This window comes from Silurus aristotelis, assembly GCF_946808225.1.
Source record: "Silurus aristotelis genome assembly, chromosome: 14".
Classification (NCBI taxonomy): Eukaryota; Metazoa; Chordata; class Actinopteri; order Siluriformes; family Siluridae; genus Silurus; species Silurus aristotelis.
Window position 1 is genome coordinate 5,617,789 of NC_139587.1, and position 72,089 is coordinate 5,689,877.

The 72,089-nt window shown below is 35.7% G+C and overlaps 1 protein-coding gene across 1 annotated transcript; it reads right to left on the reverse strand.

Annotated features, from left to right (window-relative positions):
- Nucleotides 1–14,146: 14,146 nt before the first annotated feature.
- fmr1 (fragile X messenger ribonucleoprotein 1) lies at nt 14,147–28,858 on the reverse strand. Its single transcript, XM_083561495.1, has 15 exons — nt 28,478–28,858; nt 27,238–27,290; nt 26,918–27,011; nt 26,746–26,817; nt 26,505–26,653; nt 26,053–26,146; nt 25,848–25,964; nt 23,509–23,679; nt 23,342–23,420; nt 22,689–22,801; nt 22,380–22,466; nt 21,432–21,627; nt 20,535–20,723; nt 18,803–18,882; nt 14,147–17,695 (listed from the first exon to the last, which is right to left on the reverse strand). The coding sequence occupies exons 1-15, from the start codon at nt 28,526–28,528 to the stop codon at nt 17,528–17,530; spliced, it is 1,713 nt and encodes a 570-aa protein (XP_083417621.1). The 5' UTR covers nt 28,529–28,858; the 3' UTR covers nt 14,147–17,527.
- Between the last annotated feature and the right edge of the window lie 43,231 nt (nt 28,859–72,089).

The window sequence follows — 72,089 nt, forward strand, 5'->3', positions numbered from 1 at the left end:
TTATCTCACCTACACCAGTACCTGTCTTTACTAAGATCCTTGTGGCTGAATGAATCACCACACTTACATTACAAAATCTAATGGAGCATCTTACCAGAAGAATGGAGATTATTATAACAGTAAATGAGGACTAAACGTAGAATAGGATGTTCAAAAAACACATATGATTCTTATGGTCTGGTGTACACACACTTTTGTCCATATAATGTATATGGATTTTTAACTCACCCAATTATCGACTACACACCGATACGAAATAAACACCAATTTCCACACTTCCATTTATCTGTAAATAAATAAATAATGCATACATTAGCTTAATCAAGTAAAAAGTAAATAAAATAGAAACCATTCTTCACACTTCCCCAAGCTATTACAAAAAAAGCTATTTTATTCGCTGGCTGTCTAACAAATATAATTCTTCATTCATTTCAAAGGCGTCATGTATACAATTATAAAGTGGAAAAAATGCTCTTGTGTGAAATTTATTTCCTTTTTTCTTCTTAAGCTGCCGAATTATTTATTACATTTATTAAAAAAAAACTGTTAAAAAAATGCATGAAAACTAGTTTTCAGTATTCTATACTTTAAACACAACATGAGTCAAATAGAAATTATTTAATTTTATTATGTTATTGCATAATACCAATTTTGGTATCAATTAAATCAATATCTAAAAATAAATTAGAAAAAATTGGTATGTTTAAGCACTTGTGTGTATTCGTTAATGAAGAAAGCAATGATTATTATTATTATTATTATTATTATTATTATTATTATTATTATTATTATTATTATTATTATTATTATTATTAGTGGTGGTGGTGATGGTGATGGTGGAGGTGTTATCACCATTATTAGTATATACATATAATATATAAGTAAATATGTGTCTATATTTAAATTAATTATCATTAATCTACACTCAGTAAGCCATAACGACAAAATGAAAACTAAATACTTATGTACATATGATATTTCATTATTCTTTTTTTTTTATACTTTACAGACATTTCTAGAATTCTGCTTTGTCATCAGGTTGTTGTAGGTTTTTTTTGTATTTTAAATACTCCCAATAATTCAATATTTCTTTTTTTTTTCTCAGGATTTCTGTTTGTAGGCAGATCACATTAAAGATGTGATGTTGTTATTTTTGTCTTTAAAAACCTTTAAAATCAGCAATTTTATAAATTGCGAATTTGTAAATGGTAAATATATGTACCGTATTAACCGGACTATAAGCCGCTACTTTTTCCCTACGCTTTGAACCTCGCGGCTTAAACAACGAAGCGGCTAATTTATGGATTTTTCCTGGGTTTAAAAAAAAAATCTTTGTCAAATTTAGTGGGTGCGGCTTATATTTGGGTGCGCTTAATAGTCCGCAAAAGTACGGTACTTAATTTGATATATTTTCAGTATAAAGCTTTCGGTTCGGTGCACATGTGTAAATGCAATCCTGCTATTCTGAGCACGTCCGTTACCACGTCTGTGATTTTGTCAGCAAGTTAGAACAAAGAAAAAACGTGAGGTTCTGTATGAAACTGGGCAAATCTCCCACAGAGATGTTTGACATTTCATACGTTTGACATACGGCGACGCTGTAGCGAGTCGTTGCGAGGTGTTTTGAGCGGCACGCGCGCTTTGAGAGCGGAAGAACATCGATGGAAAACGACGAGAGATCAGGAAGACCTTTAACGAGCTCAACCCCTGAAAAGGTCGAAACCATTCAGCAACTTGTGCATGATGATCATCGAAGAACAATCCACATGATCTCACTTCCGCACCACCCTACTCACCGGATTTTGCGGACTTCGCCCTCTTCCCGAAGATGAACGTCACTGTTTTGACACCATTGCGGAGATCCAGTGCGTATAGCAGAAGGTGCTTGAAACGCTTTGAAAAGAAGACTTCCAGGACACATTCCAGAAGTGGCAGGAACGCTGGGAGCGCTGTATTCCTGTGCAGGGGGACTATTTTTAAGGTGAACATAGATAAATAAAGTACTTTCTTTTAAACAGAGCTCATCTTTTTTTTTAAATAACATATACAGTATATAGTATGTGTGTGTGTGTGTGTGTGTGTGTGTGTGTGTGTGTGTGTGTGTGTGTGTGTATATATACAGTATGTATCGCTTTTTACAGTAGGAAGGTCATATGTAAGACATATACTGTAGTTTTCATGTCCGTAAATAAGGTCAACACATCTGTCAAAAGATCGAACCAGACAGTAGACGATGTTCTCCCACTTTTATTGTATTATAGAATTGTAACTCTAAGATCCTGCACAATGAAAGTTGATATCAATGCTAAAATGTTTACATTTCTCTCTCCTCTGTGTTCGTAACGTACATCGCTGTAATCCGTCTCCAGAAAGACTTGTGGATGCTCTGCGCTCTCGGAAATGTCGGCCAGTGTGACCTTTAGCCGAGCAGGGGATAAAACTCACTGCTGTCAGTAGTAATGAGCCATCTGGAGCTCTCATGCAGCCTCCGTCCTACCCGAACGCCTCATCAATCTGACCCGCCGCTGTCACAAGATGAACGTCGGTGCACACACGTCTACAGCGTACGCTTTCGCACAAGCCCGGGTGGCTGCGGCGTGCCGTGACAGGGTGATGTGTTCGAGTCATTTCCAAGCACGGTGGGCGTCAAACACCTGAGAGTTTCACGGCCAGGTTTCACACCGGATTGAAAGTGCCTGGGTATTTTAATAGCAGGCTGAAACCACTCAACTTTCGATGACTGATTCCCAGAAGAAATTTCACTGGCAAAACAAACAACACACTGAACACCAGTTCTAAGATTTTCTTTTATAATTTATTGCATTCTTGATGGGTATAAGATGAAATATATCCTATGACTACCTCATACCATCTCATAAGCTGAGATCTTTACTTGACACAAGTTAAAACATCAAAGCTGGTACGTTTGCAAAAAAAAAAAAAAAAAAGACCTTTACATGTAGCTGAGCCACTAGCATCCTGTAAAAAATACATCGATCTCTTAGAGTTTGTCTAGAAACCAAAGCATCACATGGTATCAATAAGGTTCTTCTTTAGTCTGGAGATGCAGTGCTCTCTACTGGTAAGAGCAGGGACTTCAGATTTTCCCTTTTTGCTTTCTCTCAAATCTCAAACCATGATTTTATTTTTTTAATTGAAGTGTAACATTTAAATATAATTATCATTATACTAATATATTTATTAGATAATAATATAATATTCTTATCTGTCACATGCATAACCAAATACACTATGACGCATTTAAATGCTTATTCCAACTCGCTCATGACATAAAGAAATGAAAGAATAAACATAGAATAGGAAAATAGAATAAAATGTACAATATAATACAATAAAATATAATAAGGCTTTGGTGTTTGCCAGGCTGGTATATTTTCTTTTCAAATAATATATGTATGATACAAAAACAAAAAAAAACAAAATAAAAAATACAAAAATACAAAATATGCATGATACAACTTTTCGAACGTGTAGCCTACGACGTAGATTTCTTAAAATATAAATAAAAATATCAACACAGTCTGGTCAAACGTTTGTGGACACCTGACCATTAGATTTGTATGTACACATTCCTCATTTAGTCCTCATTTGCTGTTATAATCACCTTTACTCTTTCAGGAGAATGTTCCCAAAAGCACTTTTCTAAATCGCTCTGGATTAGGGCGTCTACTGAATGCTGTAAATGTAAATATTCCACTAGATTTTAGTGTATGCTTGTGGATATTTGTGCTCATTCAGCCACAAGGGTGTTAGTACAATCAGCTACTGATGTAAGCGAAGTGAGGGGGCCTGGGGGGGGGGGGGGAAATTGTGATGCTACTGCATTCAGAGGCATCCTTTAGAGCAGTTTGGGGAAAGAACAACATACGGCTGCAAAGGTCCGGTGTCCCAATGCTTTTGTCCATGTAGTCAATACTAGTTATTATTAAGGATATTGGCAATAAAAGTTTGCAATTAATAGTCAGTTTTGGTTGCTAAGCAACATTTTAAGCAAAGATTTGGTTATTGTATGGACAAACCCCCCTGGCTTGGATGTAACTTATTTTTTTATTTATTTTTTGTTTAAACCCCCTGCATTCATTCAGAATTTAATGACACACATGCAGTCTCCAAAATATCCGAGAGCCCCAGCGTTTCTATTTTGCACTCTTTTTGAATTTAATACAACAATTTTCAGGCTACATTCTAATACTGACAACTCGAGTGAAAAGTATTTTCAACTATTTTAGAATTTCCATCCCCCCCCCCCCCCCCCCACACACACACACACTTTTTTTGAGGTGACAAGAACGTGCACTCGAGCTGTAAGTGACGGGACACTTTTTGTATGAAAACCTTTAAACCAAATGCTTCGGAGTGCTGGCTGAATATGAGGAAAATTTGACCTTGATACATTCAAAATCACAAAATTGCTTATATTGAATAGGGGCCTACAAATAGTAAAGAAGCTTAAATAGCAAATATTTAAAATATGAAACATAAGGTTTCTGTGTCATAAATATACATTTTTTTATTTAAATTCTATATTTAATAAAAAATAAAAAATAAAAAACAATCCCAGATTTTGAATTTGCCATGAATGCAGTCCTTGTATTGAGTATTTTTAAATGGCTTCCTTCAGCCAATCAGATTTTATACCTAAATCTTTCCCTTTTTTAACAATGTGGATTTAAGTCTTTGTACATCAAAAGTCAAGGTGCCATTATTTCTGTTTTGATTTTTTTTAAGTTATTACAATTTCCACCCATTCAATTTAAACTGACCAGTCCATTGGGCTTATAATTACAATTTCTACATAACAACATTCCACCACTGGATCATCAGTGAAAAATAAGACTAATAAAACCTCCGACCTCCTGCTTATACCACAGGAATCCCTGGGGGTCACTGAACCACATTTCGAGAACCACGGCTCTAATTAAAGCACTTTTTCAAATTTAAACCATGTTAATGGTTGGCAAAAAATTGCACCTAAAGCGAGCAGATAGTCTTGTTAAGAGCTGGTTCTGTGACTGACAGCTCTAATTTACCAATGACAGTAGAATTTTGAAGCTTGGTTTAAAACTGGATATGCTGGATATCACGTGGAACCGATCCGAAGTCTCACTGTAGTTGTGTTTTCTAAATTGGATGCCAGTGCAGATGGAGCTGTGTCAGTGCAAAAAACGCAGTCTGATGAACTGGTGGCGACCAGCAAATTAGCGAATGAGTCACTCTGGATAAACAGGGAGCGGAGAGAATCATTTGGCTGTGTGTGTGTGTGTGTGTGTGTGTGTGTGTGTGTGTGTGTGTGTGTGTGTGTGTTTGGGTAAATGAGCCGAATATCACATTATTTGTTCAAATTGCCTGACAGGATTTTTCAATTGCTGTCAGGTAATATGGCTATGGGTTGGATTCAGAGTAAAAAAAAAATTATTTATCTACTCTGAGTTGAGTGGAGTTGAGCTGAGTTGAGTTGAGTTGAGTTGAGAAATTGGACTTAAGCATGGGTCTAACCTGACTCTGAATATTACTCACATTCCCTGCATTCAAAAATATATATAATGTTGCAATAAATTGTTTTAGACTCTGAATCCAACCCATAGCCATATTACCTGAGAGCAATTGAAAAATCCTGTCAGGCAATTGGAACAAAAAATTACAATAAGACTTGAGTTAAGTTGAGTTGAGTTGAGTTGAGTTACTCTTTTCTAGCCTTTTTAGCACCCTAGGCAAGATTCCCATTGTCACCCCCCTAATGGCCCTCCACCACTCTATACAAACTTTCATAAAAAAGATTAAACACATTTAATAATCATTGCAAAATTGCAACACATACTGTACATTTGCCTTCAGCAGAAAAAACAGGTAAATAATTTTAATGAGTGAAGGAGGTGGCAAGGCAGGGGGCGCTCACTGAACAGCCGCAACGCAAAATCAATTCCAGGGTTCCTTTGCGGTAGCAAAGAAGAATAACGAAGTGAAACATTATCGCCAGTATGCTTTTTTGAGACAGCTAAAAGATGTTTTCAAAGAATTACGGAAAGAAAAAAATAAGTTTTTTTATTGCGTTTATGCGCAAATCCATTTTCTATTATAATTTCAATTATGCAAATGACACACAAGTTGTACACATCTTCACATACTGACATAATACGAAAAACAACTCCGAAATTCCCAGCAAAAGCAATAGAGCATAACAAACAGGGGAAATCTTGCAAAAAATGGGCCCAAAAGCTAAAGTAAAGAGAAAGTTTATTAGATTTTATTTCAGACAGCTAAAATTTTTTACACGTGAGTTACGAATATCAAAGCTATCGTGCTGTTTTAAAAATTTGAACTATGCAAATGCTGAAGTCAATTTTCACGTCTTTACCTAGTTTGTTGCATGAGGAATATTTGTGTCTCAAAATCCATTAAACACAAGGAATTTCCATACTTTTAACAGACAATATAAAGTCTGAGGACTAAACACCAGTGTGTATGATTTTGTTCCGAGAGCTCAGAGAATACTGGTTCTTTCCTTAGAATCTACTTTTATAGTGTTAACATACTTTAATAACTGCGTTCTGTGAGTAATTGAACTGTATAAAGCATCTGAATAATAGTTAACATCAGCATGACATTTTGGTTCATGTTTCCCATTAAATCGGGTTGAAAAAAGAACATCATCTGCTGTCACGCTCTGATCTTGTTTTCCTGTTTCCAAAGAGACAGACAGTGTTGAGTAAGTTGCCTGAGCGACAGGTCATTCAGTTCCTAAAACGATCCAGCCGGCTTTAATCCAGCAGCTCTGAACGATCCTGGAGCAGATCGAGAAAGCTGTTATTAAGAGGTGTAGATGACCTGGTCAGAGAGAACTCATCAGTGAGCCGTCGTGTCCAGACTGCAGGAAACGTTTCAGGATGTGACAGAGAGTGACAAGAAAGGGCTATCAATCACAGCGGCGAGGGCAGTAGGAGTTTAACAGCCAATCAACAGCTGCCCTGCCACTCATACCAACAGCCACGAGGGTCAAGAGAGCTGCTGGGAAGCGTGACATACAAACCTCACGCCACTCTGACCAAGTCATTTACCATACACAGGAAAAGACACGTATCCTAAATATTTATACATACAATAGAGACTAACTTTTATCTCTTAGGGTATTTCAGCCCAGAGGGCATTTTATCTCTGAAGGTATTTCAACCTGGAGGGCATTTTATCTCTGAAGGTATTTTAATTCTGAGGGTATTTTAGCCTTGAGAGCATTTTATCCCTGAAGGTATTTCAGCCTGGAGGGCATTTAAACTCTGAAGGTATTTCAGCCCAGAGGATATTTTATCTCTGAGGGTATTTCAACCCAGAGGGTATTTTATCTATGAGGGTATTTCAGCCTGGAGAGTATTTTATCTCTGAAGGTATTTCATTTCTGAGGATATTTATCCTTGAGGGTATTTTATCTCTGAGGGTATTTTATCTCTGAAGGTATTTTCTTTTTATCTCTGAGGGTTTTTCAGCCTATAGAGTATATTATCTTTGAGGGTATTTTATCTCTGAGGATATTTCATATCAGAGGGTATTTCATCACTGGTGGTATTTTATCTCTGAGTGTATTTAATCTCTGAGGGTATTTTATCTCTAAGGGTACTTCATAAAAGATGAAGTATGCCTAAGATTATTTGATTTTGTTTTTAAACAGCTTTTTTTATTTGTTTGTTTTGTTTTGGATTATGCTGAAAATATGCTGAATCAATTTTCAAGACTAATTTAAATTTATGCAAATGATCCGCAAGTGGATCACATCTTCATATACAGACACAACATTTCCAAAATTCCTCAAAATTTCTCAAAAACGCAAGAAAGGACTAAATAAAGGCCTGGGACACCTGAGTGTAAATCTGTAAAACATATCTTTGGATGCTGTAGCATTAAAATGAATCAGCACATTAAACACTGCTGCATGTTTCAACACAGTTCAAACGCAGGGATCGGCAGTATTTATGATACATGTGTTTCAAATATAAAAGAGGATTTTGTCATTTGTATTTGATAGGGTTGGGTAAAATGGGTTCATATTATATATCGAAGAACTTTAGTGTTTTGTATTTTTGTAGTTTTAAAATACCGTCAAATACTTTGTAAGACGATCTACATGATGACATCATAAAAAGGCGGCCTCTGATTGGTGCCTGCTCAGTAGTTTGTACAGACTTCGTTGGAACCAGAACAGAAAATTGCTCCATATGAAAGAAAGTGCTAAAGGTGAGAAACCTGCAGTCTGTCAGCTTTCACCAGGTGTCCAATGATTAATAAATAAATATTTGATTGCTGAATATTGTACCCTAATTGAAGTAGCTGTTTAGTAAGATCATGATTTTGAGTCCCAGTGCATGAATAACTGCCTGACACATCATATATTATTATATTTATGATTAACAATCAAATGATTCATTAGCTAGAAACTAGTTGCTATGAATTCAGGTGCTATCAGTCGTCTTCTTTTGAAGGACTTGTTTGTCATTGATTCAGTGTTGCTGATGTAAAGTAGCCCTTCATTACAAAACTTCAATTAACTACATTAGAATACAATTATTATAATTGGCAAACTGTTAAACAATAAAGTGTAGGTTACTTTAAAACTAACCTTCATCTGGGAGATCACAGGAAAATGTGAATATTTGATCTGTTAACTGGTTGCATGTGTCAGATTTATTGCACGACTCGGCCTGAGAAAAGCTGCTGCTATCAAACATTGTTTATTTACTCAACTGAGTCGGTGTATTGGTGAAGGAACAGATCCAATACCCCAATTGGTGGAAGGTTTGCAAAGATATTTTATGCTCCCTTGTAACTTCTTAGTATTTTTAAAATACAAAAATACAGAAATGTATCTTTATACATGGTATGGCTGCTGTATTTTGTAGTTTATTGTGATTGATTTAAACTTTAAGTTAAGGGATTTGGTATTTTATTTTAAAATGCATTTTGATGCATCTTTGCCCAACCCTTCACAGGGACTTCAAATGTGGAAAATGTGGAATTTGAACATTTGAATAAATTAAAACCAAATGCATTCTACAAAATGCAGTGTTCCCATAAAATCCATGTCCCTTCAAAACATGTGCACCACTGTAATAAAACAAAAAAAATCACAGACTCAGCGTTTATTACAATGAAAAACATATAGTGCTGTGAATTTATTTACTGTAATTTCCGGACTATTAAACGCACCCAAATAAAAGCCACTGAATTTTACAAAGATTTTAATTTTTATTTTTTAGCCGCAGTCTACACTGAAACTAATGAACTTTACACAGGCTTTAAAGAAAGACAGTGTCTGTTACACGGTGTAACGGGTGAAATATGTTGTGGCTCCTTTAAGAGCAGAGCGGCATTTTGGGAATAGCCTGGCGCCGCATTTTTCCGCTATTACTGCATGTGTGCAAGACCGAGGAATATGTCCTTATTATTTTCTGATGCTCATTTCTAAGTTTCTTTGACTAACCCGTAACGCTGTTGCCAAGAAAATTAAAAAGCACGAGTTTTGGAAACCTGTCTGTGCTTATATGATTTCTGTTGCAACTGGAGTTTGTGAGCTCTCCCTTAACCCAGACTCAACGCGTTACAACGGCTTGTATGTAAATGTATCTAATGTTTTGGTGCTCAGTTTTTTGGCTTGAAGTTTGTGAAACCGGGAAAAACCAAGGAAAAACCATAAATAAGCCACTTCGTTGTTTAAGCCGCGGGGTTCAAAACGTGGGAAAAATAAAAAATGTATATATATATACATTTTTACAGCACTGTAAATACAAGGATGTTAAGCATAGCCCTTTATAGTTTTTATCTGCACATTGAATGCCATTCTGATCTGCAATTCAAGTCTCTGATCAGATATATTGCGTAATATAATATTTTGCAAGCTCCAATTCGCTGCATTCTTCCTCATTCTAAGAGACTTTTGTACTTTTTCTAGCCGAGCGACTGATACCTCGCTTGTCATGCTGAGCAGGGGGAAGACAAAGATCCACAGATGTAATTCACTCATTCTGTGTCACATCTCCATGCAGATAAAAAGGCATTGTTCCACCTTCAAAGCTTTAAAGCGATCGGCTCGTCTCATTAAAAGGAGGAGACTTCGTTCTCATCTAAATGCATTAGGAGACTTTACACAGAATTGAATCGGGACAACACCGTCATGTACTCGAGAGCTTTCTTTTTCTCTGGCTTTTTTTTTAAGCCCTAATGTCTCCAATTGTTCTCCATTTGTATGGGATAGCACACAAAGAAATCAATAATTTAATTTCACATTAGAATTAAGTGAACTAACTGAGGTCGGCCTCGCCAGTCTTCATGCACACAAATTCTTTCTGTCCATCTGAATGAAAAAAACACAACATCCAGCTACATGCTAGGTATTATATTTAAATGTGAGACACCCAGGAATGTAACATGGGATGAGGAATGCTAATTAGTACCAGGCCACACATATAACAAACCTTTCCCCACGTTTATTTATTACAATTAGTTAGTTAAAGGAAAATTTTCTGACCATAAGATTCTCAAGGTTTCCCATCCCGAGGCATCATGAGGTTGCGCCAGCTCCGGTCGTGTCCCACCTCATTAAGATTGTGGACCCTTAAAGAAGTAGATGCCGACCCCGCAAACATCCCGAACTATCTAGTAGACGTTTCAGCGCTATTCGGGTTCATGTAGAGTTTGGACATTGGACCTCCTTTGAGTGTTTAAAGGCTCTGGCATGGAGAAGCTGTTGTTGGATCTATGATGATCGCAAATGTTGAGCTATTTTATGAGTTGCTCAGTAGCTCCTGGTTCCATAACCTTAAATGACTGTATAAGACTGTAGAAAGAACATCACTCATAATTGCACACTCCAGTGCTCATGTTAGTTCTCACTCTCCAGTGTTCTGTATTGTTTAAAGACAATAATCACACTCTTGATATCACCCAATTGAGGATGGGTTCCCTGTTTGAGTCTGGTTCCTCTCAAGGTTTCTTCCTCATAACATCTAAGGGAGTTTTTCCTTGCCACAGTCGCCATGGCTGCTCATCAGGGATAAATACACACCATTCACCTTAACTGTTAAATTCTGTAGAGCTGCTTTGAGACAATATCCATTGTGAAAAGCGTTATGGAAATAAACTTGACTTGACTTGACTAGTGCTTTTTGAGCATCCAATTTCATATTTAATTCTCATTTGCTGTTATAATAACCTTCATTCTTCTGAGGAGATTGTATTAGAACACTGATTTTTCCCCATGGAAGATCTTAAACGGAAGATTTGAGTAGCCTGCTATAGGGTTCCTCAACCTCAACCCTGTGGAACACCTTTGGGGTTATAAATAGGTACAGTGGAGGACAGTAATGAAGTAAATGTAATTCGTAACTGTACCTAAGTAGGGTTTTTCTTGTATCTGTACTTTGTTGAAGTATTTCCATTTGGGGAGATTTTTACTTTTACTTCACTACATTTCAAAGTCAAATATTTGTACATTTTACTCAAATTCATTTTGTGAAATCAGTCGTTTCTTTTTATTTATGAGGATAAAAACGTAACCGGTCAAACACGTAGAAAGCCAACGATCAGGGTCGAGCGCACGCTTTGTTTTAAAGATGTTTTGGTTGCACTTTGGTGGTATCTACTTACCACAAACATAAAGTTCAGCGTCGGTTCAACAGCAAGCAGAACATTGAGAGAAGATGGAAGAAACTCCTGACTCGAACTCGCCACAACACACGTGACCTTACTCATGCGTTTTGTTGTTGTTTTTTTAGTAGATGAAAAAGTAGGTTTTGGACTCCTGATCACTTGAATAGATATCAATCAGTTTTTTACTTATTCATATCATTCTATTAATAGATCAGTGTGCCATTCGAGTTGAGAGTCACATTCGAGTCTTTTCATGTAAACTGAGTTGATTGGGCAAAGAGTGACAAAAATGATAACATTATAGCCATAATAAATCATAGTACTTTGGATTCTTAAATATATTTAAAGGCAAATACTTTTGTACTTTTACTCAAGTGAAAGTTTGAAGGGACACTTTTACTGTAATCATATTTAAAGTAGTACCTCTGCTTTTTTTTTTTACTTCCTATCGGCAGTTATTATTACGCACTGTGATTTTATTCATATACTTTGGACACGACTAGGGTTAGACTTTTTCCAGCCAGATGCTCTTCTTCTCACAATTGTATTGTGTGTCTTTGGATGCAGGTCTCCTGCTAAAGATCTCTGACCTCAGCCCTATTAAACACCTTTGGAATGAATTGGAATGCTGACTGCACCCCAGACCTTGTCACCTCACCTACATCAGTGCCTGCCTTTATTAACACCCTTGAGTCTGAATGAACCCAAATGTCCACAAGCACACTCCAAAATGTTGTGGAAAATCTTCCCAAAAGAGTGGAAGGAATTATAAGAGCAAATTGGGACTGAATGTGGAATACGATGCTGAAAAAGCACATGGCCAGGTGTCTTCAGCCTGGATTGAATATTTAATTAATATAAAACGAACACTTCAACAAGGAGACACAAAACAGCATGTGAACTTTATGGAGAAATAATTTACATTGGTTGCATTGCATCTTGAGTGGCCTGCTAAAGAGCTCTAACACCCTTGTGGTTGGTTAATCACCATATCCATGAGCACATGCTGAAAACTTTAGGAACATCTTCCCAGAAGAGTGGAAATTGCCATAACAGCACAGCAAATTAGGACTAAAGGTGGAATAAAATGTCCAAAAAAATGGTCAGGTGTCACAAACTTCTGTCCATTCAGTGTACTTATTTTTGAAACATTGCTGTTTGTACACGTCTTTTTTTACCTTCAGGGTGGGGACGTGCCTCTATTTGATCACAAACAACACATACACAGAGTGCTTTTACAGGCCAAAGTGGAGAAAAATGAAGCTTGGTTTCGTCTTTTAAATGCTCCTCAGGGGATCTTGGGCTCTTACCTTCCAGCAGAGGGTCTACTCAGAAGCTCATCAGTTGTAGGGTTTCCTCAGAGGGGAGATATTTTCTTTATAAATTAACTTGCGAGACTGTCAGCCTGTTTGTGTGTGTGTGACTAGTGGAACCACCTCACCAGAACGAATGAGTGAGCAAGCCATTGACTCCCACACACTTTATACAGTAGGGATGAATCAATTGAGAAGGAGGCTGTGAGGAAATCATCCGATTATAATTCACCATATGATCCGAAGAGGTAAAACTAAATACTCGTGCATCTAAGCTTAAACATTAAAGCCCCAAACCACTCGTCCTGCACGCTGCACCGTAAATTAAACTCAGCCAAACAGTCAGTCGAGCAGAACCGAGCTCCTAAAAACATAGCTCATGTGCCACTGTATGCTAATTAAATAGTACTCCAGGCAGTTTTAAGTGTTGCCATTAATTTTACACGCGTTCATTAATGACCACACAGGAGGAGTGAAAAAAAAAAAGGGGGCAATAAGTATTGCTTTAAATGAGCCACGTCTGTCCATTTCATGATGAAATAATGGTCAAGAAATATTTGCTTGGGAATGGGGGGAATAAAATCTAGGTTATCGTATCTGCCGTGGAAATTTCAATTCGGCGGAGATTTTAGTTTGCTTCGGATTAGCCCTATTCCACCTGAAAAAAGTCCAGGAGGGAGGAGCTGATGATTATCCGATGACTGCAGCTCCAAAACTGCAGCTCTTGTGAGATGTTCCTGGTCTGCAGTGGTCAGTTTCTATCAAAAGAACTTTGAGAATGGAGATGCTTATTCTACCACAAGGGTGTTGGTGAAGTGAGGTAATGATGTAGGTGAGCTGAGGAGGCCTGGGGTGCAGTCAGCATTCACATTTATCAGGCCAATCAAGATCTTCCACTCCAGACCATGTAAACTATATCTTCATGGTCTACTAGTTCAAAGGGAAAATGTAATGCTACTGCATTACACATGGCTGGAAAAGTCAGGTGTCCCAATACTTTTCTGCATATAGTGTATGAAATGGAGCCATGTTATTGCAAGAACTGCAAGAGCACCATCAAGTGAAAAAGAAAGAGCACAGCACGGTATATTCACAGCCATATTACGCACCTCGTAACAAGCATGCGGCACTGTTAAAGTCATAAAGCTCCGTTTCCGAGAAAGATAAACACGCACTTCGGCTTGCAGAGGAAGATCAACCTTTATTTATTGAAACTGCTTGCATACAAAATATATTGCACTATAACCAAACAATGTCAACATAAAACCCAATCTGTCTTGCTATTTATGTACAAAGAAATTCTTACCCAAAGTGCAGTAACATACAAGGTCAGTCTACTTGGTTCAGTATCTACAGCTTTTCTTGTTTATTAATGTTTTTTTTTCCTGTCTGATGAATTTTTTTTTCCTATTGTAACATTGATTATTTATTATTATTACAGCCTACAATATGAGCGAGAGAGAAATGTGTATTTTTTTTGGAAATTTCGCTGTTTCTGTAAACTCATACAGTCTAAAAAATAAATAATTAGAAAACAGTCTGTTTGGCAACATTTTCTGAACAGTGTTTTTTTTTTTATTTTTTATGTTTTATTAAATACACTTTGCATTAACAGACTGTTACAGATTGAGCCTTGTACGAGTTTTGCGTCAAAGAGACTGAAAAGGAGCTCTTCACCGCTGATAACTCACTTTCTCTGGATGGAGTCCTGCGGAAGTGAGCGAGTTCCCTGTTTTAACACACCTACTGCTTGGGTCATTCACTCTTAACCCCACCACCACCATCATCACCACCATATTAACGCTTTCATATTAATAGGACACATTTGTATTAATAATAAGAATAATGGTGACACTATTACTAATTACACCATCACCAAAATTAATCGTAAAATCTGAGATCAAGGAGTCATCAAACAAACAGAAATAAAGTATTTGAGCTTAGAGGCTTCTAATTTTTTTTATTTTTTGTAATATCACCATTATTACTACTACTACTATAATTATAATAGTAAGAGTTATAATTCTGGAAATGAGTTAGTACTAATCATATTCTAGACTTCACTAGCTAATGTTTAAAACTGTTCTATAAATGCATTAGTCCTGAAAGGCCATGCATTATAATTTTCTTTTTTTTTCCCGTTACCACGACCAAATTTTTCCACGATCTCGACTTATTGTTTCTGCGTATTGTTTCTCGTCCTTCATTTTTCTGCGCATTTGGCATAAGAGCACGTTCTAGAGGCGGCACCATGGATAATAACAGCCGTGCGACGATGCTGCCTCTAGAACGTGAGCTGATGCCAAATACGCGCAAAAGCAAAGTGCTGACCGTGGAGAAAATGAAGTCGTGATCGCGACAAAACAACTGGTGTTGAGATCGCGAGGAAATTGAGTCACGATCAAGAAAACTAGAACATGCATGGCCTCTTAGAGGACTTGAAGGCGCTCCAGTATTTAAACCTGACCACTGTCTAATAATTAGCGGCCGGTCTATAGGTTTTTAAGCGGATAGAAGTCAAACTACGAAGCATTTCCTGCAAACTAATGCCGAACCTACACACACACACACACACACAAACCCCTACGTTAATGTTTGCGAGTGAAAAATACTAAAAGGAACAAAAAGTTCAAGTAGCCTTGATGGTACCAAAGCAGTTAGGAGAAGATGGTCTGGGGACTTTACTGCTGAAGGTGAGCATCTGTATCTTGTTATACAACAGTGCAGCGAGTTTACGAGCAGTTTTTTTAGTAGGTGTGTTAAATACAAGAAAAACGACACAGTATTGGATATCCATCATCACAGGACAATGTAGTTCATCCTGCCCTAATTGCAGTCTCTCCAAACGTTGCCCATTTGAGCCAAACAAGTTGTAATAACGGCTCAATTTTTTCAATAAAATTCGCTGATGTCGACCGCCTCGCAACCGGCATTTAGACACTTAGTCTCGTTTGTCGCAGGACGTCGATTCAGGCAAATCGGATCGAGATTTATGCTGCAACAAGTAGGGCTGAATTATCGTCACTGGGAAGGAGATGCTCTAGCAGGAAATAGCAGGTATATAAAAAAAAAAAAAAGAAAAAAAACTTACGGCTGTACAGAGAGGAGAAAAGGACTACTAGGGTTAGCGTCACAGTAGAGTTTCCCAAAAAAAAAAAAATAGAAAGAGGGAAAAAAAAGGGGGAAAAGATCTGGTCTTAACCTCTAAACTAAACGGGGAAAAAAAAAGAAAAAAAAGAAAATGCACAAGCACAGATCAGGTAACACGGCTTTTACACTGAACTCAACGTTTCACACCTCCTTCATTTTCCTCCCTAAGCGAAAAAAGTACAGCAGAAACGAGAAAGATCGTTGCGTCCGTTACGACGTGGGTGTAAGCGCGATTCGCCGGTCTCGTTACGAGTGTCTGTCAAACCCCCCCCCCTTTAAAACGACGTAGTTGCCGAAGGAACACTAAAAAAAAATAAAAATAATAAGTGCACACTTGAAATGTTCGATCGTTAAACTTCAAAATAACAGCGGGCGTCACGTACGATACGCCGTTATTCGAGAACGAAGCTTTTACAGCAATATCTGATCAGTGCTTTTTTTTTTTTGTTAGTTTTTTTTTTTGTTTTTTTTACACCTGAACATGAAAGTGAAGTAAACACACAAAGAGTCTGAGGGGGCGGAGTTTATGGGGGAGTGACAGGACGTGGCTTGGGATAAAGTTCATCTACTCCCTGTAAGCATCGCTTTTGAAAGTTTGGATGGTACTAGAAAGCAACCCCCAAAAAATAAAACAAATATATATTTTACTTTGTTACTCGGGATGTTTTTTACCTTTACGTGGAGTCGAAAGGAAGAAAAGGTGAAAAAAAAAAAACGTGTTGCCCTTAAGATGTACCAAAAAAACACCACATGTGAAGTACTGTACATGCACCATGGTTTATTTTTACTGACTGGCTGAGATAATGCAGAATCCATGTCGTCTTCCCTGATTTAGAGATCCAAATTCAGAAACTATCCCACTACTTAAAGGCACAGATCATCTAAAATTATGTCTATTAGTCAAAACTTTTTTTTGTTTGTTTTTTTTTTTTTTTTTTAAATGGAACCTCATCATAATGGGCTCTATAACAACCAGACACAGAACAGTAGGGGAAAGAAAACTGCCACGAGAGATGGCACATATATTTGAATCAAATCCGATGTCCCCCTGATGTGAAAAAAAGAAAAGAAAAAAAAAATCAAAAACACACTTTTTTTTGTTGGTTTTTTAACACACCCACATCTTCGTTAGTTGCCTAGAAAGTCGATTACAAAACCTCCGATTTAGAGACTGACACCTCTAATCAACGTGACTACAAAATTCTGAGACAGCAGAGACGATTTTGTCTAGTACCCCCGTTAACGGTTACAAAATGTGCTTGATGTCATGTCTTTTTTTTTTTTGTTTGTTTTTTTCCTTAAGCCCTACTGACCTGGTTCTCTTTGGCCTAATGTGTCTCTAATGAAAGAAGCTTCTGGAACGGTGGAGGTGTTTGGGAGATTAGACATGAGGGGGGTTGGGGGATTTTCGATTACGACACGCCGTTCATGACGACCTGGCTGTCTTGCCCTTCTTGCTTCTCTTTTTTTATCCCTCGCTCCTTGATGTTTCTCTGTCGGGGGCCGCTGGGGTCGCCGCTGGGCCCCTGAGGGCCTCGGCTGGCGTGGACGCTCCTCTCGTTATTGCTGTCGACACGAATCTGAAGAGATAACGGGCACAGATTTTATTCACTTTGACACTTCATTTCACTTTAAATCTTTAAATATTCCCAATAAGTTTTTTTTATTGATTATATAGTTTCCAGACATAAGGACAAAGAGACAGTAATCCTGACACAAATCAAGATATTTTTTTTATTTGATACTGGATTAAAAATTTATAATTAATAAAAAAAAAAAAACATGTAAAATAGTAAAAACTTTTGCGCAAATATAAAACATTTTAATAAATGTAATTTTAATGCTTTGGACTAAAGCCATTCAAAAGGTGACAATTTTGTGCAGACGCAACCTGGAAAAACTATGGGTATGAATTTGTAACGAAAGTCCGAAACTATCGGTGCCGATGAATCTGTCGACCTCTATAAAGCAGAGCCTCTGCGTCGACCCTGTAGCTGAACATCTTCCTGCAAATAACATCCTAAAGTATTTTATTCCTCTTATACTACAGATATTCACAGTTCTTTCCACAGAGCCAAAAAAAAGGGAGTGGAGCAGGACGTTATCCAACTGTTTACATAAGCCTTTTCCAAACACAACACAACACTTCACAGCACACTTTACACGCCGATCACGCTGAGACAGAGGCTCAATGGAGCACCGGTAAGAGGAAAACAGATCCAATCCGAGTGCATGTTCTGGTACTTCAGAAATTGCCAAAGAGGATTTCTCTTTCTTTTTTTTTTTTTAAACAGTTTTTTATATTCAATATTAAAAGAACACTCATTAAACAAGTTAGATTCTGTTATCAATTATGATATAGGATCTTGTCATGTTATATATGCGTCTTCCTACATAAAGACTATAAAAACAACATACTGCAACCAGTGCAACAATTCCATAAAAGCAGCACAGATTTTAAAGATTGTAAACTAAATCGACACCTGCTGACCAATCAGAACTGAGCATTTCCCAGCACTTATGCATTTTAGAATATACTCCAGATGTTCATAGAACAGTAAACTTTCCACACTAAAGAAAGTCCACACCGCATGAAACAGAAATGGCTCACCTGATCGGTCATGCAATGATCTTTAAAAATATCAAACAGATTTTGATTTTCCAACAGAGAAACAGTAGACTGATACCTGTAGTGAATCCTCCTGCAGCCTCGGCTTGGAATCTCTGGCGTTCCGGGGACGTGACTCGCTCCAGTGTACGTCCTCACCTCAATTAAAACACGATACACAATAAATATAACATTTCAGCACCATACGTATAATCAGACAATAAGAAAACACACTCCTAAAACACTTTCACTATATTTATTAAATCTTTGATCCAAATTGTGCACGCACAAACACACACACCTGGAATAATTCACTGATTAGTGTATTCCATTGTCAAGAAACATAAATAATTTACAGAATGAATGCATTTTATTTATATTACTTACTCACACATTTTGTTGTTGTACAATAAACACGTTTTATTTGTTTGAATGGGTTCTAAAGGGCTGGGACATTTCAGGTGAAAGGTTCAATTGGAAGTGGGGAATTTTTGGAATTCATGGGAATATATATTAGAATTATTTAGAAATTTGTGGAAATGTATATAAACTATTAGATACAAACACATTGAAACATTTTGTTTGATCATAAGCAGACATGCATCTTAACTTATATTTTTAAATGACATTTTTGACTTTGATTTAATTGTTAATATTACAATAGCTTACGCACAGCACAAGGAAGTTTAAAACGTTATGTAATTTACATGATATACTCAAGATGGACATTATTTTGTGTGCAGGATTTGGGAAATGATGTGTGAATGATGAACTGCACTGTGCATGTAGGGGGTTTGGCCTCAGTAACCCTGCAGTAAGTGTGTTATGTGCATGTGATTAATAAATGTGCACGGTAGAAATTCAACCAAAATGGCATTAACAAAAATTATACTGTCAGATTTTTTCCCCAACTACATACGTTTCCTGTTATAGGCTAACCTGCAATTTTGTAAATTCCCAGTTTATTACCTTATTACATTAATTCCCATGGAAAATTTCCAGTCTTTATTTAACAACCCTCCTCACATTTGTTAGTTTATTGTTTTTGAATGCCATGCCAGCATTTTCTAATCACATGGTAAGGTGTTTTCTAGAAATTCATGTTAATATGTTTCTATAGTAACAGCCGACACAGGACTTACATAAAGGATGCTAATGTATTTGGAAAAAGTCAGCTAGTTTTTCCCCTGGTTGTGTCTCAGAAGGTCTGCTGTCATTATACAATACAAGAGCGGCCTCTAGAGGCGAGTCACTGACACCACGTACTGTTTGTGGTCACACGCTTTCTGATGCATACTCGCTGGACACCATGCACACCAGCTCCACTTTCTCCATTATAATATTAAGATATCGGCTTCTTATCGTTGAATATTGAAAAAAGAACTCGAGTTTTCATTGTTAATTAAGTTAAAAATAATGTTTTATTTGAAATGTCTTTTTTTTGTATTCTTCATTTTGGATGTAACTTACTTTTTGTTTCAGTTTGAAGGTCTCATTTTGCTCAATATTTGTTAATATAACTAAGATATCTATAATTATTTCATGATCACTTTTGTGTAGTGAACTACTATTTGAAATTTTTTTGTTGTTTTACAGTATTCATAAAAAAAAAAAAATAATAATAATATAATTATATTATAGTTATCGGCAAGTACGATCCAAACAAGCTATCGGTAAAGTAAAATCCATTATCGGTTGAACTCTTGTTGATTCTCTAATTCACAAAAAAATGAGAAATACATATACCTGTTACTGCAAATACATTTCTGGTGCTAAATGAAAATCAGGGGAGTTCTAGAAGTGGAATTTACCTTTGTAACCGCCTCCTCTTCCTCGTCCTCCTCGTCCTCGACCGCTAGCGCCCCCCCTCTTCCGGCCTTCTGGGGCTCGTTTGGGGTAACCCACAGATTCTTCATCGGTGGGGGCCAGAGACCAGTCGCTCAGCTCGTCTCTGTGGTCGGATTCAGTCTCGGATGCGTTCGACGCTTCAGAATTGGTGCCTTAAGAAAAAATTGCACCAAAGACAGACTTTCGAATAACGGAAGGCATTAACAGTCTACGTTAGATTAGACTTTCTGAGCAGAAGCCTTTCAAACGGCAGTCATAAAGATGCTAATGTTCCACAACTAAACATAATGACGTACGTTAATCATTAAAGCTCACACTAATGTTTATTCAGGGAATATCTAACGATAAAATACACCAGTTAGTTGCATTTTAACTGCAGCATAAAAGTGTCATCCAACTAAATGAAATTAAAAGGAACGTTTTACTTCTGCTACAGTAGTTTTTAATTCACTGTAAAACACTTTAAACTAAGAAACCATGAAACACCCATGTTATATTTATAGCATTTGGCAAAAGTCCTTGTCCAGTGTGGCTTGCAATTATCACATTTATACGACTGAGCAGCTGAGAATTAAGGGCCATGCTCATGGGCCCAATAATACAAGCTTGGTGGTGCTGGGATTTGATCAGAAGTGCAACTTTTTGACTGCTACCGCTTCCCACCTACCACTAATCAATCATTGTAAAAAAAATGTGTGCACTGTCATTAAAATCACATCTCAGGACACAAAACGCCTAAAACATCGAGGGTTATTTCATGAATTCCTACAAATCAGGATTTCTTTGTGATTGTAAAAATATTTAAAAATGCTTTTTATTAAAAACTGCACAAATAAAAAGAGTTGACGAGGTAGGCGTACCAGAGGCAAACGTAGGTCCTCGTCGTCCTCGCCCCCCGCGACCGTACGGCTTGCCCCCTCGGGGATGTCCCATGCCGTTGTCAGAGCTGAAAGTTTTTTCCTTCTCCGGTCGGCCTGATGGAGCTCTGGGGCCTCCGCCAATCTGCCGTAGCTGCTCGTCGATCTGAAGCCTCTCCATCCGCAACTGATCAACTTCCTGAATACAAAAGAAAAGAAATAAAATCGCGTGTGCATAACTACTATTTGCATAACTGTCGGGAAAATTTGACTAATCTTCCCTGTGAGGAAAAAACCTTGTATGTAAATATTTATTATAAAAACAGCTTTACAGGAGTTAAGTTTTTAGGGGTGGTGTATCAACGCATCTCTTTTTAGCAGCAGCATCACTATGCAGTAGAGGTCGGAACCGATGAATCGGCACCGATAGTTGATTGCTGAATGGCAATAATCCATACTGATAGTTTTTCCGGGTTGCGTTACACAGTACGAGATCGGCCTCTAGAGGCGAATCACTGACTGCTGATTATGTGCCGTTTATATAAAGCGTCTTTTTTTTTATATTATAATTATAATATCTAATTTTAATATATATATAATATAATTAATATATTCACACATTATATATCAGCATATTTTCATTATTAGAAAATAAAAGTTTAGTAATATTTTACATTCTGTAATTCTTTTTTTTTTCCCCCCTCTCTTTTTTTTTTTTAAATGCAGTATCCATTTAAAAAATGTTTTCATCGGATATCGGCACGTACGATCCGACCTAGCTATCAGAATGGGTCAAATCCACTATCGGTTTATTTCTACTACGCAGTATTGGTTACGCAGATAAATTGACTAATACACTTGCTAGTCGCCATCTCTCACAGGTGCTACAGCTCTATTTCCTCTCATAGCCACAGGAAAGCATGCAGAAAAAAAACTGAAAAGAAGGCTGACCTTCAGATAGTTGAGATGGTAGTCAAGCAGTAGGCGTGCGTTCGAGATGCTTTCTTTAGTCCCGACAAAAACAAACGGCACCATGCCCTTTAATCCGATGCAGGATTCGATTAGCGTTGCATAAGTAAAGAAATAATAACAAAACAATCATTAATCACAAAGCCATCCGAGCGCATCATATACATATACACACACACACACACACACACACACACACACACACACTTCACTTTACTTTACTTTACTTTACTAGAGGACACGTTCCTTTCCCATCCCTACTCACACAATGGTTCAGAAACACAAACTGACCTCCTCCAAAGGAGAGGATTTCTTCTCGTTTTCCGGTTCCACTCTCACACGGACGACTCCGGACTTGTCCACGACTTCCTGAATCAGCTTCCCGCTCTTCCCGATGACTTTTCCTGATTGAGGGGAAACAATACAATATAACCAATAACCAAATGAGAAACACATTTTTTTTTTTTTTTACTTATTTTGTCAACACTGATGAAATTCTTTTCTTCTGGAAGATACCAAATACTCTTCTTAGTGATGCTTTTTATTTCGTGTACGGCCAATTTCCCCTTTGCTTCGTTCCAGTGCACAAAACCAGCTCTATGAAGAGATCATTTAGAGTGGAAGATCTTAGATGGTAAGATAGAAAAGCTCTGACCTCAACCTAATTGAACACCTTTGGGATGAATGTGAAGGCTGACTGCACCCCAGGCCTCCTCACCTCACCTACATTACTACCTGACTTCTAACACCCTCAGAGCTGAATGAACACAGGGCTCCAGTGGAACATCTTCCCAGAAGAGTGGAGGTTTTTATAAGAGCAAACAGGGAATAAATGTGGACTGGCAAACACACCAACCGTATGCTCAGGTGTCCACATGCCTTTGAACATGGTGCTTCAACTTATGTTTATAAATCCAGTAGATGACTGCTTGTTTGGTCTTTACCTACTAAATTCCTGGGTACCCTGATAACATCTTCTGAAAACTCCAGGTAACTCCTGGCTTTGCGCACAGCCTCCTGGTCCTGCAATCACACACACCATAGAGTTTAAACCATTCACAAATCACCAGCAGTTTATAAGCAGCATTGAAGAAGCAGATCTGCAGCGTACCTCTCCATAGATGTGAAAGGTGCACGTCTCTTCGTCAAGGTCAATGTTGGTGACCCCAGGAACTTTGCGAGCCTGTTGGATGTTGGCCCCGTGGGTGCCGATGGCCAAACCCATCAGATCGTCGCGCACCACGAATTGCTCGTGGAACCTCGACGCTAACTGACGGGAGCTCTGCAAAAAGACGAGGACGTGACCGTGAACCGAATATAAACACAACATCTTTATCCCGTTTTGGTTACAGTTTGTTTTTTATTATTTGAAAAGTCAACGGTGATTAGGAACGCCGAAACGGTCTTCGCACGACCTTCGGTTTTCCTGGGGGAGAAATACGTGGTACTGTAGAGGTCATATTCCTTTACTCCATTAATATTAGAACAATTAGAAAGCAAGTCTTTTTTTTTTCCCCTTTCACCTTAAAAGGTAAGCACCTGGAATTCAACAGATGTTGGAATCTAATACTCCATTGTTACCTTTGGTAAATAATTGGTGATGTGTTTCACCATTTCTCCTCCCCTCAAACATCGGATACATGGCATCAAGGAGGAATAGATCTTGCACCCAAGTTCTCATAAATAATAAAAAAAAATGGCTCAATGACTAGAAGGTCAAGCTTTTGATAGGACAATTTTAAGATTGGTACCCTGACCTCAAATCTGCTGAAAATCTGTTCCAAAAAAAGAGCTGAGGAGGAGAATCCACAAGAGGGGAATCTGGATTCTGCATTAAGGAGTGAGAGCAAATTCTCTCAACCTGTATTCTCCAACCTCATCAATGATTAGAGGAAATCGAGTGTTTTACAGCATAAAGGTCTAATGGTGCCAATGATTGCGAGACACTGCCTTTTATTTACTTCAGTTAAAAGTAATTATATTATTGCGAATACGTCTGGTGAAATGATCAGTTTTATTCATCTCTTGCACCTGATAGTGGGTTTGATATATTAGGCAGCAAGTGAACATCTTTTCCTTAAAGTTGATGTTAAAAGCAGGAAAAATAGACGACTGGGTCAGAGCATCTCCACAACGGGATGTTCCTGGTCTGCAGTGGTCAGTATCTATCAAAAGTGGTCCAAAGAAGGAACAGTGGTGAACCGGCGACAGGGTCGTGGGCGGCCGAGGCTCATTGACGCACGTTCGTGTGGTCCAATCCAACAGACGAGCTTCTATACAGGGTTTCTGCGGGTTTCACTAAATCAAATCAAACCATTAGGTATAAAATTTAAAACCTATCCCCCCCCCTACACACACACACACACACACACACACACACACACACACACACACACACACACACACACACACACACACACACTTTGTCAGCAACTGCTGTATCACCAGAACTGACAAATACAATCTGTTTTATATCTGTGGTATGACCCAAGAGAGATTTGTGCCAATAACAGAAAGCTGATTGGCTGTTCGCATGTTGGTTTCGTTTGTAGTCGTTATATTTGGACTGGCGAAAGGAAGAACTACAAGACCACAAAAACAAACGGAAAACATTCTAAAGCGCATTTCATGAGCATTAGAGGCAGCGTTACATGGACATTGGAATATTAAGAATTGTTTTAAAACAATTTAAGACTTTTTATGGCCTGAAATTTTGCTCTTTTACATTTAAGCCTTTTTTTCTTTTATCCACAGAAACTCTGGGACTGTTTTGGCAGCATAAGGGGGAACAACACAATATTATAGCAATAGCTATATTGCAAAATCTTTCCAAATCTTTTTTGATTTGAAGAAGGGGTACAGGTCAGTGAGGAGATATTGGGCAACTTTTTTGCCTCGTTGCTCCTTCAAAAATAGGAGGTAATAAATCATTAGAAATGTTTGAATACATGCAAACAAAAGCATGTATTTACAAATGTATTCATTTTTTTTTAAGATGCAAATTTAAACGTATTCTGGGCGCAACTTCAAATTTCTTTCAAAGGGTTTCATGTTAACAAAAGGGATCAAAACTTTAATATTTCATAATAAACAAAACAGTTGCTAATCTTTATTTGCTCTGACGCGCCTCTAAACCCCCCCCTGTGCACCGGAGTGGAAGCCGGTTCTGCCTCCGGGTGCATTTAAGGCTCGGTCTGGAATGCAACAGCTGTGCATCGGCTCAACATACGAGATAGCGAAACCCTCTTGCTCTTGTTAAATATAGACCTTGAAGTGCCACACAGCAGATTTGCAGGCCACAATCCCATCATTACGTTACCGACTCCATTCGCAAGCCGCAGGAACAGATTTAGCAGCGAGATTCGATTGCACTGCGGGCGCTCGCTGCCCGGGCGGACAGAGAGGACGTGCGGAACGCAGGATAATGCCTGGGTGTGTTAGAACCCGTACCTCCAGCTGCCTGCTGGCCTCTTCGTTCCTTAGCATGAGGGACATTTTGGTGCGCAGGCTCCTGAAGTGCATGTCTGTGAGCATCGTCGCCCGTTTAGCAGTCACCTCGTTGACGGACTGGAATGTATAAAAAAAAAAAAAAAAGTGTTGAAATATAAAATGATCAAAAAATGACTCAAGCGCTGAGTCGAGGTTTTTGACTCACCAGAATGACTAGCTGCTTCTTATCGGAGTCATACGTGACGTTGAATGCTCCCACGGCTTTTTTGAAATCCTTGTGAGCCGAGTCTTTTGCACAGCTGTTGACGGAGGGGAAAAAAAAAAGAAAAAGGGAATATACCACAACTTGAGTACAATTAACCTACGATACAATGCACGTGGGGGGAGAAATAGAAATAAAAAAATTTTTTAAAGTAACAAACAAAACGTAATACAAAAATGAATATTTCGTTAAAAGAGATTTAAACTGGTTCGAATTCCCTTTTAATGACACCCTAGTCATAGAGTTCATTACCATGCCACAAATAATCCAATCAGAACTTCTGATCTTTTAGCCAACAGCACTATAAAACCACCTTTTTTCAGAGTAAGTGTTATAGATTAAAAATAGCGCATTAACCGAATCGATGAAATGAGTCAGTGCAATGAATCACGTACATCTGTCGCAAGTCTTCGGGAACGTCCAGTCTGATTTTCAGGAAGTGGGTCTTTGTGGTGGCTTTGTTGGGGTTTATGGGCCGCAGCCTCTCTAACGTGACGATCTCGTTGAGCGTGGCGTCGCAAGCTGCGTATTCGATCACGTAAAACTGAAAGACAAATTCATTATGCAAAACTGATAAAAAAAAATATATATATATACGCTTGAGAAGTTGGAATTCCAGGCAGAACTCGTGCTCACCTCGCCTTTCACCATACGCACTTTGGCTTGCCACCACCCACATGGCTCCTTGTCGTTTGCCCTGGAGTACACCTTCAAACCAAACCGGGAGAGACGAGCAAATTAGAACAGGCAAAGGAAAATAAATAAAACGAACGCAGCGTGATTTCAGATCGTCTTTGACGGCACGTACCTCGACCTCGTCGCTCTCAGTGATCTCTTTCTGAGCCCCAGGAGGAGGAGGGAACCGCACGTCATGAAAAGGGATCTGTCGCTCCGGCTGCCAACTACATCATGGAAAAATGAGGGGGAAAAAAAAAAAAAACATGCTTTAACAGAAATTCAGGAAACAATCGTAGACACTGCATGGGCATTCGAGCATGCAAACAAAGTTAAACATGAAATCAGGGTGTAAGTTTTTGCCAATTACACACTGCAAGTATTATAAAGAATGTATTATAATAATAGACAATGCATAAGGGGTCGTAACGTTCACGGTCACGTGATACTCACTTGTTTTCGAACGCCACAGTGACCGTGTTCTCGTGCACATCCTTCACGAAAGCCTACGAAACAGAAGTCGTCATTTCTCTCAAAATCATAACACAATGCATTATTTTTCACAATAGGAACCTTCACGGAGAACAATATACTGGAATTTACATATGAACTTTACATAGGAATCAAATTTAGGTATTAAAAAAAGGGCCGCTTTTACTCGCGCCGTGACCCGTCTGTAGATCTCAGACGCCCACTCGGCTTTATTTCACCCCACGAACTAGATTTTGACACCTGTTTTATAGTGATATTTCAGATCTTGGTTTTCGCCAGGTCATATTTAAGACAAAGCGAAACGGATATAGGAGATACTGCTTTTTAAAAATTCATACCGCACCTTTAATGGACCAGAAGAACAAACCCGTGTGTGTGTGTGTGTGTGTGTGTGTGTGATGAAGCCCATACATCAGTTATAGGTTGTCTGGAGCATTCAGTATGCATTGGGTGTATTTACAGAAAATATTTTATGGATCAAATATCAATTTAAAATAGCAGGAGCTCGAGAGCACTTGGTTTATTGTATCTGGGAAAAAAAATATATAAATATAAAAGTTATAAGGAAGGGTACAGATCATAGGGTGGAAAGGCAGATCTGAAGTTGTGCTCAAGTTCAGGAATGACAAGGAGGAACCAAATTAGGGGAGATCACAAAAAAAAAAAAAATAATAAACACCCAAATCCCGACAATTTTGTGTTTGAAGGAAACACAGAAGATCTCCAGTAAAGAGTAGTGTAATATATAATCCATCAGGCACACGAATGATGATGATGATGATGATTCAAAGCTGATGTTAGTATTAACAGGCCAACACAAGCCTAGAAAGCAATCCATTTAAAAAGGTCTGATCAGGAAGTCGAACTCCATGGAGCATCTATGGAGAATAAATACGCGAGCAAAAAAACAAACAAAAAAACCAAACCGAAACAACAACAGGCCTCGGGATGAAGATTTTTGGAAGAGCAGCAGCTCAATCCAACCCCTGATCATAATCACATAACATGATCATAACCATAAACATAACCATGATCATGATCATCCAGGCCTAGTGAGGCTCCACAGGCCCGTGCACCGAACATGAATGGATGCATGTCGACCGAGCGATACAAAAGACTAAAAAAAAAAAACCCAAAAAAACAAAAGACATTCATGGACACAGATGGAGGACAAGACGCCTTCACGGAGGAAGGAACCCACCTTGTAGAAAGCCCCGCTCGCGCCCCGCACTTCCACCGCCTGCTCCTCCATGACGCCGATTACACACACACACACACACACACACACACACACACACACACACACACACACACACACACACACACACACACACACACACGTTCTGTTGTGTTTTTTTTTTTTTTGTCGCACTTCCTTCTTGTGTTACCGTGTAACGTCGCCGCACGTCGAGGTTTGACGCCGAAATCGAAAACGAAACATATATACGGAGCGGCTTAAAGCACGAGCGCAGCAGCTGCGCGTGAACGCGTTCGGTGTAAACACACACACATACATACATACATACACACACAGAGAAGCTCCTCTTTAACCCGAGTCACGTGACCGGGGTGTGCGTTCTTACGACTGGCTTCCCCGGATGATAATATATATATATATATATATATATATATATATATATATATATATATATATATATATATATATATATATATATTTATATATAATTGAGCTGAGTGTCCGGAAGTGAACAAAATACGTAATTCACGATGGAAAAAGATGTAGATAAACGGTGTATAATTCTCCTTAAAAAAATTATAAACCGCGTTCTTATTACATTCCAGTTACATTTTTATTCAAGTATAAAAAAATAAAAAAATAAAAAAATATTAATAAATTAGTCGTTTCAGTCATTTTGGATTTGCTTTTCGAATCCCAAAGCAAATCCCTCCAATCAGAGAAGAGATTTGAGTCAATAAATCCCGCCTTTTCCCTCGGATTGGTCCATTCTAACGCTTAAGAGGGGTGGATGTGTGATAGAACAGAACACAGCCCAACTGATTACAGAACTTCATGTAGGAAGAAAAAAGAACAATTCCAGGTTTATTCCTGTTAATGGCAGAAGTCCATGTAATATGAAAAATAAGTAAAACAAAAGTCTCACAAATATAAGCATGTAGAGTATCCTGTTGTTATCCAGTATCTTTAGATAGTTTTATTCTATCATTTTAATAAACTGTTTTTCCCTCTTCCACGTTCATGCAGTATTATTTCTGTTCATTCAATGTACAAAATGTAATGTACAAAAGTATATTAAAGGGATTTGTGTTTGGATGTGAGAACATGACCCAACTGGGACACCAGAGCTCAGAAAAACAGACCATCACAACTGGCAGCAGTCAGAACATCAGTGTACAGCTGAGGAGCAACATCTTTTACACAAAGCACAGCTGATGTAGATATTTCGAGCCGCTACAGCGACCGTGATTCCTCCCCACACACACACTACTGTCTTTTAACAATGGTATATTGTACATGGTAACCAGGTACAGAAGAGGTGGAGAAGGTGGTCCTCCTCTAACCCTAACCCTAACCCTAACCCTAACCCTAACCCTAGTTCAGGTACCTGGGGCCAACAGTGCAAAAGTAATGGAGAATGTGTTAGAGAAGTGAAGAAAAGAGCACAGGCAGGGTGGAGTGGGTGGAGAAGAGTGATAGCAGGAGTGATTTGTGATAGAAGAGTATCTGAGAGTGATAGGGAAAGTTTATAGGACTGTGGTGAGACCTGAGATGTTGTATGGTTTAGAGACATTGGCATTGAGTGAAAGACAGGAGGTGGAGCTGGAGGTAGCAGAGCTTAAGATGTTGAGGTTTTTGTTGGGAGTGATGACGTTGGACAGGATTAGAAACATGATTATTAGAGGGACAGTGCAGCTTGGTGGGGATTGGAAGCTTCAAAACTTCAAAAGACTATTTTTGTTTATTATTTTGGCCTTGGCCCACCCTGAATACAAGCCATTGTACAGTTGTATGTGTATATCTGTAATCATGCCACTTGCCGTATTAATATACCAACAATTTCCATATACCTTTTTTGTGTCTGATTTGTATGATTTTTTATAAAGATATGCATTCTCTTAAATCCTGAGCTAGATTCTCTGTGTGGCCAAACCCTAGACTGGGTCGTAACACACCTCTATTGTAAGTCGTGGACTACCTGTATATGATATCTGTCCAATGAAAAAAGATTATATTGCATTGATATTCATACATTAGGATATGTATATAAAAATAAAAATGTAATACTTTTAATATAAAAAAGAATAACTGAACCTGTAGATTTTTACCTATAAGGTGAGACAATTTTTTTGTTAAAACAGGAAAAACATGACAAATTATAGAGTAAAAAAAAGATAAAAAAAAGACAAATTCCTTTCCCCTGTTGGTTTAACCCAATAGTCAGCGCTTTCCAAAAGGAACGTCATTTACTTTTTTCTTTTGAATAGGCAGTTGTGTGAAATACCCCTGCTTGTGATTTGTGTGTTTGGTGCAGTAATTACCAGAGCTAACCTGAATTCTTTTCAGTCACTTTTCACAAATGGAGCACGACAGTCGCAAATAACTACTTCATCACACTAAACTGCCTTAGAAATCATTTGGTTGCCTATTTAAAGGCTCTACGTGGCTCGAATAAAACCCCCTTTCAATAGTCATCATTTTCCTAAAGGAACCATTTTATGTTATGGTGGAACTAATGCATTTATTTCTGCTCTGCAGACCTTCTTCATTTCTGTTTCAACTCTTCGCCGCTGTTGGCCAGAAAATTTGATCACAATAGTAAAAGTATAATAGTGATATATAGTAAACGAATGACTCTTTAACTCTTAATTAATTGCAATGAATTGATGGTTTTGAAAAAAGAAAGAAAACTATTATTTGTATTTTCTTCAATGCCCTTAATTTTTTATTATGACAATGAACAATACTATTGGAAGCAAACAAATATATACACTTATGAACAAATATATGTACATACATTAGAAGTATGCAGTACCCTTTTACCAGTACTATAATGGAAAAGAAGGTTTTAATTTCTCTTCTTTTATATTTATTTATTCGTATTTATAAAAAAAAAAAAACGAGCACGTTAATAAAATTAATGCTGTTACAATGAATGTGTGTTAACATGTTAATAACCCATTAATTTTTTAATTTAGATATACACACACACACACACACACACACACACACACACACACACACACACACACACACACACACACACACAAGCATATATTTTATCATATAAATCTCTATGGTCACATTTATCCTGTTATCTAAAGTTGGTCTTGTTTTAATGATTTATGTGTGATTGCTTTCTTACTGCTCTGCAAAAGCTGGACATGCGCAGGCAAAATGTATCTCTTCTTGATGCTGGGGGTCTTTAACAAATCCCTTAATTCTCAACTACTTAATAAAGGTCAGATGCCACAATTGTAAATGCAAATTTCAGTATTATTCCATTTTCTTTTCTCTCTATCTCCTCTCCATGGGCTGATGAGGTGGCCTTCCTGTAGAGCATCCCTCCATACACTTGTACATACGACTTGTTAATGCCCAAGGTCCACAGTGTGACGTCCCAAATCTTGCTCACAACAGAAGCGAGACTGTTCTATGCCACTCACAGTGGTGATTTCTTCAATAACAATCTTATGTTCCATTAACATTTACGACATCTAGAATCTGAGGCAACATACAGTCTTAACATCTCTATCAACAAATACACCCTAAATCTTGTTTATTAGGTCAAAAGCTAAGAACTTAATCAGTTTCGAAAGTCCAGATATTTTGATATCCAAAAAATCTATCAAATTCAAACAGTCATTAATAATAAAATCTTCACCATATAAACATTTCCATTTCCAATTCGACCGACGCTGTTATGCAAAGTGACCTGTGAGTGAAGCGGAATGCATTCCAAACACAGATTTGTACAATGAGCTCACAAGAGGACCAGAGTTTACAGAACGACTGTATATACAAACCCATTTGCTGAGAAGGAGGGCACTGAGTGTGTTTCTGCATCGGTGCTGGCAGAAGCGCTTCAGGCATTTTCTTGTTTGCGAGGAGGTTGTGAGGAAACGTGCCGAGCAAATGATTCCACTGCTGCAGAAGTGAAAGGAGTCAGGTTAAAGACTTAGGAACACATGCTACACATATAAGAAGACGGTTCAGTCACAGGCTCTCTGATTCTGCTTCTTTTGCCCAAACTCACTTTCATATGCATGTAAAAATATCCAGTTAAGAACAAAGCTTTGAATACCATTAAGAAAAAGAAAAAAAAAGGGGTAAGTAATTAGTGCATTATTACACTTTATCATCACACAGGCGTATTGTTTATTTATTTATTAACAGTTTAACGGTTAAAATTATTACCTGCTTAAATGTAATATAAATATTCATCGACAGATATCCGAAGCCAGAATGTTTGACCCTTGGGTACCAATTGGGGAAAAAAACATGATGCATTCATTTTGTATATTCCTTGTTTGCTAAATTCTCGACCGATAAGCAAAACGTTACAGAATTAACGTGTGAATACATTCGTTTTGATGGATCTAAAGTGAAAAATAGTGCCATAGTGCTATAATTTACTGTTGCCGTGTTTCTCAAGGCATCACAAGGCTTTCAGAATAGGATTGCATTTCGAGTTGCCTTTTTTTCATAGTCGAAGGCTGGAAATTCCAAATATTCCTAATTATTTGAGAATTTAGGGTCTTACGGACAACGTGATACCTGGGTAATAAGGCGTCTTGTCCAATGATCGTTTTTTGCATTTGTTATTTTCTTTTCGGATTTGTTAGTGTTTTCTAATTTGTTCATTCGTTTTCTGATTTGTTAATGTGTTTTGCACTTCTCGGCCACTGTACTAAAAGTACTAACAACAGTACATTTTGTCAGTAGCTCAGATTATACCACTTAGTTGAATGCTCTTTCTCGCCCCCTACTGGAATTACAGAGATTTTTATTTATTTATTTCAGTTACAGTCACAAATAAGTACTACAGAATGTGCGAGTGCAATTATACTGAATATCGGTTGAATAGTCATTTATCCGAAAGCATTAGTGAATTAAAAGTAATACAACTATTTCAACTACAAGAAGCACTTAATCCTCATTTGGTGAGAAAGTTTAGAAGCTCTATTGGGCCAGTCCCAGTTCACTGTCTTCTGTGGGATAAACCTTTCGGAATAATTAAGAAGTACTGCTACATACTGCATTTCATTTGCCATGTACTTGTTCTTTGCACAATAACAATACAGTTGAATCTAATCTACAAGATAAATTAGTATATAGAGTCACTCATAGGGGTAATTGATCCCATCTAATCCACCTAATGGCATGTTTTGAGGAGGTGAGGGGAAAACCATATTACAGTATCTGAATGAAGGACATGTAAAATTACTCACAGGCAATAACCGGAGCTCCACAACAAAATCAAAACAAATTTAAGTCTTAAATCTACATTTATTTGGATTTTAACATATTTATAACGTGCATCAAAATCTACTTTCGGAATCCAGTCCTCGAGTTTCAGCTCAATTTTTTTACAAAACTGAGGTCAAATTACTCAGAAGTGTGCGAGCCTCAGAATTATCCGAAACATCTTGACATTTGCGAACCATCTGGCTGCCAAAGGCCAATTTATTCTTTTGTAAAAAAAAAAAAAGCTCAGTTTATTTAAACAGCTGTTACTCATTAATCCTTTTAATAGGTTTTTATAAAATTCAGAAGCCATGCTCAAGAAATGATTCCGCATGGAAACATGCCAGATTTGGCCTTTCAGTCAGTACAGTTTTCAGTTAAAGAAGAATAGTGTGCACATAAATGTAATAAATAATAATTAAATAAAAACAAAACAGATTGTTGGCCAGGATGACCAATAAATAAAATAATTTTGTATATTTGTAGGTCTGTGTCTTTTTAGATCTCCCAAATAAAAATTTTAAAACAATGTCAATAAGTCTTACTCTTAAACTTATAATTGATAAAAGAAACCATTGGGTAAGATTTCTGTCTACAAAATTTACATTAAAAAAGTTGTGTGAATGCCTTTTTTTTACTTCTTGATCCTGACCCTATTTTTTATTCACATGTACACAAACTCAAACACAACACAACACAACACAACACAACACAACACAAACTAAAAAAAACAAAAAAAACCCCACAAATTGTCCATTGTTTACTGTTCACTGTTTACTGCCATAAGCATTTTTTTGTATATACATCCTTTTCATTCATATATATATATCTTTATATATTTTTATATTCTTATATTTGATTTTATATAGTTTTTTTATACTTTATTTTTCAGTCTTCTTTTCCTTCTATTATTATTTTTCTCCCCGTCCTATTCCCTCATGCCGGACCGTCGTAATAAGCATTTCACTGCATGTCGTACCCTGTATGTATGTGTATGTGACAAATAAAATTTGATTTGATATGATTTGATTTGATTTGAAACTTATGGAGGCTCAACATGATTTGGCATGTTACCTGGAGTTACCATTAGCAAGCTTTCATGACATCGCGTTCAAAAACACTGGGACATTCATCTGCTTAAAAGCCAAGTTTCAACTCAAGCAAATTTTCCTTGTAATGATTTATAAAGATAGGCGTGTCTTTAAAATGACTGACAAGAGGTCGTTTCAAACTTTTTTTTTCAGCTACATGCTTCATTTGATTGAGAGCGTGAGTCAAAATTTAGCTATTAATAATAAAAAAATTACCCTTTCTTGTAGTACATTGGTGTTCTATTCCACTAACAGAATGGAAATCGAATTATCGGACATTTCCAATCATTTTAATCATCAAATAAATTATTTCGAAGCCTTTTAAGGTCAATCTGTTCGGTTTCTGTGCGTAGAGTATCATGTCAGTTGATTGGGATGGAAAAGCAAAAAAATATCAAGAATTCTTTGCTGGGCAAACAATTCAAAGATCTCCGTAATAACATTGAAAACAGAAAGAAAGAAAAAACAGTATACAGTTAAAAATGGACACTGCAATAGTTTTTTTTTTATATAGTAAAACATACTACAATACTACATACTAGTAAAACATACAACCACTACAATAAATTCGACAACGTAGTAGGCTATGTGGTAGGAAAACAAAGTCTTTAGGAAAAATCTAAATCATTAATGCGAAGAGAGTTTACATACACAAAGAAATTGATTTGGTGAAAAGAGTGTTCTAGGTCCAACATTATTAATATGAGGAATGCATACATAATATTCATCAGAAAATGTACAGATCTTATTATATAAAGATATGTGAAAGTGGAAATTGTGGTAGTGTAGGCATTGTAATAAATGTTTATTAGAAAAAGAATATATTGTATATTGCAAATTTCTACATATTGCATGCTAAATGTGTTCATATATCGCAGATGAATTTCGTTTCCAGCACAGTATGAGTTTAAGTGTTTATGAGGTGGACTGTCTGGGGGCAGAGGTGGGAAGTCACAAATAGTTACTGTAAAACTTTTTAATTTCACTTATTAAACTTTTCACACAAATATCTGTACTTTCTACTTCTTCCATTTTCATCCCAGACTTTATTTTTTAATCTATTTTTTAATTTGATCTATTTCCTGTCTCTCACGCACCACAGACGTAGGCTAGTTTATCAAGCTAACAATAAACAAGGCAACAAGAAGTCTGGGGTTACTGTGGATGAGACAGAGGGAGTCAGTGATGTAAACATGACTGAAAACAGAGACATTCCTGATCACATGATCATCATAATTTCTCTGCTTGTGCTCTATGGGGGATGTTTAGCCTGAATACATTCATTAGATAACTAAAGAGTTTTTCATTTGAGTGAAAAAGTGCAGTCAGTATTTAAACTTTTAGAGTCTTTTAAACCACGAGTATATCTGCACGTCTACTTGAGGGAAGGATATGTGTTGTTTTGCCACCATTGTCTGGAGGGAAAAAGCTTTTCTTAAGTCTTGTAAGACCAAAAAGAGCTGCCAAATCTCAAAGCCTTGAGTGTCTACTTTCATAGAGGCATCAACCACTACTGTGGAGTGTGGCATCACAATACATTTCAATGTTGTCCTCTACCAAAGCACCATTCCTAATAGTGGTGTAAAGTATGTGAGAAAATGTACTTTATTACTGTACTTAAGTGAATTTTTTGGCTACTTTCTAGTTTTACTGAGTATATAAGCAACTAGATATACTTTTACTCTCTACTCAACTACATTTGTGATTCAGTATATGTACTTTTTAGCTATCTTTTTATGTATTTTGTACTTTATCTACATATCGACTTTATCTAGGATATTGAGGGTACACATTTTGAAAGATTGCTTTACTACTTTGTCTTCTTTTTTGACCCACATGTTTCATTCTGGCATGTCGAAGGTTAATTCAATGTCAGTGTATGATTTGATTTGTATTTTGGGAAATAAAATCCTCACAGATCAACAGTTTTTTGGCATTTCATTAACACGTGTTTTGGTGTGTAGGAATAGTGCATCTTTGAGCCAATATGAGTAAAATACTCAAATACTGTTCAAATCCGATACTCGAACACTTTTACTCGAGTCATATTGTAATTGGTGAAATCTAATATTTAATGGAGTAAATTCTGCAGTAAGGTATGTATCCTATTACACATGTATGATTCTCAGGTTCTCTTTACACCTCTGAGTGTTAAACATAATTTGTCACGTTGCTTGAACCAGCATGAAATGAAAAACACTACCCCATCTTAGCTATCACCTATACCTGTTGTTTTAAATGCAACCACTAAATGTCAGTATTGCACTTCAAATCATTTACTCTCACGCCACATTGAAACATCTATTCAATCCTTAAAACGTTATGATGACGCTCAGATCTGAGGACAAACACCAGCAGATGTCCTGTGTTGAATAAAATACAAACGATAAACAGACAAAATGGCATTATGAGACATTTAGGAACATGCGATATGAGCAGTATGTGAAATGAAGGACATTTTGCGGCACAAAAATAATGTATTATTCATATTCGATGGCAATGCAAACATGTTTTTACAACTAACACTCATCTGTAAAGTGTAGATGTGTACAACTGATGTAACGTCATGAGATTTGTGATTGTGTGTGTGTGTGTGTGTGTGTGTGTGTGTGTGTGTGTGTGTGTGTGTGTGTGTGTGTGTGTGTGTAATTTCCACACATGCTGCTGGGCACTCATAGTGACAGAGTGAGCAGTGTGGAGGTGCCAGTTCTGGGATCACAACCTCCTCTCCATCTCCCTCTCCCTCTCTCTGTCTCTCCCTCTCTCGCGGCTGTGAGCAGGTGGCCTGCCAAAACGCATAAAGCTACTACGGCAGATCATACTTTTCCCATCTGGCATGAAAAACTGTATTCAGTTCTCTAGGACAGAAGAGAACAGTCGTGTGGACAGTCTGACGCTTTCGGTTCCCTGCATGGAGCCTTGTTACGTGTTGCGAGTCCAGATCCAAGTTTCAGAAAAGGAAACATCATTGCTTCTGTGTAGATTACAGGAAACAGACTAATTGCTAATTGGGACATGATAAAGCTGTGCATGGGAGAAGACAGGAACAGACAACACAGGCTTTCATCAGTTGGTCGATAAAGCTGACATCAAAAATCTGTAAATAGTATGGCTGGTTTTTCATCTCGGAGTAACAAGAAGATTTTTTTTCCATTTACACAATGCTAGAAATCGTCGGTGCTAATCTGCTAGCATGGCTAAGCTGTAAATGATTGGAAAGAATCAGAAGACAGTTTCATTATGTAAGAAATAAAACACAACAGCATATGCTGTTCTAGGACGTCCATGTCTGGTTGATGTGGTATATACAAGTGTTTTATTCTTCTTATACCTAGTCATATGATTAATGTTGGTTCATGTCATGGTACCTCATGCTCAGTGTCATGTATTGTGAGTTTTTATGATAGTGGATGTGGGTGCAATTTGGATGCAACAGTGGATGCAACAGTCCAAATCAGCAGGCAGAATCAAAAGGGCTAAAGGTGGCCAATGACAAACAACTATACATTCAAAATAAGAGCAAGAAACCAAAAAAAAAGATCAAAACCCAGAATTAAAAGGCAAATCTCTGTAGCTCAGTGGTTAAGGCATTGGACTTTATATCAGAAGGTCACATGTTCAAATCCTGCCACTGCTGGGCCCTTGAGCAAGGCCCTTAACCCTTCCCTGTTTAGTTGTAAGTCGCACTGGATAAGGGCGTCTGCCAAATGACATAAATGCAAACAGCTAGGTGAAGGAGAGCAACTGAACGCATTACTTTTGAGAAGTAGAGCTACAAGCTGACTAGCTATCCATCAGCTTGCATGTCATGCTCTAAGGAAGGGAATGTTTTTGTTATTTAGTTTCTCGTAATCATGACATAACCAAAGTTGTTTACTTGTGATATCGACTTCAAAGTAAAACTAAACGTGATCATTCATGATGCTGGAACCCTCTCGAATGCTGAAGTACTGATTACAAGGAAACAATGTTTGTTATGTCAAGATCATGAGAAAATTAAGTTGTGATTACGAGAAAACAAGAAAGAAATTATTATAATTGGACACTTGAAAAATTTCTAGAAACATGATCATATATATCATGAATTTCTTAAATATATTAGTCGAATTGGGTATTTTATAAGAATAATCTTTCGCCGTTAGAACTAAGAACCGATTTGGTCTGCTGCTTTTTCGAAATGCTACCTGGAGATACATTTATCCACAGCAGATTTTCATTAAACGAGTACAGGCCACACTAGTCTTTTCACTACCATAGTGCTCAGCACTAGCGTAGGAGTTCAGCAATTAAAATAAAAGCGATTTCTCCGTCCGTCTACCTTCTCTTGTTTCCCTTTAATTCAGGGTGTGTAATGTGGAAAAAGTGAAGTCAAGAAAACAAAATAAACGATGGTAAAGAAGCATTTCAGGGTTTTTTTCATTTCAGGAGTTTTGGCAGACTGATCGACAAAAGTACAATAGATAGAGATTATTTTTCATTCACTCAAACCCATACAATAAAAGAAAAAAAAAATTCAAATATATTTTGAAATTTATTTCAAGATATACAAAAAATTGCTTTTTTTTGCTATTTTTGCTATTTCTTTTGTATATTTTTGAAACTATATTTTAAAATAATTACAAAATAAATGTTTTCCCTCCATATGTTTCAATCCAAGACAATACATTTTTTACATTTACAAGAAACAAGCAAGAAACATATAAGAAATATAGAGAAGTTAAGGAAAAAAAAAAAATATAACAAATATACGTTTTTATGGATACTTTGATCTTCATCCTCATTCTACTGCAAGGTTGAAAATGTATTTTCTTGACCCTAAAAAATATTTTGAAATATATTTTCAATTTAAAAAAATCTCAAAATTGACAGCTAAAACATATATTTAAACATATATTTAAAACATATTTCGGCCAAAAAAAATAAAAAATTGACTGTATGGGAAATGTTGTCTAAGAGATAATCCATTTGGGATATAATGGTTTGTAAGTGCTAAACCTAGTAGTAGTGGCTTAATCCTTGATTCTCTGGATCGCTGATCAGATGGTGTTTCAAGCTACCAAACTCTTCATGTTGGGCCCTTGAGCAAGGCCCTTCACCCTCTCTGCTTCCAATTAATATTCAATTCACATTGTTCAGTGCCTGATGTAAGCCTTCCATTAAATTGTAAATAAATAAATAAATAAATACACAAAGACTGTCTTAGGCATCAGTGTTACTAGCAATTTACTTGTTATCTTATTTACAATCAGTTTACAATATCATTTTTTACATAACAATTATCTGTTTAATTATGAACAACAATAATTACTGTTGCCACGGCTCATGTGTCATTATGTTTCATTTGATGCAACGATCCAGACTGCCTGATCGTTACATCCCTACAACCCTGAAAAGCAGTACAGAATGAATGTAAAAAACAAAACAAACCAGTAAGTACAATGCCGGTACTTAAAAACAAAATGATGTGGATATTCGTGACGTGGATATTTTAAAATAAGAGGTCTATAGAATTACTTTTAATTCTGAAAAAATGAGTGTTAAGCTAAATAATTTTCTCATATATTTACCTTGATTAGCATATCTGCTTTTAAAAAATAATACAATATACAGTTAAGTTAGTTCATCTGTGAGACGCAAACAAATTGCTAGTTCGTACTCATACTGTATATATGATCCATTTACTGACTGTTTATAAATGGGGGGGATATTCCAGTACAGCACAGATGTCCATGTTGTTGCCAGTTCTTACTTCTTGATGAAGTTCTTATCAATTAAAACTACTCGCTGCTGCTAACGATGGCTCTACATAGATGGCCAAAACACATGAAATAACCATAAATGGTAGAATTGAGCAACCATGAAGATGGTTTTGGAATGTAATTAATATGAACAGCATATGTTGCTACAATGACTGGGGACTACAATTGCCACAAGCAGTTTTGCACTCAAAACATGCATCATGGCTATAAATGAACAAGACGGGGCAGATTTGTGATTTGCAGAACAGAATCTTCAAAAATGCACGAAAATATCCCTACGGCTAGTCACAGCCATGTCTACGTTAGCGAACATGGTCGGTAATGGCTCCAACTCTCGACAAGTATGCTCATGCTAAAGCATACCTGGTCCCACACACAGATTTTAAGCACACACACACATGTTCAACATGTTCGAAGCTTTGCTCGGTATCGCCTCATCTCGACGTACCAACCATTATTGTTTGTGATCGCTAAGCCAGCTCGATGAAGATATGTAAATGGGTTGGAGTGGAAGATCTTGTCTGGCCTGCTATAGATCTCTGTCCTCAACCCTATTTGGGATTAATTGGAACGCTGACTGCACCCCAGCTCTTCTTAACTCACCTAGAGTACACCTGCACATGACTTTACTAACACCCTTGTGGCTGAATGAGCACAAATTTCCACAAGCACACACCAAAATCTAGTGGAACATCTTCCCAAATCAGTGGAGGTTATTATAACAGCAAACGGGGACTAAAAGTGTAATGGGGTGTTTAAAAAGGACATTTTATGCTCAGGAGGCCACAAAATTTTGCGTATCTAGTCTGTTGAATTTTTGCAGTTAATCTAATATTTTATCATTTCTAATTATTAGATTATAACGACTCAAACTAAATTTCATTCAGCCTGTAGATGCTATAGCAAAGTTAGGATTTATGTTTTCTTATTCTGTATTTTTTTATTTTTTTTTGCTAAAATACCTTGAATTCTTAGTAAATGTTTAGTAAGGAAATAAATGCTATAAATGTAAGATAAGTTGTAGGATATTTACGTATAAATTCAATAATCATACTATATTATAATATTAATAATAATAATAATAATAATAATAATAATAATAATAATAATAATAATAATAAAATAAACTTAATACAATGAATATTTCCTATTTTTATTTATTTATTTATTTATTTATTTATTTATTTATTTATTTATTTAATTATTTATTTTTGTGGGATAATTCCTCCAAATAATCTACAACAAAATGTATTATTAAAAAAACAACAAAGTGCAGAAGTAGTAGCTAAGTGGTTAAAGCTCTGGGTTACTGGATGGGATTCAAGCTCCAGTACCCCCAAGCCGCCACTGTTATCCCTCTAGGTCTGTAGTCTGCTCTAAGGGTGCTGTATCATGACTGACCACTATCACTCTGAATCCAGATTCCTAACAAGCTGGGATATGAGAAGGAAGGATTTTACTGTGCTGTAATGTATATGCGAGAAAATAAAAGCTTTTTTCTTTTACAGCATTAACAACAATATAGGACGGAAATTCAGATGCACCAAGAGGGTTTGCAGAAAGCATCAAACTTTGGATTTGAAGAATAGATAAAATAATAATTCTTGTTTTTACTGTTGATGAGACCATTTAGTCCTGAACAGTCATAGCTTGGCCAAAGCGTTATTTAAATGAGTTTGTGATTTGCTTTGATGACTGGAGCTTAAATGAACTTCTCTCCAGACACCATTTTTCCCAAATGGAGGACTACATAACAACTAAATCACACTAAACAGCCCAAGGAAACATTTAGTTTCCTATTTAAAGGATTATGTTTTTGCTTTTGTTAGAGTAAAACCAACCTCAGCATTTTTTCCCTGCTTTTTAGTGGTTTTTAGACTATAAATTAAAGCAGCATGGGAAAAATATGAACACTGTACCGACTGCAGTGTCATATTTATCTTGAAACGTAGTCATATCATGATACAATATTTTTATTAGGAGTACCGTCTACCAGCTGGTGGCACACTATTGCCATTTTGTATTTAATAAGCTAGTATGTGATTTAGGACGATATGCACGGCGCTCTATTTAGTGCAAGTGAACACTAACACATAATGATGAGTGAAAATGTCCTGGAGACATACGCCATACCTATGCAAATATATCCATACATTTCTTTCCGAGTAAAACACAAACCCTTTCATAACTCATGAGAGAAATTCGTTTTCTAGTGATCGTCCACCTGCTTTCAGGATTATAGATATGGAGTGCAAGCTTGTGGTTCCAGGTCACAACGAATGCATCAGGTTGTGAAATCAATGAGATGCAAACAGGTTAATTTCAAACAGCTGGCAGTTTTACTGATGTGGGTATGCCGGCTCTGCTCTGAGTATACAGGGATGATTACATTTTATGAAGTTTTCCACAGTAAGAGGTGGTGTCAATAAGGTTTGAAACTAGTTTTGTAACAGGCCAACAGATGGCAGCAAAATGCTGCACGCACAGTCATAGTAAGCACCGACTTTTATAAGTCAGTATGCCTAAAAACTTCGTCAAAGCTCAAAGTTTGCAGTCTTGACACAGGGAGCACTGCATTGGGAACTATTTTGAAGGTGATAGTGTGTAAACATAGATAAATGAAGTACTTCTTATAAACAAAGCTAGTTTCTAAACTTTTGAATGCCACCTCGTATTTAAAAATAAATAAATAAATAAAACAAACAGCAAATGAACACAATAATTAATAAACACAAATGTCAATATTTAAGTTATTAAGCAAAACCAACCAACCAACCAACCAACCAACCAACCAACCAAACAACCAACCAATAAAGCATTTTAACAAACAAAATTATATAAATATCTAAATAAACAACCAAACAAATACAAAAATAAATATGGATATTTTTTTAAATAAATAAATAGTTAAGTAAATTAATTTATATGCAAAAAAAAGTAATTACAAATAATTCTTAATCAATACATGATCAATCAAGTATTTTAAGGATTTAAAAAACTAATATATATATAAATGAAGTAACTAACTATCCAATTACAATGTTAAGTCTATTGTATATTATTTTTATATTCTTACATTTTTGTTTTTATATATATATATATATATATATATATATATATATATATATATATATATATATATATATATATATATATATATATATATATAATATAGCCTGTAATAATAAGCATTTAATTTCATATTGTACTGATTATGTTTATGTTTGTTTACACGACAAATCAAATTTTAAACCTGCGGTATTCATAGCATAATTCCCCATAATTCATAGCTCTCACTGTGACATTTGCGCCACCGTTTGTCAAGTAAAATAAAAGAAAATTTTGTAGCTGCTGTTTTTGTCTGGAGCTGATGTCACTCCTTGCAAGTCAGAGGCAACTTGTCGACTAGTCGCGTGATGCAGGATATACGGAATAAAAATGCTTTGATAAGAACATTCACTGGCTGCTTCCATTCCCTGACTGATGTGGGGGTGGGGGTTGGTATGGGGCACAAAGTTATATTTGTGCATGAGGTGTTGCAGGAGATAAGAGATGGAGGGTTGGGTAAACATGAAGTTCAGAAATGTCAGAGCTGTAAAGCAGAAAATAATGTCTGCACTCTCTGGGTGGTAAACGAAAGAGATGATGGAAGGTGTTTTTTTTTTTTTTTTTTTCTTGTACTCTTGTTTCCCTTTTTTTCATTTGAAACATTTTTAACAATCATATTGGCAGATGCAATTGTACGCAGTGTTTCTTTAGTGCAGCAGGAACATAATCCCTTATATTGTGCTCTTTTTCCCCTGTACTTTGCACTAATGTATATAATTCTCTTTGTACTGTTTTGCATACAGGTGTAACAAGCGTAATGCTAATTACTCACTCGTTTGCCATTTTTATAGCTTGAGCATTGGTCTAGTTTGAGTACATACTGAGGGATGCTTTTGCATACTCTATGCAGTGTTCTGTCAATTTGATTTGAACCTTGGTGATCTCAGTACGATTCTAGCAGAGATGGTTCAATTGCATTGAGTAACCGATTAGCTCCTGAGTCCATCCAGCTGCTTGAAATAAACCACAAATGCAATGCATTTTGAATAGCAGGGATCTTTCTTTTCCAGAAACAAACAGTGTCACAAGAGAGAGATGTACCAATTCAAATCATTATGTGTTGGAGATTTTGATCTATATACAAAATTGAGGAAATAAACACTGGATGTGTCCCAAGAAGTGCTTCAAAATTGTCATATACTTTATATAAGTATTTCAGTACATTACAGATCTTTTTGGTATAGCACTTATATCAATAACCATTGTTATAGCAGGAAAAGCTTTAGAGAGAGAAAGAGTTTATAAAGTTGGAATGTACTGTAAAGGTTTAGTGCTTATAGGTTTGTTCTTCTGAAGTTTATTCCTAAATATTTAGTCATTTATACTCCATGCTCTGCAAAATGTCATTTTAAACATGAAAATACTCAATATTTTCATGTTTATACAAACAAAAGTAGGTGGACTCCTGATTATACCATTTGTATGTGCTTTTTGAAAATCCCAAGCCACATTTAGACCCCCTGTTTGCTGTTACAATAACCTCCACTATTCAAGGTAAATGACTGTTTTGGAGTGTGTTTTTGAAGATTTGTGCCACAATGGTGTTAGTAAAGTCAAGTGCTCATGAAGGGTGAGGAGGCCTGGGGTGCAGTCGGCGTTCACATTCATCCCAAAGGTGTTCAATAGGGTTGAGATCAGAGCTCTGTTGAAGTCCACTCAAGGTCTTCCACTCCAACATATGTAATGAGCTTCATAGAGCTGGTTCACAGCTAAAGAGATATCTAGAGAGATCCTATACAATTGTGTGAAACGTCTATAGTTTATATTTAGAACTAAATATAAAAGTATTAAAACAATTTTTTTTTAATTAATGCTTGTAGTTCATTCAGTTGGCAGATCATTTTAGCTCTTTCTAAAAAAATTTTAACATTTTATAGCAATTGAACGATAATTTTATGAGCTTGAAATATAATTGACTTGTAATAAGTTTAATGATATATTTAGTTTATCATCATTGTACAAAGCGAAATATTAAAAAAATGTTTTACTATATTAAAGATATTTACGCTTGCTAAGATACCATTTTTGGAGTTTTATTATTTCTATGCTCATGACTTGTTTAACTCGAATCATTTTTATTTGCATACCGTTTTTAACAATGCACGTCGTCTCAAAGCAGCTTTACAGCGACAAATCGGGTATAAAGTTTGTATAAAAGTGTATAAATTCAGTGCCTTTAAAGTTTGTTTCTTATTATTCTAAGTTTATCCCTCATGAGCGAGCCCTTGGTGACTGTGGCAAGCGAAAACTCCATGAGATGGCATGAGGGGAAAAAAACATTGAGAGAAACCAGACTCAAAACGGAATCTGATTGGCACTGAATGTTCATTCATTACGGTTCCATCGTTGATAAGGTGAGCAGTGATAGACGCCTAAATGCAAAACTGTTTATGAAACCTGTGATCTGGATTATTGTAGTACACTGTTTATGTTGATCACAGTCCAAATACATTCTCAAAGTTCGTTTTTTTTGTTTTATTTTGCAAGAACTAGCAAATGAACAAAATGTATTATACTTTATTTTGATTTAAACTCAGAAACTGGATGACAATCAAAATATAAAAATTAATGCCAACATAAAATATTACAGTTATATAATCCATAAACAAGCAAAATATCTAATAGAGGATCAGTAGGCCTCTTTGTTGATCCTGAGCTCGGATTACTGTCAGTATGGTCTTTCAGTCTTCCAGGAGTTTCGTTTGTGATCTCTGGGTTTCCTTCTGATTACCAAAAACATGCTAGCTTATGGATTAGCAATGCCACAACTGCTTTTGTTTGTGTATCAGTTTGTCAAGTGTGTGTCCAGTGCCTTGAAATGAACTGCCTATTAATTAAGGGGGTTTTCCCACCTCCTGCCCAGTTTTCCCAGGGCATGCTCCAGATTCATTGCAGCAGAAATGACTGAATATGATGTCGGCCATTGCAAAATGTGTTTATGGATTGCATAATTATTCTACAAGAAAAAGTCCAAATTTATTCCAAATTGCAAATAAAAGCGAGTCTGATCAGTCAAACAATAATCATGTGTTTCCAAGTAAAGTCAGTTAAATCATGATCTTTGTTTTATATTTCTATAGATATCCAAATGCTCGCAGCATGATGCCTGTCACAGTCTGGCAGTATGCGAGACTGTTTTTAATAAAGTTTCCAATATGAGGATGGTGGGGTGCCAAGCACAACAGGTGGCCGTGCCTGCTGTCTCGTTTAGATAACAAGGCCATCCACTATGAGACGTTAACTAGATATAGCCAAGCGTCTGCCTTTAACAGACATTATCTCTATTGTTTTTTTTGTATTAATTTTTATTGTTTTTTGTTTTTCAGAACCTTTTTCATAAGGTACGACCACAAGCACAATTTTTACAACCGCATTGCACGTACTGGCATGACTATCAGATGACTGGAAACAGTAAATCAAATGCCCACTCTAAACCTTTTCTTTGTTATAGGAAGGAAACTGATGTTAAATGTCACTTATTTATCTGTCAGACTGTTATTGTGTAGCTGTCATGACACTGAGGTTCGAGACAGATGAGAATGCAGTAAGGAAACAAAATGAGTGAGAAAGTCAATGTTCTCTGGTGTGCAGTCCGAGGCGGCAATTCTGGGAAATGCAGTGTGTAGATTGTGTAGATCTTCCAACACATACTTTTCATATCTGAACTTATATCTAATGCCAAGAATGCACATGAATTGTTTGTAAAAAATAAAATAAAAAATTACAACTCATAAAAATATTATTAAAATAAATGTTATAAAAAATATAACTTAAAAAAAAAACCCTGCAAAATTAAATGGATCATTTTTTCTAGGTTGTATAGTATTGTATGGTATAGTTAATACAGTATAATAAAGTGTATTGTATTATAGTTTCTTCATTATATAGTGTCCTATGCTGTAGTATAGTCAACTATAATATAGTGTAGTTTCTTTAAAGTTTTTCATAGCATATTATAGAGGCTTTATAGTTTCTATATAGTATCCTTTTCTATAGTATAGCAGAGTATACAGTATACAAATTACAGATTATTGTGCCCTGTAATTTTTTAATTGAATAATATGAGGATTAGAAAGATTTTTTTAGTGTAGTATAATATAGTGTAGTGCTGTAGTATAGTATAATTCAGTATGGGTTCTTTAATGCATAGTACAATGCTTGAGTTTATAGTATATTGTAGTGTATAGTATAGTATAGTATAGTATAGTTTAATGTAGTATAGTATAGTATACGTCAATGTAGTATAGTATAGTATAGTATAGTATAGTATAATATAGTATAGTATAATGTAGTATAGTATAGTATACGTCAATGTAGTATAGTATAGTATAATATAGTATAGTATAGTATAGTATAATATAGTATAGTATAGTATAGTATAGTATAATGTAGTATAGTATAGTATACGTCAATGTAGTATAGTATAGTATAGTATAATATAGTATAGTATAGTATAGTATAATGTAGTATAGTATAGTATACGTCAATGTAGTAGGGTATAGTATAGTATAATATAGTATAAGTATAATATAGTATAGTATAGTATAGTATAATGTAGTATAGTATAGTATACGTCAATGTAGTATAGTATAGTATAGTATAGTATAATATAGTATAGTATAGTATACGTCAATGTAGTATAGTATAGTATAATATAGTATAGTATAGTATAATGTAGTATAGTATAGTATATGTCAATGTAGTATAGTATAGTATAGTTTAATATAGTATAGTATAGTATAATATAGTATAGTATAGTATAGTATAATGTAGTATAGTATAGTATACGTCAATGTAGTATAGTATAGTATAGTATAATATAGTATAGTATAGTATAGTATAATGTAGTATAGTATTGTATATGTCAATGTAGTATAGTATAGTATAGTATAATATAGTATAGTATAGTATAATATAGTATAGTATAGTATAGTATAATGTAGTATAGTATAGTATACGTCAATGTAGTATAGTATAGTATAGTATAATATAGTATAGTATAGTATAATGTAGTATAGTATAGTATACGTCAATGTAGTATAGTATAGTATAGTATAATATAGTATAGTATAGTATAGTATAATGTAGTATAGTATAGTATACGTCAATGTAGTATAGTATAGTATAGTATAATATAGTATAGTATAGTACAGTATAATATAGTATAATATAGTATAGTATAGTATAATATAGTATAGTATAATGTAGTATAGTATAGTATACGTCAATGTAGTATAGTATAGTATAATATAGTATAGTATAGTATAGTATAGTATAATATAGTATAGTATAGTATAGTATAATGTAGTATAGTATAGTATACGTCAATGTAGTATAGTATAGTATAGTATAATATAGTATAGTATAGTATAGTATATTGTAGTATAGTATAGTATACGTCAATGTAGTAGGGTATAGTATAGTATAATATAGTATAAGTATAATATAGTATAGTATAGTATAGTATAATGTAGTATAGTATAGTATACGTCAATGTAGTATAGTATAGTATAGTATAATATAGTATAGTATAGTATAGTATATGTCAATGTAGTATAGTATAGTATAGTATAATATAGTATAGTATAGTATAATGTAGTATAGTATAGTATATGTCAATGTAGTATAGTATAGTATAGTTTAATATAGTATAGTATAGTATAATATAGTATAGTATAGTATAGTATAATGTAGTATAGTATAGTTTACGTCAATGTAGTATAGTATAGTATAGTATAATATAGTATAGTATAGTATAGCATAATGTAGTATAGTATTGTATATGTCAATGTAGTATAGTATAGTATAGTATAATATAGTATAGTATAGTATAATGTAGTATAGTATAGTATACGTCAATGTAGTATAGTATAGTATAGTATAATATAGTATAGTATAGTATAGTATAATGTAGTATAGTATAGTATACGTCAATGTAGTATAGTATAGTATAGTATAATATAGTATAGTATAGTACAGTATAATATAGTATAATATAGTATAGTATAGTATAATGTAGTATAGTATAGTATACGTCAATGTAGTATAGTATAGTATAGTATAATATAGTATAGTATAGTACAGTATAATATAGTATAATATAGTATAGTATAGTATAATATAGTATAGTATAATGTAGTATAGTATAGTATACGTCAATGTAGTATAGTATAGTATAATATAGTATAGTATAGTATAGTATAATATAGTATAGTATAGTAAAGTATAGTATAATGTAGTATAGTATAGTATACGTCAATGTAGTATAGTATAGTATAGTATAATATAGTATAGTATAGTATAGTATATTGTAGTATAGTATAGTATACGTCAATGTAGTAGGGTATAGTATAGTATAATATAGTATAAGTATAATATAGTATAGTATAGTATAGTATAATGTAGTATAGTATAGTATACGTCAATGTAGTATAGTATAGTATAGTATAATATAGTATAGTATAGTATAGTATATGTCAATGTAGTATAGTATAGTATAGTATAATATAGTATAGTATAGTATAATGTAGTATAGTATAGTATATGTCAATGTAGTATAGTATAGTATAGTTTAATATAGTATAGTATAGTATAATATAGTATAGTATAGTATAGTATAATGTAGTATAGTATAGTATACGTCAATGTAGTATAGTATAGTATAGTATAATATAGTATAGTATAGTATAGTATAATGTAGTATAGTATTGTATATGTCAATGTAGTATAGTATAGTATAGTATAATATAGTATAGTATAGTATAATATAGTATAGTATAGTATAGTATAGTATAGTATAGTATAATGTAGTATAGTATAGTATACGTCAATGTAGTATAGTATAGTATAATATAGTATAGTATAGTATAGTATAATGTAGTATAGTATAGTATACGTCAATGTAGTATAGTATAGTATAGTATAATATAGTATAGTATAGTACAGTATAATATAGTATAATATAGTATAGTATAGTATAATGTAGTATAGTATAGTATACGTCAATGTAGTATAGTATAGTATAGTATAGTATAATATAATATAGTATAGTATAGTATAATGTAGTATAGTATAGTATACGTCAATGTAGTATAGTATAGTATAGTATAGTATAGTATAGTATAATATAATATAGTATAGTATAGTATAATGTAGTATAGTATAGTATACGTCAATGTAGTATAGTATAGTATCGTATAGTATAGTATAGTATAGTATAGTATAATGTAGTATAGTATATTATAGTATAGTATAGTATAATGTATAGTATAGTATAATGTAGTATAGTATAGTGTAATGTAGTATAGTATAGTATAATATAGTATAGTATAGTATAGTATAGTATAATATAGTATAATATAGTATAATGTAGTATAGTATAGTATAATATAGTATAGTATAGTATAGTATAATATAGTATAGTATAGTATAATATAGTATAGTATAGTATAATGTAGTATAGTATAGTATAATATAGTATAGTATAGTATAATGAAGTATAGTATAGTATAATATAGTATAGTATAGTATAATGAAGTATAGTATAGTATAATATAGTATAGTATAGTATAGTATAATATAGTATAGTATAGTATAATATAGTATAGTATAGTATAATGTAGTATAGTATAGTATAATATAGTATAGTATAGTATAATGTAGTATAGTATAGTATAATATAGTATAGTATAGTATAATGTAGTATAGTATAGTATAATATAGTATAGTATAGTATAATGTAGTATAGTATAGTATAATATAGTATAGTATAGTATAATGAAGTATAGTATAGTATAATATAGTATAGTATAGTATAATGTAGTATAGTATATTATAGTATAGTATATAGTATATAGTATAGTTTTTTCTAATGCAGTTATTAAGATTTTCTTGATAGTATATTAGTATATTTTAGTAGTGTAGTATATTGTTTTATAGTTTCTTCATATCATAGTATCATGATTTTTTTTTTATATTATAGTATATTTTATATTATAGTATATTATAGTGTAATATAGTACTTTCTCATTTTTAGATATAGTATAATGCTTTATATATATTTTTTATATTCCAGCATAGTAGAATACAGTAGAGTAGAGTGCTTTATCATTATTACATTATACCATCTTTATTGTGTAATAGAGTGCATTATAATTTGACCACAGTAACATACAATAGAGTGCTTTATTATTCTTTTTATCTTTACTGTGTAATAGAGTGCATTATAATTTGATCATAGTAACATACAGTATAGTGCTTTATACTGTTTTTTACATCGTTTCCTATATGTTATAGGTATAGTGTAGTATAATACTTTATCATTTATGCTGCACCAGTTCAAATAATATTAAAATACATTACAGTTTAAATACCCAGTAGGGTTTTTGATCCCAATAAAATGAATCTATTAGGAATGGATGTTGATGTCTTGCCATTATGAAAAATTAAACGATCTATAATTGATTATGACAACAAAATTAATGGCTAATGAGGCATCTCATAACATTCATTCACCTTCTGTAACTGCTGTATCCTGTTCAGAGTCATGGTGGATCTGGAGCCTATTGTGAGACTACTGGTCACCAGGCACACACACATATTGCTCAGTCATTCACAATTAGAGGGAAATTAGCATAGCCATTCCACCAATTAGTATGCGTTTCAAAGGTGGATAGAAAACAAAGAATTGGAGGAAACTCACAAGGACACTGAGAAGTCCTTGCAATCAGTAACCTGTGCTTGGGATCGAATTATGGTCTCCAGAGCTATCAGATGTTTCTGTGTTTCTGCTATACATCCATTTGTCTTTTATAAAGGAGCAGTTTACCGTTCTTGTTAATCTAACTGGTGACTTTGGTGGAAAAGTTTTAAGGGTCAAGCAACTCTGTCCTACAAATGGTGTGTGCAAGAGAATTTAGTTTTAGTCAACTACAGAAACACCTTTAAACCATACACACACCTTACCTTTAACCGAAGCATGTCAAATATCCTAGAAAGTTTGTAATACTGATCATCAACCACATAGTTCTTTTTATTACTTTTTATCCTTTATTACAAATCCAATTCACTCACTAATTCCAAGTCAATCAAACATATTCCCTCCAGGCTTTTCCTGCAGTTGGCTCAGGAACATTTAAAAGTAATTTAGCTATCAGTCATGGCTCATGAAGCTGTAAAGTGCTAGAACTTAAAACAAATATGCAGCACCCCTTGAACGCTTAGAAATGCAGTCCCTGTTTTCATGGTGATTCAGGTTAGCCGAAATCTCCCCATCACATTCTTACCAGTGTTTGTCTGTCTGTCATTTTTGTTTATCTTTCGTTATTAGTCCTAGATATTCTCAATTGGTGTACTTCGAAATCTTTAAAACCCCTGATGTGTTTGTGGATAAATGTGTAAACTGGGTTACCTTTGTGTTTGGTTTTGCTCTTACAGTCTTTACTAATCAAAAGAGGAAAGGGGTTCTTAAGCAAAATGCCAAATGAAATGCCAAAATATTCTATAACTCTTTGTAATATCACTGTAACATATTCCACTTTAGTGTATTACGTCTTGCATTTTGTTGCCCACAGCAATTTTCATGCATATACCTTATAGCATTTGGCAGACGCCTATATCCAGAGCAATAGAAATGCTTTAAAGTCACAATGAAAAAATATATATATCCTGATAACGGTTCACTAGATCTTGTCCTACAAATACTATCAGATTATAAATCCTGTTGGGGAGGTATTATATTTTGAAAAAAGCACACAAAAAGTGCTAATTTAGCACTTCTGGAAGAAGTAGGCCTTTAGTCATTGCTTGAAGTCTGCTATCAGCTGTTCGGACATCTAGGACATCTAAGTTCATTCTATCTCCAAGTTACCAGAACAGAAACGTCCTGAGGAATGCTTTCCTTGTATTTTTTGAGACGTGGGTCCAGTCGAGCAATGCAATGCAGTCTTTTAACAACGTTCGCTAAGGAACCTAACGGACAAAGTATTGCATATTAATGGGACAAAAAAATGGCTTGATAATTATGATTATTAGTTTGTTAAAACAAAATCTGATTTTAGGTAGATGGGCGTAGGATTTTATTATTATGAAATGTTATAAACATGTTATAAACAGTTATAGAACTCTATTGAGTTGCAACATGCAAGTTTATATAATGTCTAATTATTAATGCAATGAACTGATGAACTGATAACTTGGTGACTTGAGCACAATTAGTAATTTATATTATTAATAATAGTAAAAACCATAAGATTTTGTATGGTCAATTATGGTACTTGTTATTAACAAGGTCTAAAGTTTTTTTTATTTATTTATATATGCTCATTCTTTTGCACATACTGAATGGTCCAGTTAACAAATATGATTCCATTTGATTAGGGACATTAAAATAATGCAGGATTTTGGATAATAAATATTCAAGATAATAAACCTTTTCTGTCTTTCTTTGAATTTTTCCAAGACAATAAAATCCTAAAAAAACCTAACAAAAATATTGCTGTCTTGGACATAAACATTACAAGTTTTACTCTTATTTTTATGCTCCATTTTATTTATACAAATAACAATATTGTGTATAAAAGAATTTTATCATGGTTAACAAGAGGGCAAAAGCAGGTGGTGTAATCTGTCATGATATGAAGTGTTATGATCAGCCTGTCCTGAAGCCTGTTTCTAAAAATTGATTTCAAAATAAACTCATGAACAACATGTGCAGACACATTATAAACTGAAGATTAAGTGTTTAGAATGAAGACTAAGCTGTTCTAAAAAAAACCCACAAGTACAAAAATGTTTGAAATAATGTTTTACCCTGCGTATGTTTTTTAGGTGGTTCAAGAATTTTTTTTATATGAATAGCATGTATTCTATAATTTTTTATATGAATAGCATGTATTCATGAAACTGATGTCAAATTGTGACCCTGCTCTCTGCACATGTTTTAAATGTAATTGAGACCAGGTGATAACTTTAGACATTAGTGTTACACATTTTGCGGTGATTTTTGTGTTTAGTTATTTGTCAAGTGGTTCATATATGAAAATTATTTTGATTTGTAATATTTCAGCTACTCAACTGGACAACTTCAGATTGCAAAATTCACTCCATTAAAAAGCAAACAAGCAAGCAAGCAAGCAAACAAAAAGCAAGCAAGCAAGCAAACAAACAAACAAACAAACAAGCAAGCAAACAAACAAACAAACAAACAAACAAACAAACAAACAAACAAACATGTCAAACATTCAGTCTCACCAGGAATGGACAGTGCTGATCACGACACTTTATTTTTAAGAGTTAAATGTTGAAATCCTTTTCTTTTAATTATTTATTGTTCATACTCGTCCTCGGATCAGACAAAAGGACGCGCTTTGTAAATTTTCTTTTTGTTGTCGAATTGCGAGCATCAAGCCCACTGCATCTGCTACCCAGGTCTAAAAGAGTGTTGTGAAAAAGCAATCAACCACCTAGAAGGTTGAAGGGGTTGAGACTCAGGAGGTTACACTCCTCTAGGAGATGCTGAGTGGATCTCTGATGCTGTTTCAAAGCTATTTTCCTCCCAACAGCTTGAGCACCTCCGAGTAAGCGGAATGAGTTTAGACACGCCAGAGGTGGGGATATCACTTGCAAAAACCTTTTTTCGAAAATGCAGGGTTGTAACAGGTGCAACACTGAGACCCTCAACACACACACACACACACACACACACACACACACACACACACACACACACACACACACACACACACACATATATACACAATTTGCTAGCACTACACCTACAATGATGCCATATATGAACATGATCTAGACCTTTACTACTATATATTTATGTACAATAATATATGATATGATATACTAAAAAGGTGTTGAATTCTCGAAACTGAATGGTCAGTCATTTATTTTTTTTTATTTTTTTTACCAACTAGCGATGCAATTTCCCCATAATTCCGTATAACAATATACGTATTTACGGAGGGAGTCTCCGACCAGATTTGTAAACTTTCCTGTTTACAAATCTGGTCTTTGGGGTCTATATGACCCCAACAATTGATAGAGAAATTATACAAAAAATATACATTTTTAATTATACAAATAATATATATATTTTTTTGTTTACTTCTCATCTATTCATTAATGCTGTGTTTTGGGAGATATGAAGTACTTTTGTACCTATTTACCACACAATTCCTCAACTACACCATAAGCTTGCATATGAAATATAAATTTTTTATGAAAAAATCACTTAAATGATGATCTAAATTTCTGATTTATGCTGGATTTATAGATTTTTTTTTGACAAATGAAGAAAAAATATTGAGTTTTTTTTCACATTTCCCATTCATTTCAATGTGGGGTCATATTGACCCCGAAGACCAGGAGTGTAAATTTTTTTTTTACATACCTTCAGAACAACCGAATCAAGCCCAGTTTTTTTTTTGTGTGTATAGATAGATTATGTAGGAAAAGTCACAAAATATTATTCCACTCAGATGAAGGGAACCCTTTTTTTTAATCAAGGAAAAGTCGATTGGGGTCATATAGACCCCAAGGACCGATTAAATGTTAAACTATAATAGGATAAAAAAGTATGACATGCTTTTTAATAAACGAATAACTACAATTGTTTGCCAATTGCTATTTTATAATTCAACTGAAATACTTCAGGATCCTGAGGGCATTACATCAATCTGTAGCTGACTTTGTAGTTCAGTGAACTTCAGCTAGATCAGAGTCACATAATGATGATCAACCAGGGAAAAAAAAAAATCGAACCAGGGTGACATTTACAAATAATGTGTTGCAGTAACTGAATGTAAATGTAGCCTTCGCTCCACAAGCACATCAGTGAGTTCTGGGTGCCCACGAGCCGGAACGGTTTACTGGAGGAACACATTTGATAGGTACCGATCACTGCATATCAAGATCATTTTACAAGACCTGCTGTTTCTGACCCTGTTGTACAGTCACCACATTTTGGCCCTTGTCAAAAATGTTAAGATCCTTAAAAACACTCATTTGTCCTGCTTCTGAAGCATCAACTTTAAGAACTGATGGATCATTTGTTGCCTGATATATCCCACCTGATTTTAAACTGGCATTGCCTTGTAATGTTAAGAGCTAATTTTATTGAATATTAATTATATTATTATAAATAAATTATAATAAATTAAAAGAGGAGAAATTAAAACTTTTTCAACACAACACATTTATTCATGCAGTCCTTTCTTTACTTCCTTCCTTTCTTTAAAAAAAACTCCATCAAACAAATGATTTTTATCACTAAACATTTGTTTTACTGATGCGGCAAGTCTTAAATCAAGCACCAAAACCTGCCATGATGCACAGATCCGTCAATTAAAACCGTCCGTGTGGAAACATAGCAAAACTTCTGTTTGGTACCTTGCTGATTTATGTAATTTAAACCACTGTAATTAATATAAAAAAGCTGCCCTGTCATCGGAAAATATAAACAGTCATGTAAAACTTATCTGTTTAGAGCAACTGGCTCAGTGCAAAGAAAAAGAAGTAATTGGAACATGTGTTTTTCTAAGTTCAATGTGTTTAATAGACATGAACAAGTTCTTTGAAAGACATGTATATATATACATACGTTTACATTAAGCATCCATATTTTTCCATTAATTTAAGATATATTTAGAACAGTTAAAAATATGCGATTAAATTGTGATTATTTACGAGTTAATCATGCGATTAATCATGAGTAAATATTTTAATTGTTTGACAGCCCTGACCCCTGTGGTTAGGGATATATACACATAACCACAAGGACACCTAACAATAAGATTCATACATGTTTTTTTTTAACATCCCATTTCACATTTAATACCCATTGGGAAGGGTGGTGGTTGCTCAGTGGTAAAGATGTTGGACTTCTAATTGGATGTCTGTGAGCTCAAATCCCAACACCAGCAAGCTGCCACTGCTGGGTCCATCAGCAAGGTGCTCAACCCTTAACTGCTCAGTCATATAAATGAGATAGCAGTATGTTGTTCTGGATAAAGCTGTCTGACTAATGCTGTAAAAGTAAATGTAATGTAAATTTGCTCTTACAGTAACCTCCAGGAAGTTGCCTCACTAGATTTTGGAGTGTGCTTGTGGAGATTTGTGCTTATTCAGCCATAAAGGCATTAGTAAAGTCAGGTACTGATATAGGGTGAGGAGGCCTGGGTGGCAGTTAGCATTCCAATACAACCCAAAGGCTTTCAATAGGGTGGAGATCAGAGTTCTATAGTAGTTATGTATGTTCATGGGAATCAATCAAACGTGATGTGTTATTTTAAATCTGCCAGTCAGAAATATAGTATTGTAATAGCGGCTTTGTTGGTGGATAAACAAAGACAGCAAAGGTGTTGCTCTTTGTAAGCCAAAAATAGGAAACCAGAAAATAGATGGCTGTGGACATATATTTGCACTCATAAATTATTGCTAAAGACAAACAAACAAAAAAGCAGCCAAAAACAACGGATTCAGATTCCTGTACCTGTCCATATTTATGTAGGTTTAGTCCAGGTGCCATGCAGGCTTTTAAAGGCATCATTAACCTCGATTAAACTGCTGCCTATTATGTCTAATACTTCTCCTAAAAGAAAAAAAACAAAGACCTAAGCAAAACCTTCCGTTGAATCTTGATAAATGATCAATAGAAGCATGTGAGGCTGTAGAACCAAGATAAAAATACATTTCTGAAAAACCTCTTCTAAAACATATGACAAGCGTTTTTTTTTTTTTTTAACCGAGGCTATAACCACACAGACTAATTCCTCTCTTTTCAAACGGTGTGAATTGAAAACAAACAGCGTCTGGAAAACCATTTGAGCTGTCAATGCTGAAAAACCACCCGCACAGTCCAGTCATTTTCCCATCATGATAAACCGTTATAGATTTTCACACTTTATGAAACATTGGAAACACAAAAACTGTGTCTGGAATTTAAACCAGCTCATAAATGTATTTGTTAAAAAAGAAAAAAAATACATTAACCTCTTAGTATAAACACCATCTCTCTCAGAAATCTCTGTCTGTCTGTCTGTCTGTCTGTCTGTCTGTCTGTCTGTCTGTCTGTCTGTCTGTCTGTCTGTCTGTCTGTCTGTCTGTCTGTCTGTCTGTCTCTCTCTCTCTCTCTCTCTCTCTCTCTCTCTCTCTCTCTCTCTCTCTCACATTTATTTATTGCAATTCATTTTATTAAGAACATTGTCATATATTTTTATCCATTTATAGTTGCATTTACACTTCTGGAACACTGTGTTATTGTAAAATTGCACCTATAACTGGTTGTTCCCTCACAGCATTTCTTTTATCTCTCTCTTTTATTTTATAAGACAAAATATATATATATATATTTTTTTTTTATGTCATAGAGAAACTACCGGAAAAGTAAAAGCTACAGATTTACCTTTAACTCAGAAACTGAAAAGAGCTGAAAAAGAACTTGAGAATCCTCCCAAAAATGTTACATACAAAAATTACGTAATAAATTTGTATTATGTTCAATTAAAAAATCCTTTTTTCAATTCGTTACATTACATTAGTTTACCGTACTAGTGCCTATGAATGAGTTGTTACTATGGCAAGATAAGTGAATGGCATGTAATACGGAGGATAGTGATGAATTAGGTGAACGTATTAATACATAAAAAAAGGTTCCCTGGTGGTCTAGTAGTTAGGATGCGGCGCTCTCACCGCTGCGGCCCGGGTTGGAACCCCGGACAGGGAACCAACCCCAGCCATTAGGGTTGCACAAGCCAGTGCACTCTTAGTGCCGGTCCCAAGCCCGGGTAAATGGGGAGGGTTGCATTAGGAAGGGCATCCAGCGTAAAAACATGTGCCAAATCAAACATGAGGATCATGAATACGGATGATCCGCTGTGGCGACCCCTAATGGGAGAAGCCGAAAGGAATGTATTAATACTTGAAAAAAACAAGGGAACTGAAACTGAACAAAGCGCAAAACCTCAAAAAACATAAACATAAGCACGAACTTGAGATAAACCAGCGTGAAATTAATAACCGTGAAAGACAATAAACAAAAGACAAAGTCTGCAGCGAACCATGAGTATATGTACAAGTGCACATTACAGTAAACATGAATCAGGTGTGATGTGGCCTGTGATAACGCAGTCAGTTGTGGGAGACGTCCATAATCCTTACAGCAAAGAATATTGTCTTAGTGTGAAAGATTTGCTGTTGTAATAACCTAAACTATTCTTGGTAAATGTTACACTAGATTTTGGAGTGAGGTCCAGCCACATGGACTTTAAAGATGTAAAGTACTGATGTAGGTTGAGGAGGCCTGGGGTGCAGTCGGCAATCCAATTCATCTAAAAGATGTTCAGTACGGTTGAGGTCTTCAATCTCCAACCTTTGTAATCCATATATTTACAGAGCTGAGTTTGTGAACAGGGGACTTGTCATGCTGGAACAGGTTTGGGTTTTCTAAATTGAATGACGAGAAAATTTTATCGTACCACATACAAAAGACGTCCAAAGAATTGTGGGCTTCGAACTTTGTGATAACAGTTTGGGGAAGACCCACATATGGCTGGAAATGTCAGGTGTCCCAATAGGTTTGTTCATAAAGTGTACTCTGAGGTAATACTGATAGCATATACAGATGACTTAGTCTCAGTTGTAATAAACCCTACGTTTTATTGTCATATATTTTTTTTAAACTTTGATTGATGATGATCACAAAGGCAGCTTCAGAGTTTGGCATTTCACCAGAGATGATCGATGAACAAACTGATTACTGTGTCATTTGAGGTTAGAGTAGGCAAGCACAAAAAATGAAACAGTGTCAAATTCCCTCAAGAAAACATTTCAGCTTGCAAATATAAACAAGCGGAATTAGGCTTTATTTATACCTTTGTCATGAATTTCAGTGGACTCTACAGAAATGCCCCCAAATATGCAGGAAGCAATGCATTATTTATGACATCCTTGTTTGCCAGCTGAAATTGAAAGCGCAATAAATCTCAAATAAACCAAATTTGTTCTCCAAATGACTCTTCTTAAGGCCATTGACTGTTACCCTGTGATGAAATTACTACTGAAATATTACATCGCATTCTCTCCGTTGTTTAAAAAAAAATGCCTCGGACACACAAGTGTTGTCAAGTAAGTGGTTTATTATAATGTAACAAAAATGAAAATAAATAATACAAAAATGACTAAATGATTTTCCAGCACTGGATTTCTTTTGACGCTTAACTTTCTGTGCAGGAACTCGAATTATATGGATCACAGCGGCAATGCTAATGTGCTATAAAATGCCTCTGGCTATGCAGTTGATATATATCAAGACATTAAAAGGCACTATTTTTGCAATTGGCATTTTTTTTTTTTTAAAAGCATCTTACACATAAGGCACAAAGTCAGGCAGGATTAAAGACCTTACTTAAGATTGGCAGTAAAAAACATGTCACGATTATTTTCTTTGGGTTCTTGCATTTTTTTTGTATTCAAAGTTGTAATCTAATTTAACAGCAGGGTTTTGTGCACCAGTAACATTCACTATAAGAAAAAAAAAGGCAGTGGAAACCTGAGCACAAGTTTTGTATATGCTTTTAAAGTAACATTAACCTTAAAATAGAAGAGAAAGGGAAGCTAGTGAGAGAATGACATGTTTACGACACATCTAAATAGTAAATGTAACTGTAAAAGTAACTATAAAAGCTGATTTTATCTCTTGTTTCAAAGTGAAATTGGTAATTGAAAAATAAAACATTTGATGCCCTGGGAGACAGTACTTCTTTTCCTACAACAAGATTCCCCAAGTGTTATCTGTTAATGGATCCTATATCTCAATATAGTGGGTTAATTTACAGTAGTAGAAAAAGGCTTGTCAGATTTCTCTCTATTCCATAGGACAGACAGACAGACAGACAGACAGACAGACAGACAGACAGACAGACAGACAGACAGACAGACAGATAGATAGATAGATAGATAGATAGATAGATAGATAGACAGACAGACAGACAGACAGACAGACAGACAGACAGACAGACAGATAGATAGATAGATAGATAGATAGATAGATAGATAGTGTAGTATCTGAAATATGTAATATCTGAAATATGTGGTACCTGTATTCGACTTTATTCTGTATTGCGGGAATGCAGGCCAGATCTTTTCCCTACAAGACGATGTTGAAAGACCATAGTGTTTATAGCAGAGTCTGGGCCAAATGTTTATGTTGAAGGGTGTACGTGCAGCTCCTGAAATCCCCCACGAGTCGACTGTACAACAAGACAATAGCGTGTCCATATGTGGTGATGTTCCTTCTGCTAAACATTCTGAAGAAATGAGCTCACTTACATCTTGCATGTTTTAAAATGCGGACAATAGCAACTGTCCATATGTGGTGATGTTCCTTATGCTAAACATTCTGGAGAAATGAGCTCACTTACATCTTGCATGTTTTGAGATGCGGCTAATAGCAACGGCTCAGATATATATAGACGAGACAGGACGTTAGATCGGGAGGACGGTTCGTTTGGCTCTGAACCCCTCCGAGCAAATCCTGGGTGCTCGTATCAAGATGCTGAACCTTCTGTGAATAAACCTAGTTTGCAAGAAAGACGGTGTCTACAGAGATTTCTTCCAAGCAACAGCTACACTCTTGCACAACCCGAAATATACATCAATAGATAGATAGATAGATAGATAGATAGATAGATAGATAGATAGATAGATAGATAGATAGATAGATAGATAGATACTTTATTCATCCCTATAGGAAATTTACATCTTCCAGCAGTATCTACAAACATCCTCAAAAATGCATGCAATAAATACTACAAAATAATAAATACAAAAAATGTAAAGGTACGTTAAAGAAAAAAGTATGTGCAAAAAATAGTGTTTGTTGAGTCTGTGCAAGTTACGGGTCTGTGCAATAATTCAGTGTTTTATCAAATCCTGTGCGACTCAAAGCGTTTTGGAGAGTTACAGTATGTGCAAACTTGTGTGTTAATGTGCATAGTGTACTGTGTTAATGTGCATATTGTACAGTGTGTATTGCAGTGCAGAACGGCTGAAGAAGTTCAGAACAGTGAGGAAAGTCAGCACTGAACCCCCTGTCCTCCACAATAGAATTAAAGAGCATGGGGAAGGAACGAGTCTGTCAGTGGAGCAGGGCAGTGACAGCAAACTTTTACAGTGGATGCAGTGGATTGTCCATGATTGACAGGAGCCTGCTCAGCACCTATCTCTCTGCCACTGATGTCAGGCCGTCCAGTTCAGCGCCCACAACCGAGCTCGCCTTCTTCACCAGCTTGTCCAGACGTGAGCGTCCTTGTTCTTGATGCTGCCTCCCCAGCACACTGCCACATAGAAGGGGGCTTTCACCACAATAGACTGATAGAACATCTGCAGCAGCTTTTTGCAGATGTTGAAGGACGCCAGCCTTCTGAGGAAGTACAGCCGGCTCTGCGCACAGAACGTCCACCTTGGCAGTCCAGTCCATCATTAAAAAATAAGTAAAAATGTTCTGATTTGACACGTATGTGTTGTGCTTATATAATTTTTCTTTTTGCAAAGTATTGGGGCACCTGAATTTATATAGTATGTGATTCTTTTCCAAACTGTTACCACAAATTGTGGAGGCATTTGAATAGGATACCTTTAGATAAATGTTAAATGCTACTGTATTACTTGAGACCAAAAACCTGTTTTAGCATGATAATGTTTTAAGAAGATAATGCTGCTATGCAAAAGAGCCAGCTCCATAAAGATTATGGATTATATGGGTTGGAGTGGAAAATTTTGAGTGGCCTGGTATAGAGCGCTGAACTCCAAACCTTCTGGGTGAATTGAAATGCTGACTGCACCCCAGGCCTCCTCATCTCACCTACATCAGTACCTGACTTTTCTAACATCTTGTGGCTGAATGAGCACAAATCTCCATTCAAAAATGTAATGGAAAAGATTTTCAGAAGATTGAAGGTTATTATAACCGCAAATGGGGACTAAATGGGGGGCTGAATTGTGATTTGTATTAATTTTATGCACCGACAGTCTAAACTCCTTTCATCATTTCATTAATTTTACATAAACATTTCATATAGAAAAGTTTTCAAAAAGTGTACTTTTTTTCTTTTTTTACAATAAGAACACCTGTTTTTGAATCGATTCATTATTACTATTAGATTAGATATAAAACATCCATACCATACCATACCATACCATACCAAACCATACCATACCATACCATACCATACCATACCATACCATACCATACCATAGCATACAATACAAGTCCCTGTGTACAAATTATTTCTATACTCCTGGGCCAAAAAAAAACAAATGATTGGCCAAAACCTTTGCAAGAATGAAACAAATCCTTTAGATCTCTCCCTGCTCTAGCTGGTTTCTTGTAATGGGGGCGAACCTGGATGCAAAGGCAGATAATTTTTATGTTTTTATGATGCAAACATACAAAAGAAAACACAGCAGAAAGAAACATGAAACTGAGCATGACTTTTAGCGAATACCAAAAATGTCGAAACAAATGTTAAAGAAAAAAACTAAGGCTTTATAGTACATGTGATAATGAGCTGTGAATATGATTCAGGTAAGCAGTCAATTGACCTAGCTCAATAAAGGTGCCGTGGCTGTGAAACTAACCTTGTTATTAGGCTCATAAGTGGCTGCATTAGGTGCTGAAGATCCCCAAATAAGCATTCATTCTTAAAAAAAAAATCTCTTAGATGTAAGATTTTGTATACCCAGACATGTTTCTTGTAAATTTTTGCATGTTAATGTTGATGATGATTGCACACATATAATAGATACAAATATATGAGCAAGTGGTGGACTCACACAGGAGAGACTCAGTTTCATTCTTGCTCTTTTTCTGATCCATGGTTTACTGTTAAGACCATTATATATTGGCCTTAACTGTTGCTCTGGAGTGTTAACACTATTGCTAGAGCCATGCTGTTATCTTGTATTCATTAACCTACAGTAGTTAGTCTTATCAAGCCTACATCTGCCTTCTAATCAAACCCAATATAGGATCAGACAGAGAAAATCAGCAGAATATATATTTTTTTAATTCTGAAAACTTTTCTGAGCTCCCCTCGCAGAGATTTCTTTACCGGCCCTTGATAGTTCATTCATGAGCAGGAAGCAGACTACAGAACACAAGAAGTCATTAAAATGTATCCCAAGGTCAAATCTGTTGAGTTTGACTGACATGCTGCACTGCACTTATGTGTCGTGTTTTGATTGCTTTGCGTACTCGGCTTGTTCACTATCCGTTATTTGTCCTGCTCAGATGAAACGGCACCCGATAAAACCTACACGCTGTGTGTCTGCATAGCGCTTTATTCATGTTTATGCAAATGCACATCGTTTGAAACATGTTCTCTTGCATTATTCATCTGAGGAGTGTATTGTGTTTCGAAAGGAGTGAGTGTTTCAGAGACCCGCGATTGGTTCGATGCCTACACATACCGAGCTGCGCTTTATTATACGTTTGACCTTAAGAACTTCTTGCTGTGTATACCACATATGGCCATCAATAAATATTTGAAAAGCATGCATTAAAAACAATTACAAGCCAACACTGATTAATTTCTCACCTAACACTGAAAATCCCTGGAACTAATCTGCCTTACGTGCGCAATCAAATAATCTGATCATCAATTCTAATGAAAATTAAAGGATTTTCTGGATCAGGGGAAAAAAAAAGTTCTGGTGGTTTTGCCCAGGATAATTATATATAACTCTGAGGACTGAGTGAGTTGGGCAGCACAGCTTGAGCTCTCGGGAAGGGTTTTATGGGAGCTCGAAGTGGTCCGCATTCACGAAGCTGTTTGACATTTAAAAGAGGCCAAAAGTCTAATCGACCAGTATTAGCCCTTTGCCTTTCTCTTCTGGGTCTGAAGCGTGCACCGCATGGTAGAACTAACTGAAATTAGCTTCGTCCACATGAACTGAATTTAAATAAAATACTGACCAGTGGTGGGAAAAGAATGAAAACACACCGACTTATGTAGTAAAAATGTTCACGTATTAAAAGAAAATTAATTGATTTCAGCAATTACTTGAGGAAATATTTTAGTCTACAATTGAAACTAATCTAAAACTATGCATTTTTTTTCTTTAATTATAATATCCTGTATTATTACACTCAGCGAAAGAAAGCGAAAAAAATGAAAGAAAGAAAATATTAGCAGGCTATGCAACATAATAACACATGCTGTTTCAGTGTTTATAGATTTCTTGGTTCTTTGGTTCTTTTCTTCCTTGAACTAGGAAACCCAAACCTGTTCCAGCATGGCAGCACCTCAAGCACAAAGCTTAGTACTGCTTCCAGTACGTGTATGTGCATGTTAGATTTTTTGCCCAATTAGATTTCAGCCTCTATGTGCTGCTATGTCAATTTAATCTGCCCAGGGCCTTCACAATCAGTAGTGCTGGCCCATGTACCTTAGTTACATAGCAACATAGCAAACATAGCAAAAGGTATGTTTCTTGAACCAATACAATTTTAAATTCACCTCACAAGGACAGCTAGCTGGCCCAGAATAGCGTCAGCATTTTTCCGTCCTCTGATTGGTTGGTCAGAGGGAAACCGTTACAGCCAAGTTCGACTGGCAAAACATGTGTGTAGCGCTCTGCACGCATTAATAGATCAGAGTTAGATGCCTACGGAGGAAGAGAAATTGATTTGGTCTCTGAAAATACATTTTCCAGAAAAGCTAGACATTGTGAGCAGGTCGGCCAACCCCAAAGCTAGCTAGTGTGTTTTAGCCCAGTAATGGGTTTGTTTACCACTTCCAGACCAGTGAATACGAGCGGTACCACTGCATTACAGCCTCTGAGGAGCGGTGCAAATGATGAGTCTGCATCTGTGGTGAGTAGGTTGTATTTTATATAAATTTTTTATGTTTATGTCATGTTATTAGACAAATATTGATTCTGAACTGCTCCAGATGATGTAGGTGCACAGCTGCGGTGGTTGTGTAGAGGTTGGGAGTCTTAACTGGGTTTCTTGTTTTGGTAAAATAGTACTCACCCCTTATATGTGAAATGCCTCTCTCTCTGTAATACCATGCGTTGTTATATTGCGTTTTTGTGTAGTATTGATGGTTTCTATAATTGCGACATGATAGTGGTGGTATTAAGGCCCAGGTACCAAATGCACGGCCCCCCACTCACTGATCTTATGGCCGGGTTTCCAAAACTTTTTCTTTCTTTCTTTCTTTCTTTCTTTCTTTCTTTCTTTCTTTCTTTCTTTCTTTCTTTCTTTCTTTCTTTCTTTCTTAAAACATTTTTTATTTAAATTCAAATGATTTATTACTAAAATAAAGTATAAATAAAAAAATATATACAAAAATATATACAAAAATACTTAATAAATTATTCCAATCATAGTACTTTAATTTACTTAAACCAACTAACAAAAACCCCACACCACTGCAATAAAACGTGTTTACTTTACACCCCGGTTGACATATAATTACCCGACCTACTGCTAATATCATCCTCAAACCATGTGGCTGAAATGTTTACCTCATTTTAAACACCTAAAAGCACTGTCTATCACAGCTTCTGTGCATTCCTACTCCAAGAATACTAATAATTCATTTTCATTGCCTAATTTTCTTATATGGTGGGGTGTTCGCCGCACGGAATAGGGTTCATTAAGTTATATAATACACCGTCTTACATTTACAGAACTGACAAGACCGATCATTTTGGAGAAAACAGGGAAATCCTCTGCACCCCCCCAAAAAAAGTCTGTTTATGCTGATGCAAGAACCAAATGGTGCAGGTGACAGGCCTAATTAGGCTTCACCTATACCATAAAAACGGCATGCTGTTAGCACCAAACTAAAAAAAAAAAACAGTATTCCAGCAGGCAATCACTTTCCATCCATTCTATTAGCATACAGCATTTTGAATAATGCAGAGAAAGTAATATAATTAGTTCCTCAGGTGCAAAGCTGAAGACAGAGGTGCAAAGTCTGTAGACTCTGTGTGTACACTCTCATAGACTTTAAAAACAGAACAAAAATGCTAATAATAACACCAGCAATAATAAATTTTTTTATAATAATGATAATATTAATAATAAATACTACTAATAATTATAATAATAACAATAACTGCATGCAGTATTCTGCATTTGTCAATGCATTCGTGGAATGTATAAATAAAGACTAAGAATAGATCAAGGTGCACCACATTTCAGCTTCTTAAAGATGATAAACATTGGAAAGCAAAAGAGAAAGAGCTGTGAAACACCTGCGTTTGAGATAAAAAGATTGTTTTCCTCGCCGTGTATAGGGTTCATTGTCTTTGTTTGTCAGTCTTGCAGAAGATTGCATCAAGTCGTGCTGCGTCACATGGTGTTACTCATCCGGCGTTTGTGACAGCACATTGGGGACAAATTCACCTTCCGTTAGATGCGGGGCTGCTGCTGTGTCGACGTCGCCGGCAGTATCAAAGCGGACGTGATTCGTTTCCACTTTAACGCAGATTGCCATGTTTTTTGGCGTTGACAAACACGCAATCAAGCACACAGAGAGAATTAAACCCTGACTCTGCTGTAATTGATGTCGGCGGTAGGCACAATTTGATATAATTCCTTGTGATTTATCGTAACATGACATCATCAGTGCTCCATCCAAGTTGGCTGCGGAGTGGGTTTTCATTTGTGCTTTTATTTTCTTTAGGCTGTCCTGATATGATCACTTTCCATATTTAGATTTGTTTTTTAAAAACACGAAAGGCCAGCCGGATGTGCATCAAAATACATGAACCTGAAACCTAACTGCAGGATGGGCACGCAGCATGTATGAAATTAGAATCAAATTTACTAAGGCTATAGCCTATAAAGCAAACAGTGGCTGGGATGCCTACTGAATGTTCTCTGCATGTTGTGCAAATTGCATTTTAAAAACTGCTATAAAGTGGTTCAAATGGACACAGTAAAAATAAGATTTGTACAAATAGATGCCCTGAGAGCCAGCAGAAAGCTTGGGACTAAGGTAAAAATCATAGCTTAAGATTTAAACATAAATAAACTTAAATTCGTAATAAAGAAAACACATGGCTACACACACAAGGCCATCTGTAATGAACTAGACACAAAAAAGGGTCCATATGGAGGGTTTATTGACAGGGTCAAATATGGTTCAAACATAGAGATGGCAATATCAATAAACACAGCTCAAGGAAACAAAACTCCAGGATTCACAAAGGTGTCTGATATACCCTAGATATGTAGCAAAAGTATATCTACATCAGACCATGACACCCATACTGTATGTGCTTTTGCAATATGATACAAAGACCGTCATGGCAGTACAAGTATAAACAGCTCACTGAGATTGGCAAAAGATTGTAAAGTTGTATACAATAAATAAGCCTGTGTAGTGTAATGTGCATATTCACTGTGTCATGCTTTGATCAAGAGTCGGAAACCAGAATATGAATAGGACGTTTATTAGCATTGGGAAACAAACAGAAACTAGGAAGCAGCAAGTACCGGAAAACAGGCATATTCCAAAACAATTGAATTCAAAAGCAGCTTTACACAGATAATGTGGTGATTAAGAGTGAAAATGTTCTTTATAAGTAATTTTGTCCCTGATGAGTGAGCCGGTGACGACTGTGGCAAGGAAAAACTCCCCTCGATGGCATAAGGAAGAAACCTTGAGGGAACCCATCCTCATCTGGGTTGCATTGAATGTCCATTTATAGCAGATATACGATGTTGCGTGGTACAGTGATGGTGATCAGAAGCGAAATGTAGTCCTGAGTCAATTTAGCAGTCTGTTGACATTAACTACAGTCCAATTCATCCAACACAGGTAGTCCAGGGTTGACCCAGAATGAACCGTAGATCAGACGGTGAGTGAATGCAAACGGGGGCCTTATAAAGGGAGGGTGTAGATTGGAGACAGGTGAAGGTAATTAGTAAGGGGTTGGGGCGATATTTCCCTAGCAAAAATGACAGAATAAGCTCTGTCCCGCATCCATTTTTTTTCTTGTAATGGACGGAAGCTCCAACATGTAGCCTGGTTCTGTGGAAAATATGGTCACCCAGCAAAACTGATTATACTGGACCAAGCCTCTAATTTTATACACAAACAAAGAAAAAACATCTAGCCTTTAATTCAGCTGACAGAATTATGTAAACAAATGCACAAGTTTCAAGTTTATTGCCATTTGCACAGGTACATTGCACTATATGTGCATGTATATGTAGTGAAGGTGAAAAGATATTGCACATTGTGTAAATTATATTGCACGTTGTCATCTGTCTGTCTGTCTGTCTGTCTGTCTGTCTGTCTGTCTGTCTGTCTGTCTGTCTACAAGGTTAGAATAAATATCTCAATCTATTCTTAATAGCTATAAGATGGATGGTTTCTTCTCTACTGTGTTTACTTGTGCTGTGTTAAATTCTAAACAGTTTCTGTAAATGCGCCAACCAGGCATAACATTATAATATTATGACAGGTGAAGTGAGTAAACACTGATTATCTCTTCATCATGGCAGCTGTTAATGGGTGGGATATATTAGGCAGCAAGTGAACATTTCGTCCTCAAAGTTGATGTGTTAGAAACAGAAGCAGTGGTGAATATCTATCAAACGTGGTCCAAGTAAGAAACAGTGGTAAACCAGCGACAGGGTCATGGGGCAGCCAAGGCTTATTGATGCACAAGCTACTGTAGATCAAAATGCTGAAAAAGGTAATGCTGTTAATGCGTGATGGGTCAGGACTGTTCTGTCAGCAAAAGGGGCTGAACACTATTTTTAGGCAGGTGGTCATAATTCTATTTCTGTTCGGTTTGAACCATTGGATCATTAAAAAATCCTCCAGTACTTTTTTCTATCAAGTATATGTGTGTTCTTGTTTCCTGATTTTCGTTTATAAATCTTTGAAAACAGTGGAAACAGAATTCAAGTCATAGTCCAAGACCTGAATGGAACCACACTTGAAGACGCAGAAAAGAACGAGGTCATCTGTAATGAACTAGACTCAGGAAATGGTTCCACATGGAGGGTTCTGTGGCAGGGTCAAACATGATTCAAACACAGTTATGGCAAAGTAAACACACCTTAAAAAGGACTCCAGGATCGGCAAGACTTTGCAATGAATACGCCGTATGTGTCTTTATGTTATTGCGACGTCTTCCTGTGCATTTTTCAACCAAGTATATCTGAGTCTGTGTTCTTAGTGCTTGTCATACAAGTTTTTGACTCTTCCTGTGTTTTGACATTGATTATGTATTATCCTTATTTACCATTTCCTGTCTGTTTGTTGACCCTCGCTATGGATGTATGATTTATGACTTTGCCCCAATAATGTTCTGCACCCATGTCCTGCCTTTTACCACATGTTAGACTTTTTTACCTGCTTCTCACCACTTAAAGTGTAGACTTGTGCTCTAGTTTTTACTGCACAGTATCTACTATGAAAAAATGCATATAACTGCAGTACTAAGGTCACCACATTTTAATTATAACTATTATTATAATAATATAATTTCTGAAACATACTTAATTACTGAAACTGGAGGGATTCCTAATATAAATAGTTTTTGCAGAAGCATCATGCATACACCGCTCTGTGATGTGATGTGGTACTGACAGCTCTAGCTCCCATATAAATTTTTTTCCTGACAGCACCAACACATGAAGATAAACAAATTAAAGGAAGAAAATTGCTCACACTAAGATCTAATTTGACAGCCAGTCGACACAAGCCGGTATCCCACAATCCCACGATATGTCACAGCTCGCACTTCCCCTCGCTCCCTTTTTGCTTCGTTAAAGGAAATAATTCAAAATCACACAAACTGTTATTATATCAAACGTGCAACTGGAGCAAATTGGTGACAGACAGATTCATAATTGAGGTCTGTGATTGCACGGACGTCGCATTTTATCATTTCGCACCAGTGATGGCTAGTCATATCTAACAGTAGCACGCAAATGAACCATTACATCAGTAGGTCTTAATGGTGAAGCAATACTGATTTGAGGTAAATTATTGCAAATATTTTAAAGATAGGGCATTTGCATGTGTGATCTCAAGCCTGCAATGGTAAACAGAAATCTTATAATTCTAATAAGGAAACTTTCTTATGCCATTTTTTCAGACCAGACTTACTGTTTTTACTGTGCATGGTAATTTTAAATGTTCTGTTCTAGCCTTGGTACAGAAACAGGAGTGTAAGGAATGGACACATGGGCAGCTTTAGATATGCAAAATGAGTAGACATTCGGTGCCACCCTGATGAGGATGGGTTCCCTTTTGACTCTGGTTCCTCTCAACGTTTCTTCCTCACGCCATCTCAGGGAGTTATTCCTTGCCTCACTCGTCACTGGTTTGCTCATGTAGGGATTATAAGGATTATAAGGAATAA

Bases quoted from the DNA above. Each gene is read 5' to 3' on its own strand.
- fmr1 (XM_083561495.1), bottom strand. From the start codon at position 28,528: ATGGAGGAGCAGGCGGTGGAAGTGCGGGGCGCGAGCGGGGCTTTCTAC. The intron at 27,012-27,237 runs GTGAGTATCACG...TCCATGATGTAG, and splicing joins ACTGTGGCGTTCGAAAACAA to TTGGCAGCCGGAGCGACAGA. The intron at 26,654-26,745 runs GTGAGCACGAGT...TTTGTCTTTCAG, and splicing joins TGCGTATGGTGAAAGGCGAG to TTTTACGTGATCGAATACGC.